Raw genomic sequence first — 72,089 nt, forward strand, 5'->3', positions numbered from 1 at the left:
GAACGCCAAAATGTGCTGGCTTAAAACATCAACAAATTAATATTTCCCATGACTTTGTGAGATGGTCAAATGGTTCTTCTCTGAATGATTGCTTAAGGTTATTCCCAGGTTGCACTCAGCTGGCACTTGGCAGGAGGCTGTATTCAACTGAAACTTCTAGGATGGAGGGGGTCTCTCCCTCATCTCCCATTCTCTCCATCTCCTTCTCTCCCTCTTTTATATGCCCCCTCCCACTATGTGCACAAGCTCTTTCACACCACACTGCTTTGTGGCCAACTCAGAAGTACATTCTAAGAAACATTAAAAAAATGGTAAAATGTTTCTCTTATATTCTGCAATTCATAAAAGTACTTCCCCCATATTTTACCGGTTAAAGTCAATTATACAGATACAAAAAGGTCATAGTGAGGAAAATGAATTGCTTCTCTTAGTGGAAGGAACAGCAAAGTTAAAGTATGAAGACGGTCTTCCACACAGCCAGAGGCAAACTTGCAGGCTACTTTTCATCCCTGTGGTTTTCTGAGGACAGTTGGTGCAAGGGTAAATGCCTGGTGGGAGAGGATATTATATTCTATGGTAAGAAAGGATCTTATAAGAGGTAGACAGGGGAGCTACTAATGAGAGCGTGATTGAGAAATTACCTCCAGGAGCATGGGTAACTAACTCTCTATCAGATTCAAATGGCCAAAATTCAAAATTAGCAGAGAGGAGCATTCATATAATCTGCACCAGTAGATTCTAGTTGACACTCATTTTTCTATATCCTAGCACTTCTCAAGACAACATACAGGCTTATGTGCAGCAGGGAGAGGAGCTCAGGAATGTAAAGCGGTTGAATGGTGAGGTTCTAGATTGGATCATCCCAATTCCTCTGATTTCAAGACAGTAATGGTTGGATTATCCCTTGGAGGGTGGAGTTCCACAATACATACTGATAACACTTTCTAAGATACCCATGAGACCATTCAGACAATAACATTGTTTGCCATGTTGTTGTGGTGAAATAGCTGTCAAAGGTAAATTAAGGAAGGAAGGAAGGAAGGAAGGAAGGAAGGAAGGAAGGAAGGAGGGAGGGAGGGAGGGAAGGAAGGAAAGGAAGGAAGAAAGGAAGAAAAGAAAGAAGGAAAGAAAGAAAGAAAGAAAGAAAGAAAGAAAGAAAGAAAGAAAGAAAGAAAGAAAAGGAAGGAAAGAAGGGAGGGTGGGTTTATTTTCGCTCACAGTTTTCGGGAGTACAGTTCAGTCTGGCAAGGACGATACAGCTAAGACACAAGAAGAAAAGAGCTGAAGAACTATGGCTTGGCTCCATTTCTTCTTGTTGTTCATAAACATTCAGGATCCCAGCCCATAGAATGATATCACTTACATTTAGAATAGTTCTTTCTACTTCAATCAATCTAATCTAGAAAATCCTTCAAAGATATTCCCAAGGACTTTCTTCCATTGTTATTATCAATCCCATCAAATTGACAAAGTTAACCATCAAAGCCGTACAGGTCATTGTTATGTTACTGTTAAGAGATATCATGACCATGGCAACTCTTATACAAAAGAAATCATTTAATTGGGTTTTGCTTCCAGTTTCAGTGGCTTAGCCCATTATCATCAAGGCAGGAAGCATGGTAGCATGCAGGCAGACACGGTGCTGGAGGAGTAAATAAGAGTTCTACCTCTTGACTCGCAGACAGAGACTCTTGGCTTGGGATGAGTTTTTTGAAACCTCAAATTCCACTCCTAATGACAGTGATTACTTTCAATAAGACCACACCTGCTAATACTTTCAAATAGTGCTATTCCTTGAGCACGTATGCATATCTATGAGCCTAGGGGGCCATTCTCTTTCAAATCGCCACAGATAGCATACGGGTTCCAAGGACCAAATACGTCAGATTCCATTGAAGCCTAAGATCTTACCTACGAAGTTGAGGCGATTGTGTAAAATCTGTGCGTAGTTGAAGATATTTGGTGCCACTCCTGGTTTAGCTCTTTTCCTGTGTACTTTATGAAATGAAGCCTCTTTGACCAGACCTTGTGGAAAGTGTCCAAAACATCCACCCCAGTCCTTCAGGGAAGAAGCCACGTGGCTGATTTACTTATGTTTTACTCTCCTCTTTCTTGCCTATAATCTAAGGTCCTCAGCATCTTTCCCACTCGACCAGCCAACCCCACCCTCCTTTTGTGGTGTCTACTAGATATCCTAATAGAAATCAAACGAGTTACTATAAATGTTTCAAGAGAAGGTGGTTGTGGTTGTTCCAGAGCTGTCTGGAGTAGCAAGGTTTGGGAACAGTCTTCATTGTCCAGCAATAATTAACAAATTGACAGAGAGATACCACACAGACACTTGAAATAATACCAAAATGAATTTACTGACTCATAAAATTACATCAAAGAATTGAGGCTACAAAACAAATCCCCGAAATGACCTTGCCTTTTTATTTGACATGTTGCTTTCTATATATGCTGTGCTACTTTTACAAAGTCATTAGTAATAAAATATCTAGAAATATACTCAATAGAAAATATTTGAGGAAGCTTGAGTGTAGCTAAGTTGTAGAGTGTTTGTTGCCTGAAATATGGAAAAAGTCCTAAACTCAATATCCAGCACACACACAAGCACACACACACACACACACACACACACACACACACACACCACATACACACAGACACACTCACATACACACACAGACATACACACATACACACATCACATACACACAGAGACACACACAAACCACATACACACACACTCACAAAATTGCTATGAACAATTTTGAGTATTTTTTTAAATAGCTTTTCTTAGCTTTAAAGAATAATCTGTGGTGAGTATGAATTCATATGCAATGAATGAAGAATACTCTCTGTACAGAAAAAGAAAGGTCAGTCTAGAAAAGGTGCAAGCTAGGGATAGATTTCAGAGGTTAACATCATGCAAGACCATTATTATATTTTTCTGTGAAATGTCCTTGTATGCCACCACCAGAATTCAGAGTGAGCTAGATCGAATATTAGTCTGAGTCAGCATAGCACTTCTTTCTGCTTTTATGCTAATGCTTAAAAGCCTGAAACTCTGCTCTCTATTCAATATATTTCATCAAATATTTATTGAGTACCTACTATGTGCCAATCATCAAGGAAGCAACATTTTTTTTTGTGCTACTCAGAGAATTTTTGTTTTCTCCACTAAAAGGAAGCAACATTAACTACATAGTTCTATTGCAATTTAAGTCAGTAAAATGGTTTCATGGAAGTGTGTATATATTTTCAAAATTCCGGATGATCATTCTGAGACTTTCTCTAAGACAAATAAAACAAAAACAAGAACTCCAAAAGAGTCCAAATGAATAATATGAATTATGTACTTGTGATGACTTCATTGCGTTGACTAATATAATGTCAGATTATGTTGATCTGTTAGTTTTTGATTGCTCCTACATCTGTGTCACTTTGATGATATAACACCACTTCCTCCTCCTTGAACCAATAGCATTTCCAATCTTTTATTCCTTTTAGTAGACATTATTTCAATCTGTTTGGCCTTTGAGCCAAAACTCTCAGTTAGACTTTGAGCTCAGAAGGAGGATTCCATGAGGGAAAACTGATCTAAAGTCTAAGCCAAGGCACATGTTTCACACTGCAGTGAACAAGGCCTGCTGCATCAGCAATTAAACAATGAGCTGAACAAAAATACAGAATATTGGGCATAAGTTCCCAATTTTACTTATTAAACTATATAATACTTTTAGAATTCATTTTTACTAATCTAATTTTATGTAAGTTGTTTCAATTATTTCTTCCTGTTCATTATATTTTTGTTTCATGATGATTCTCCACATTATGCCACTTAAATGAATTTGACTGTAAAAGAATTTTGTATGGACTCACATGATACTCTTAAGAAAGGGATGTGTCCCTTGGGAGGGAAGGTGCTTTACGACGTGTCTTATAAAAGAAAGGCCTCTGAGAGTTGGTTGCTTTTCAAATCATATCCTTTAGATTACCAACTCACTATTTTTTCTTGCCTAAGATTATTTCTCTATATATGATCTGAAGCCAGTCAGTCTTAGCATCTATGTTGTGGTCAAGAGGCCTTCCTTACATACTGGGGTGTTATTGATGGTTTGTTTTGTTTCATCTCATGGCACTTGACAGACTTATTCAGTTTACACATATTTCCCGAGAAGCTACTACACATCAGGTAATGATCTTGGTACTTGTTTAGACATTAACCGAAATGATTAACCAGAGAGGATCTAAAGTCTACATAACTTAGCAGCTTCTAACTAACTAGTCACAAACTAGTGTTCGAACATACATGTATGTGTTGGGGAGAAAAGAGGTGTTTGTGGCAGTTCTTTCCAGTGTGAAATCTGCCCTGTTTCCTAACTTTACCAAATATGTACTATTAAACAGGCTTGTCTCAGAGACACATGCATGCACCAAGCCTCCTGAATTTTTACTTTGTGAGGAGCTGTTAATTTCACTTCTGTGAAATAAATGATTCATTTCATAATTTGAGTAGAATGGTACTTCCAAGATTCTTATATCTGACTAGACTTAGGATATTAAACATTTCAGTACAATAATAGTTTCTCTTGGCCTGTAGCATTTTAAATTCATTATGAAGCAGAAACACTTTTAATTAATTTTTAGGACTTTGCTTTCAGAATGATATGAAATAACAGTTCAGATACCGTATGAAGTGGAACAAATATGCTAATTCAGAAACACTGAGGACTTGGTTGCCATCTCTGTCATCATAAACCTAGCAGTGAATTTTTTCTATAACCTGGAAACACCTTTCTTATCTTTTCTGGCCACTCATCTTGCAACGTGGGGCCTATTTTCTCTCATTCTCTTTTGGTAAGCCTGCCCTAGCTGCTCTTCCCAGTTGTTTTCTGGTATGGCTAGTCATCAGTGCATCTCCACCTGCGATCCTATACTGATGTCCTATACCTATCTGACCCTGCTCCTGTCAGTGGAAACTGTCACTGTTAGCCTCCTGGTGAGGAGTAAGAACTGACCATCCAAGCATCCTTTAGGGTGGGTAGTGCACAGGAAGGGAAGAGGAATGTTGTGGTTTATACACTTAAAATTTCTTCCAAATTCCCCCAAAGATGAACATTAATCTCTCCCCATTTCAACACAAGCAGCAAAAGACTTTGCAGAACCAACAAATTAAAATGAGTTTTGGAAATTTATGTTTTTAGTTTTCGGCCCACAGATACACAGTAGAAAGTTATTATGGTAATATACACAATATACACGTGTCTCTTAAATCTTTATTTTCAGGGGAAAGAGGAAGAAGGAACTTTTAAATGATAATGCTAAAATGTCATACAAAAGTTCCTGGATGCCTACAAAACAATTGGAAATAAGAAAAAAAAAGTTACCTAAGTTGTCTAACTGTACGAAGCTATATGAAGTGAAACTATACTACAACGAATGTTGCATATAAGCCAAGTAAAGCTAACGCCTGTTGATAATGTACTAAGATTTTAAAACTTAGTTCCAGTTCACATATAAAACTCATAAGTCAGGAAATAAACACCGTGAGTGTCAAAATGTGGGAAGAAGGCTTCCATTATTCTTTATAGAAAAACTCATCACTGCGGAATCAAACAGGTCGCCCAGAGTCTTTAGCTGTTTTTCCACTTCCCTGAATACTTTTGAGAACAGTCAAATAAAAAGTTCATAGAAAGTGTAAAAGCAATTTGAAGTCCTGGTTTTGGGTGTCAACGTCTCCAGAACAGAAGGCATAGTGAAAAGAAGGGGGGTGGGGGTGGGCACGGTGTAAGTGTCTCTAACACACTGGCAAAGCCTAACATGTTTAAGAGTGTAGGTTCTCACCTTGCAGAACAGATGTTGCCTTTTAATCTACTCTTCAGTGAAAACAATTCCTTTCCAGGAAACCACAAACTCTGCCCAAATCCTGGCAGAGGGGTTCTCCCCGAGGCGCTGCTATCCCTCTCCTGTGGATATTGATTGGTTGGTTTTGCAATAGATAGCAACCCAGGAAGGGGTGACGGTGGACTTCAAATCAACTGAAACTTGACCAAAATACCAGAAGCTCTACTTTGAAAAAGGGAGGCGCCTCCTTGGGACCTGAGGCTTCCCTACCCTAGCGCCGGCGGCCAGAAACGGAAACCACTAGCTGCGCTCAAGTGAGAGGAGTGATGAAATCAAGGCTACAGGGGAAGGAAGCTCACCAACCTAACTGGTGACAAAGCTGCTGAGCCTCGGGAGGAAAGCAGCACGATCTCCCAGGGGTCCCGGGGGACGCCGCATCCCTGGGTTTGGACCACCCGGAGAGGAAGAGGAACCGCGTGGGGTTAGGAGTAGGGGGAAGTGCGGCTCAGATTTCGCAGCGTCCCTGCCAGTGGGCTCTGGGTACCAGGTGGCCGCGGCGCGGGGCAGCGCAGGCTCGGCACTGCGGAGGGCTGGCGGGCGGGCAGCGCGCGGGCGGCGGAGGAGTTTGCTTGGCGCGCGCCCGGCCGGCCCGCGGCTCACCTGGAGCGCTCAGGTAGGACCGGGGCGGGGCGCGGGGCTGGCGCGCAGGCGCGGGATCCGGCCTCGCCCCTGCCGACGTCGCCGGCGGGAGCTCACCTGGGAGACTCGCAGAGGAAGAGGATCCTCAGCGTGGCTTCGCTTGGCAACGCGGGAGGCCCGGCGGGAAGGCAGGAAGCGGCGGCGGAGGAGGAGTTGAGCGGAGCGGCCACGGGAGCCACGGCCACCCGAGTCGCCGGCGTCGCCACCTGCACTTGGCTCTGGGCCCCCGCGGACAGAGCCCCGGCCGGCCGCCGCTTCCCGCCGCCTGCCCTGCCCACCTGCCAGGTAAGCCTGCGTCCAGCCGACCGGGCTCCCGCAGTCCCAGCGAGGGGACAGCGTGCGGGACGGCCCCGAAGCTGCCCGCGGTCGGTTGGACGCGGTCTCGAGAGTGGGTTTCAGTTGCTCCCCCTCGGGAGAGGCCGGCAGGGATACCGATCACTCCTATCGCCGGGTCCCCTCGGCAGCCCCAGAGCCTCACCGGGGCAGAAAGTCTCCCTGGTCCCCCTGGGCCCCCTGATAGTCCTCGGGAGGGCGGGTCTCGGGCGGAGGCGCTGCGCAAGGCTCGCCAACTTGGGCTAGCAGGTTGCCTGCCTACTCCCGGGTACCGAGTGGGCCAAACCCGCTAAGGGGAGGGCTGTGGTTGTGCCGGGCAACTTTCCCCGCTAAGCCCAGACAGTCCTAGATTGGAAAACGGTGGCAGCCAGAGCCATCACGAAGCTTGCCGACTGGTTTGGAAGGCGCTCGGTGGTCGGGACACGGGCATCCCGCGCACTGCACTTTTCCGGGTGCCCTCCCCGAGCCAGAGCTGCGCCCACTTTCCGGTTGAAGGTGGCAGAGTCCAGGTCTTTGTGGCAGGAGGAAATGGAGCTGTGGTTCACCAGCTGCAAACCCTCCTCTTAGAGGACCTGTTGACTTAAGGACCAATGTATCTCGGATCTGGTGTGCCTGTGGTATATGACTCAAAGGTTCAAAAAAAAAAAAAAAAAAAAAAAAAAACTTTGTTTCAGCATCCTGCCACGTCTGAACCTGGAAGTGCCAAGCCCAAATTCCTGTCTACCTAATTAGGATTTTCAAAAGCCTATGAATTAAGGTTGAAACTACTCTTACCACAGACTTAATACTTAATTCCTTTCTTCTGTTTTGGGAATTCCATCAAGTTACCTTCCTCCCCTTTCTGATTTTTTTTTTAAGAAAATGTTTCTAAGTTATGGCTTGATATTGAAGTTACACTACCTAAGGTACATCTGAACTCAAGTACTTTTGTAAAAAATTCAGAGAGTTACATTTGAATTTGAGAGGTTTTGGTTGTGAGAAATTCCACTTTTATCATCTAACTTTGAGTTTGTTACTTAGACATATGGGTTCAAAACCACACCCTATAATTATTTCTTTTTAACCTTTTACATTAACTGAAACCTAACATACATGTTAGTTGAAACATTCTGGGCAGTGTATTCATACCAAGCATTTCTTATACACTGTTTTAACCAACATTTTTTTCATAGAAAATTTTAATAATAAATTCCACTCTCTAGGTGTGTTTAGTTCTGCCTTTACTAAGTTTTAAAAATATATATTTAGGTTGTACATACTTTCTTTCTATATGTTTTTTTAAAAATATTTTAAATATATAGATTGTAAAATGCTTAGCCAGTACATGTTTCTTAATGAGGTGTAATTAAAATTTTTTAAAAAGAAGAAAGAACCCCCCCCCACACACACACACACTTTAACAGCACATAATTGTTAATTCAACCAAGGGTTTTCAAGAGCCTCACCCACCTTCTTAGTCATGTCTCCATCCAACTGACGTGCTAAGTGCTATTTGAACATTAAGCAGATAGTACCCCCTAAATTTTGACTATCTGTTTTCATTACTACTGGGCAAGCATTATCAGACCATGAAGGGGGCAAAAGTAATATGTTCCTGTTGGTTGTAATAACAAAGGGACAATGGTTTCTATCTGTAAAGGATGGGATGGGGGGTGGGTGGGAAATGTTTTTCTATAGTACGATCATGAAGACTTAAGAACCATAGAGTATCTTCGAGTGCTAACATTCTTGGACTCCCCTTCCTGCCTTGGCCATCCAGTCAGTCTATCCGGATTGAATAGCTGAAGCCCAGAAGGGTGTTCTAACTGTAGTGCACCCTGCTGGTGCTAGAGATAGCATTATTCTGGTGGCTTGACTGCGGGCTCCCAGATCGTTCTATCTCACCACTCTCCTGCCCACTTATCATAAGATGCTTATCTTCCTCTTTCACGGAGTTTGTAAGGGCTTTGTAATTATAGGAGAGTCCATTGTTCTGGGGCCAGCTCTCCTCTCCTACCATTTCCACCTTGCTCTGTGGAGACTTGGGCAGACATGCTTTCCCCTGGCTGAGGTTTCACGTGTATATTGGCGGTGCCATATGGACTGAGATTTTTAATCCCTTTTTGGTATTTCTGAGACACAGTTTTTGTTTTTGTTTTTTTCCGAGTCAGTTTGGATGACAATTAGTCAGTTCTGATCTTTTATTATATTGGCTTCAACCATATTTTATAAGGCATAGACCCAATGTCTCCCATCCACTTGAAATAATCTAGACATTTGGTTTCAAGCACACTTCCTTAAGACCAGTGCTGTAAAAACATTTTTTTTAAACCCACAATCCTCTAATTTGAAATATTCTGTTTCAACCCAATACATGCCGGTGAGCATGTATGTGCATAAATGAAATGAGTTTCACAAAACAGTATTGTTAGTGACTGTGTGTGTGTGATTTTCAGAAGCAATATCTAACCTTAGAATATGGATGCTCTTTTTTTTTTTTTTTTTAATTTGCCTTCCTATACAGATTGATTTCATGTCCACTAATGGCTGGTACCTATAATGCTAAAATGGTACTCTCTTGTGAATACACATGGTTTTAAGGCTCATTGTTCTAAAAGCTTACTGTCACACACACAAATAAAAATTTTATAAAATCATATTGTACTCCTACTTAAGCATTTTGTGGAGGCTCTAGGATATGGACACCAGATTAATACATCAGGGCTACACAAAATCTCATTCTGTATTACTGTACTTTAAATGGGTTCTTATGCTGTAGTATATTTATGGACAGGGAAAAAACTAGAAATGCTTTTGTGAGGGCATATTGATGGTAACAATTATCAAGTCAACGTTTGAGACAGAAAAATAACTGTCTCACACACACACACACACACATACACACACACACCCATACACCTCAGTGCTAATTTTTTTCAAAATTTATGGCTGAGTTATAGTTCTGTTGGAAATTATGAAAAAATTTTTCTAGGGAATGCATAGCCCAATTTCATATGTATGTATGTATGCATGTGTATTTGTGTGTATGTATGTATATATGTATATATATGTGTGTGTGTATGTATGTATATATATATGTGTGTGTGTGTATGTATACTTATATAAATATATTCTATAAATATATATATATATTCTGTTAATATTTTAACTTTTATTATGAAACAGGTAGAAGAGATAAATTACAGGAATCATTTCCTCTCCTCCATAAAACACTAGATTTAGAATTTAGATTAGCCGGGCGTGGTGGCGCATGCCTTTAATCCCAGCACTCGGGAGGCAGAGGCAGGCGGATTTCTGAGTTCGAGGCCAGCCTGGTCTACAAAGTGAGTTCCAGGACAGCCAGAACTACACAGAGAAACCCTGTCTTGAAAAACCAAAAAAAAAAAAAAAATAGAATTTAGATTAGAGTGCTGATTTATGACTTGACAGGTAAGGTCACAGGCTGCTCTTCCAGAAAACCTTCAGGTCCTAGCACCCACATGGCTGCTCACAACAGACTGACATCAGTTACAGGAGATCTAACGTTCTCTTCTGGCCTCTCTGGGCCTGCACACATGTGGTGCACACATACATGCAGACAAAGCATCTGTACATTATAAATATATACAAATATATTAAATAAATCAGTAAATTAGATCAAGGCTGAGAGTATTGGTATATACCTTTAACCCAAGCAGGTGTGAGGCAGAGGCAGATACTGGTCTACATAGTAAGTTCCAGGCTGACTGAAGCGACTGAGATATCACACTTAATGCCCCTCCACCCCAAATTAGATCCCTGTGTGATTTGTAGGGATATAGTCTTGGAAAGTCTGATTGGGGATAATTAACATTTTCAAAGACACTTTTAACTTGAACCCACATTTACATTCTTAGTGGAAGGAACTTTCCTCCTTCAGAAAATATTACTGTATTTTATAATTCAAAAATGGATAATACAGAAATCATCTAGATACATTCAGTTCTGTGTCCACAAGGTATAGTAGCACATTTGGAATAAACAGATCATTTGTTCGTCTAAAACCTGGTCAAGAAGAAAGGAGAATTTTGTGTTACCTATCCAGCTGTGCATCTGGTTAATACAGGATAATCAGTATGATATAATCTGAGTAATTTAAACATAATGTAGTGTCAGTGACAACGTTGAGGTTAAATCAGTTCCAGCAGTGGCAGGAGACCAAAATACATTAATTTATGGTAAAACAGAGGCAAGTAAGATGTAGAATTCTGGGTCACTAGTGACTACTGACAACTAGACAGAGCCTTCCTTCATCACTCTCTGAATCGGGATCATAATTCTATAACCGTTTCTCTCTACTTGCTTGAATTTCAAACTATGAAAACTAATTTGCTTATCTATATGATTGCCTGCTGGGTGTCTTTAAGTTATCATAATACCTGGGAATTATACTTGTATAAACCAGGACCTTCATCATAGCACAATCAAAAATGAAAAAGTTTCACTTCCTGTAGTCTGTTTATAGATGTTAGAAATTTTACCATGTCTTACCCACAAAAATTGTGTGTGACTCATTTGTTAGCAAAACTAGAGTTATTTTGGGATCAACCTGAACTGTCAGGAAAGTGCCATCTATATACCGCTGGGAAATGTATCGATGCAGAAATAGTGCTGATTCTTATTGTATAACAGCGCCCTAGGCCACAGAGGACTAGGTACTTAAACCGTGCTACTCTCCTAATTTTCAAAAAGCCCTCTGGCTCAAGAATTGGGAGGAATAGACTATGGTCTATAGTACTATCTGGGTATCAGGCTACAAATACATAGGTTATTTCTTAGTCTTCTTTTTTTCAATTTTTTATTAGATATTTTCTTCATTTACATTTCAAATGCTATTCTGAAAGTCCCCTATACCTCCCCCCACTGCCCTGCTCCCCTACCCACCCCTCACTTCTTGGCCCTAGTGTTCCCCTGTCCTGGGGCATATGAAGTTTGCAAGACCAAGGGGCCTCTCTTCCCAATGATGGCCGACTAGGCCATTTTCTGCTACGAATGCAGCTAGAGTCATGAGCTCTAGGGGAACTGGTTAGCTCATATTATTGTTCCACCTATAGGGTTGTAGACCCCTTCATTTCCTTGGGTGCTTTCTCGAGCTCCATTGGGGGCCCTGAGTTTCATCCAATAGGTGACTGTGAGCATCCACTTCTGTATTTGCCAGGCACTGGCATAGCCTCACAAGAGACAGTTATATCAGGGTCCTTTCAGCAAAATCTTGCTGGCATATGCAATAGTGTCGGGGTTTGGTGGCTGATTATGGGATGGGATCCCCTGGGTGGGGCAGTCTCTGGATAGTTCATCCTTTCGTCTCAGCTCCAAACTTTTTATTTCTTAACCTTGATTCATTGTCTTCTACAATAGTTACCACCTGAGTATTTCTGTCCCTCCAAAACACATATATATAAATCTAATTCCATGGGTGTTAGTGGACTGGCTTGATTCTGTGAGTTTAAGGACAAGGCTGGCTGGCTTACATAGCAAACTATAGACTAGCCAAGGCTGCTAGTCTAAAGTATCTTAAAACGAGCCTTTGGAAGGTGATTGAATCATGAGGGCTCTGTTGGTGTAGGACAGTTGGAGACTTGGTAACTTTTTGTAATTCAGCTATGTGGGGTGCACATAAAAGTGTGTCTGCTGTGGGAATGGGCCCTCTGTGCATTGGATCTTGTCAGCACTTCAGCCTTGATCTTTCCAGCTTCCAGAGTGTGGACACTTCATTTTTGTCAACAGATCAGCCAGAGCAGAGTACTCTGTTATGGCTGCATCAGACAGACTAACACAGCAATCATCAGCTCACTCGTCCCCACGGTCTGCTTAACGTCATTGTACTGTGTCCCATCTCTACAGAGTTCCCTCCCACTCTCCCCTGTTTGCAGGTCTTATCAAGGATACCATCCTCACTTCCTGTCTGACTCCTTCATGTGTCCTCTTGCCATCCTCCAGTCCATCCTCAACTGAATCCCCGAGGCGATGATTGGAAACAAACAAAATCTGTAAACCAGAACTGCTTTCTGTAGTTTGGCGTGCGAAACAATGAAGTGATGGCAGCTCTGAGAGTGGCTTAGTGTCACCTTAGTCCCCTTGCCTCTCTCTGTGAGGGCCCTGGGTTTGATCCCTAGCACCAATTAAAAAGAGAGTGTCATGGGGGAGGGAGAAGCATTAGGAAATGGCAGTGTTATGGGGGCGGGGGACTTTGATTGAACTTGCCTGTCTAACTTGGACTGCTAGTGTGCCCATCCCGGTCCTTTGGGTTCTGTTATTTGGGGACTTTTGTGTCCCCATAAGATCCATTTTTCACAAGTGAACCATTAACTTTTCAGTAGATAGACCACACAGCTTTTTCTGTAAATCCCCCTCAATTGAGAACACACTCCTGGTGAGAAACACTGAGAGGGCAGGTTTTACTCAAGAATAGTTTAGTCAGACAAAACCAAAAGTGGAGGGCAGGGGCCGAGGATAAAGAAAAGAGTCCCTGACATTAGCCATTCCCCTTTAACACGTCCTACTAGTCCATGGCCAACCCCTCTGTATTTTGTCTCTTAAATAGATGCCTCCCATGCTCATTTTTCTCCAGGCTAATTAAGATCACCATCTCTCCCCTGGACTCTTGTGATGGCCGCTCTTTCTGAACTGTTTCTGATTTCTTCCTGGTTCATACTGCATCCAGAATGAGACTTTTCAAAGTGCTTGGCCACAGTGACCCCTTCTCAAAGCCCTTCCACACCCTTAGGGTAAGCCTGACTCTTTAATGTGGCCTGAAGTCTGGGCCTGACTCAGCTGCTGCCACCCCACCCCCTCCTACCCGAGCTCTGGCAACCACTTTTACTGCTAGGTTCTTGTTGCCTCTAGGTCACTGCCAAGTGTCCTCTTGGCCTGTAATAAGTACCCCCCTGTCTTTGGGCCTGTCAGCTAATGCTCAGCCTTCAGGTTCCAATCTGAACTCCTTTGTTTTCACCTCTAACCAATAACTGGAATAAGTAAGCACTTCCTCCACTCCCCCTACTCCTGACCTTGCATTCACCTTTAGCCTAAAGAAACAACGACCTATCCCAGAAGAGGCTAGCCAATTTTAATATTTACCCCACATGTTAAGCCATGGTTACCAATTTGTGTGTAACCTTAAATTTTCATAGCAACCTGTGATGTGTGTACTGTTCTTCTCTTTTTTTTTTTTTTGTAGTGAAAAAGGGAGGTTAGTTCATTTATTTCCATCTAGAAGGTTCTTGAAATCTCAGAAGACATAGAACCATGAAAGTCTGATGTGTGTGTGTGTATCCACCTATGTATAAATAAAATTAAATGGGACTACTAAATGAGTCAAAACTGTAACAAGACTCTAGTGACTTGTCCACCCTGTCCTTAGATGCCTCTAACAGTATTCACCTTTGGAATAACATGCTTAGAGTGCTCTTTCTCACGTCGGGATGTCCCGTTGCCTGCTGACTTCTCATTACGGCCGATAAATATTTATCTCTTTCAGCTACATATATTCCTACTATTCCTTCCTCAGCACAGAAGTCTCATTCTTTGTTTGCATTTTAATATTTATTTGTTATGATTATGAAGATATTGTTCACTGACCATTTAAACAAGCCTATGGAGGTTTTGTTTGGTGTTTGAGACACATTCTGATATATAAGGGTGGCCTGGCACTCACTGTGTATTCGGGGTGTTCTCCTTGCAACTGTATGTCATCATACTCAGCTGAGGATTAGTCTTTAATGCAGTTGTTCTTTTATTTGATACAGCATCTTCTTGCTATGTTGACCAGGTTGGTCTCAAATGCTTCCTACATAACTAGGCTTTATCCTTCATCCTCCAAGCAGTTGAGCCGCCCAGCATTTGTCCCGTGGCTATCTTAGAGATTGCTTTCAACCTTGAGGTTAGGAGGTAGACAATCTAAGATCGACTTGCCCAGTTTTTCCATATATTATTTGGGGCCCAGCTTTGTACTCCAAGACCTCCTCAGTTTTGCATGGTCTAACTATCAGGTTATTGGTCCCTTCTAACTGTCCTCTTGTTCTGTTTTGATCCATCGCTGTATGGGCCTCTTCTGGGTCTCCTGTTTGTAGTTTCCCTCTGACAGCATCTCTGAGTTGCTGTTTGGTTAGAGATACTATGATCCTTCCTATTTAGTCTCTCTATTGTTTTGTGTAATGTGTCTTCCGGAGCAATGATCTGTTAAGAAACTACATCCTGCATTGGGAAAATCGTTATCACCTTCACACTTTATCTTCCTGATTGATTTCTCTTGTTACTCTTTTCGAGACAGTCGTCATTTTCAAAAACAGCACACAATAGGTTTTTTTCATTGTTGCAATCTGACAAAGTTTTCCTTGTGGAACTGAGAGTCCATCAGCAAGTTCCTTTTACCACGCAGAAGCTCATCCTGGACTCGGATCGAATCTCACAGCCTCCCTCTCAACTGATTTGCTGAGTTCAGTTGACTCTTAAGTCTCTTTTCCAAACCTACATATTTCTTTTATTCATCTCTTGCTCAGATTATTTTTAATAATCCCACAATAGCTTCTCCCCTGCTATCTGACCTCCCCTTTCTCCAAAAATAATTTATATCCAGTACAACTTTACTTAAAAAAAATTCATTTATTCTATTTATATGGTATACTGTAGCTGTCTTCAGACACACCAGAAGATGGCATCAGACCCCATTACAGATGGTTGTGAGCCACCATGTGGTTGCTGGGAATTGAACTCAGGATCTCTGGAAGAACAGTCAGTGCTCTTGACTGCTGAGCCATCTCTCCAGCTCCCAGTACAACATTCAAGGGTAATCATTTTAACTTTCAATTCTAGTTATCATACTGCTTAAAATCCCCCAAGACTTCACCCATTGGTTAAGGAGTTAAGTTTAAATACCACAGGATTACAGACTCATCTCTACCCTGTTTGGAACTTGTCATTCAGCACAAGAATGCTCAGCCTTAGTTTGTGACAACTGACTGCTCACGGCTTTAAGGAAAATGACCCTATCTGAGGTCAAGCAACAGTTAAGTTTTAAGCTGACACTGGTTTATGGCCAGTGTAAGCTTGTAACAAAGGAAGCTGTTGGTTGCCTACCCACTGAGAGAGAGGGTGGTGCACGGATACCAAAGATGGCTGGAGCAGCCAAAGCTATTTTATCTTTCATACTCGGCACATTTGCCACCCGATCTTAAAAATGCTGTAAATGATTTGCAGTACTGGATTTGATTATTTTACATCTAGGTTGATTAGCCAGGGAAAGAGCAATGGGGAAACTTACTATGCAGAAGCTCAAATCCTTTAGGATTTCTAGAGTGAGAGTTATTAGCAAAATACAGCCCCCAGGGCCAAATTTGGTGCACAGCCTGTTTTTGTATAAAAACAATACAAAAAGCAAACAACCCCCCCACCCCCAAACAAACCAACCAAATGGTTTAGTAAGAACAGACACGATTATTCATTTTATATGTTGTCTGTATGTCTTTCTTTCTTTCTTTCTTTCTTTCTTTCTTTCTTTCTTTCTTTCTTTCTTTCTTTCTTTCTTTCTGGCATTGAGTAATTGAACTAGAGACCATAGGGTCTACAAATCAAAAGAAAGGAGGGTGGGAAGGAAAGGACAGACTGAGTCTCCATGGAGAGTCTGCTGTCACGTCTACCTGCTGGTGGCCACTGAGAGGACAGCACAGGACCTAGGGAGGAGCTGAAGGTAAGCGGGCAGGAAGAGGAACGAAGCTGAGTAACCCACACCCTCATCCTTGAACACTCTCCAACCTTTATAGGAAAAATGAATGGACAGAAATGACCTTCTCCTTAGGAGTTTTGTACCCCTGCCCCCATAAGTGGAACGGCTGATTCGATTTACTAAGTGCATCTTGGACACTCACCCTGCAGCTACATTCCATAGAGTTCGTCAGCATTCCTTCCCCAGGTGCTGTGAGGCGCACCCATGAAGAAGCAGCAGTCTGATATATCCTTCCTCATGGCAGGCAGGGAGGGTGGAGATGCATCAGAAAGCGCTGTCTTCTGTGTCACTCCTGGTGACCGAGATGGTTGCGGCAGATTCCTAGTGGTCAGGAATGTCACAGATGGGCAACTTTTAGTTGTCAGAACTGAGAGTTATAGTCTGAGCCATTTTTCCAACCCTAAGTCAGTTCGCAGACCCAGAACTCTCCTCAGCTGGATGGAGAGCCATTTACTAGAGAGTGTCCTCGGGAGAAAAGGAACCTCTCAGACTTGTGCACCAGTTCCTAGAAACCGAAAATAACAACTTAGCAACTTACCGTGGTCAGGTAGCAGACCGAGTGGCTTCACTCACATTTGGCTTCACTTCTTCAAAAGTTCTCCCTCCTCTGAACGGGGGTGAGGGCAGGCAAGCCTCTACCACAGGGCTCCTCAGGTGATGCTTTCCAAACCATAGCGCACTGTCTCCTTCAGCCCGTATTCATGACTTCTTAGGGGGATTTTCTTAGTCTAGATGACAGAGAAAGGAAACTCAGGCCTGATTTACAGATGAGTTTGCCTCGGGCATGGACAGATGCAGAGTTTAGCACTGCCCATTGTTAGTTGTGAAAGATTTTAAAAAGAAAAGAAAAAGAAAAAGAAAAAGAAAAGGAAATTTTACCTAAAGATAGAAGTTGTATTTGTCCTGTATGTTTAGGATGAGAGATGTCCAGGGTGTAGATCTTTATCGACTGCCTGGGAGTTAAGAAAGGTCTATGAGGAGGTTGGGACCTTGAAAGACTTGAGGCTTAAAGACCAGTAGTGCTGATATTTGAGGAGATGTATCTAACCCTTTTAGCGGACCCTGAAAAGGTTTCTCTCATCTAAAGACACCAAAAGATTTTTGACTTCAAGAGAAAGCTTTGAATGATCAAGTGGAGAAAATGACACATCCATGGGTGTCAGCCAGCAGCTATTCCCAGCTACCCCGGTGCTGCTTCCATGGCTGTGAATAAGTGAGCCCAGTATACAGGGGTAGCGCCCATGTGCACATGGGTCTCCCTTTCTAAAGGGGCCGCATCTACTGCTGTGTTCCCAGTCCTTGAGCCCTGTAGCTGATGGGGAAGGCTGCGTAGTCCAAAGGAAAGCTTTTACTCCTTAATCAATTGACTGTATGTATGCTTCAATTACCAGCCTGTTCTGCAATATTGGAGCAGAACCTAAGTGTTTACTCCTGTACCGCCTGAAACAGTGCTCAGCCCTGTCATAAGGTGCTTCAAAGTCACTGAGGATAACAGGAGATTCCCTTCCCGGCTTCAGGGCTCTTAATGAATGTACTTGTGCCACTGAGTGACTCCATACATGGCCTTCTCCAGGACTAGGCCCCCACAGGGAAAGGCTTTTCTAGAGCTGGCCTCTCCCTACTCTGTCCTTTTTCCAGGGCTTGACTTGGGCAGTAGAGCAGTGTCCTCTCAGCCAAAATCACTGTTGTCCAAACTCTTTCCCAGAATTACACAGAAGTCTAAAACAATTGGTCATTTGTGGAGGCAGCCATCTACCCCAGGCAGCCAGCCCAAAGTTAGCTTGGCCTCAGCTGCACATTTAAAAAAAAAAAAAAAAAGTGCACCTGACTTCCAAAGTCAGGAGTATTCCTCAACACCTAACCCATCCCAGGAACCTGTTCCTCTCTGAGAATAGACTCTTTCAGGACTCCCAAAGGCAGGTTTCTGACAAATCTCAGAACTGTTGTCTATGTTAAGTCTATCTCTATATGCATCTGGCTCCTTACCAAAAGCTATGGAGTAATCCTGTTGCTGGAGCCTTTGTAGAGCTCTCTACCCTTATAGGGCCTCCGTGAATATCGACTTTACTGGCTGACTTTCTTAATGGCAGTTGATTAGGATCCTCTCTTAAAATCATCAGCGCATAAAACAACAAGAAGAAGAGGTTAAGTGGCAGATTCCCTGGAAGATATTCAGGCACTTTGTGAACTGGACTCTACCTGACCTTCCCGTGTAATCACCTACCTGCTGGTTCCGACCTGCACCTCCCTTCCACTACTGTGCTTGGGTTAGCATGGTCCTTCTTACTTCTAAGCCTACAAAAAATGCCTGCCATTCAGTCTCCCATCTGTGTCTTGTCAATCTACCTAAAAGCTTATTATCTTTCAAGATTCTGTTCAGCAGTTTCTGTCACTGGTGGGCACTTCCCCCTAAGATTTCTAGAAACCATCTTGTCTTTTCAGTCTCTCCACAGCACATATGCTGTTTTGCCTGCTGGCTTGCCTTGTGTTACCTTGAGGAGGCTCAGCCGCTGGTTCCTGGGGGGGAAAGGTCATCTGGAATGTGGCGGCCCCTCCTAGAAGAATATTTGACACGTAGAAAATTACACAGCTATGTGAAGATTAGAAAGAAATGTGAAAACCTGACAGGTCACTCCATTATAACATGAGTCTCCTGAAGTTAGGAATGCCCAGAAGTATTGAAATCTCACTTTTATGGGCAATAGACATTATTGAGGCATCGTTTGGGGCCAAGGTTAACTTGCTTTTCTTATTTTAAATTTTTTATTAGATATTTTCTTTATTTACATTTCAGATGTTATTCCCTTTCCTAGTTTCCCCTCCAAAAATCCCCTCACCTCCACCTGCTCACCAAGACTCCCACTCCCATTCCTGGTCTTGGCATTCCCCTATACTGGGGCATAGAGCCTCCATTGGACCTAGGGCCTCTCCTCCCATTGATGACCCACTAGGCCATCCTCTACTACATATGCAGCTAGAGCCACAAGTTTCACCAAGTGTTTTCTTTGATTGGTGGTATAATTCCAAGGAGCTCTGGGGTTACTGGTTAGTTCATATTTGTGTTCCTTCTATGGGATTCAGACCCCTTCAACTACTTGGGTACTTTCTCTAGCTCCTTCATTGGGGACCTTATGCTCTGTCCAATGGATGACTGTGAGCATCCACTTCTGTATTTGCCAGGCACTGGCAGAGCCTCACAGGAGACAGCTATATCAGGCTCCTGTCAGCAGGCTCTTGTTGGCATCTGCGTCGTGTCTGAATTTGGTGATTGTTTATGGGATGGATCCCCAAGTGGGACAGTCTCTGGATGGTCATTCCTTCAGTCTCTGCTCCGAACTTTGTCTCTGTAACTCCTTCCATGGGTATTTTGTTCCACCTTCTAAAAAGGATTCTGAGCTTCTGGGCTAATATCCACTTATCAGTGACTGCATATCATGTGTGTTCTTTTGTAATTGGGTTACCTCACTCAAGATGATATCCTCCAGATCCATCCATTTGTCTAAGAATATCATAAATTCATTGTTTTTAATAGCTGAGTAGTACTCCATTGTGTAAATGTACCACATTTACTGTATCCACTCATCTCTTGAGGGACCTCTGGGTTCTGGCTATTACAAATAAGGCTGCTATGAACATAGTGGAGCATGTGTCCTTATTACATATTGGAGAATCTTTTGGGTATATGCCCAGGAGTGGTATTGCTGGATCTTCTGGTAGAACTATGTCCAGTTTTCTGAGAAACTGCCAAACTGATTTCAAGAGTGGTTGTACCAGCTTGCAATCCCACCAGCAATGGAGGAGTGTTCCTCTTTCCACATCCTCTCCAGCATCTGCTGTCACCTGAGTTTTTGAACTTAGCCATTCTGACTGGTCTGAGGTAGAATCTCAGGGTTGTTTTGGTTTGCATTTCCCTGATTATTTAGAATGTTGAACATTTTTTTAGGTGCTTCTCTGCCATTCGGTATTCCTCAGTTGAGAATTCTTTGTTTAGCTCTGTGCCCATTTTTTAAAATAGGGTTGTTTGGTTTTCTGGAGTCCAACTTCTTGAGTTCTTTATATATATTGGATATTAGCCCCCTATCAGATATAGGTTTGGTAAAGATCTTTTCCCAATCTGTTGGTTGCCTTTTGGTCTTATTGACAGTGTCCTTTGCCTTACAGAAGCTTTGCAATTTTATGAGGTTCCATTTGTTGATTCCTGTTCTTACAGCACAAACCATTGCTGTTCTGTTCAAGAATGTTTCCCCTGTGCCCATATCTTCGAGGCTTTTCCCCACTTTCTCCTCTATAAGTTTCAGTGTCTCTGGTTTTATGTGGAGTTCCTTGATCCACGTAGACTTGAGCTTTGTATAAGGAGATATGAATGGATCAGTTTGCATTCTTCAACATGATAACCGCCAGTTGTGCCAACACCATTTGTTGAAGATGCTGCCTTCTTTCCACTGGATGGTTTTAGCTCCCTTGTCAAAGATCAAGTGACCATAGGTGTGTGGGTTCATTTCTGGGTCTTCAAATCTATTCCATTGATCAACCTGTCTGTCATTGTACCAGTACCATGCAGTTTTTATCACAATTGCTATGTATTACAATTGCTTGAGGGAAGGGATGGTGAGTCCACCAGAGCTTCTTTTATTGTTGAGAACAGTGTTTTGCTATCCTAGGATTTTTGTTATTCCAGGTGAATTTGCAAATTGCCCTTTCTAACTCCGTGAAGAATTGTGTTGGAATTTTGATGGGGATTGCATTGAATCTGTAGATTGCTTTTGGCAAAATAGCCACTTTTACTATATTAATCCTGCCAATCCATGAGCATGGGAGATCTTTCCATCTTCTGAGATCTTCTTTGATTTCTTTCTTCACAGACTTGAAATTCTTATCATATAGATCTTTCACTTCCTTAGTTAGAGTCATACCAAGGTATTTTATATTATTTGTGACTATTTTGAAGGGTGTTTTTTTTCCCTAATTTCTTTCTCAGTCTGTTTATCCTTTGTGTAGAGAAAGGCCACTGATTTGTTTGAGTTAATTTTATATCCAGCTACTTCACTGAAATTGTTTACCAGGTTTAGGAGTTCTCTTGTGGAATTTTGGGGGGTCTCTTATATATACTCATCTGCAAATAGTGATATTTTGACTTCTTCCTTTCCAATTTGTATTCCTGTGATCTCCTTTTGTTGTCTAATTGTTCTGGCTAGGACTTCAAGTACTATATTGGATAGGTAGGGAGAAAGTGGGCAGCCTTGTCTAGTTCATGATTTTAGTGGGATTGCTTTGAGTTTCTCTCCATTTTGTTTGATGTTGGCTACTGGTTTGCTGTATATTGCTTTTATTATGTCTAGGTATGGGCCTCGACATATCTTCCTGATCTTTCCAAGACTTTTATCATGAAGAGGTGTTTAACTTTGTCGAATGCTTTCTCAGCATCTAATGGGATGATCATGTGGTTTTTGTCTTTGAGTTTGTTTTTATAGTGGATTATGTTGATAGATTTCCATATAGTGAACCATCCTTGCATCCCTGGGATGAAGCCTCCTCGATCATGATAGATGTGTTCTTGGATTTGGTTTGCGAGAATTTTATTGAGTATTTTTCCATTGATATTCATAAGGGAAATTGGTCTGATGTTCTCTTTTTTTGTTGGGTCTTTGTGTGGTTTATGTATCAGAGTAATTGTGGCTTCATAGAAAGAATTGGGTAGAGTACCTTCTGTTTCTATTTTGTGGAATAGTTTGAGAAGTATTGGAATTAGGTCTTCTTTGAAGGTCGGATAGAACTCTGCACTAAACCCATCTGGTCCTGGGCTTTTTTTGGTTGCGAGACTATTAATGACTGTTTCTATTTTTTTTTTTAGGGGAAATGGGACTGTGTAGATCATTATTCTGATCCTGATTCAACTTTGGTACCTGGTATCTGTCTGGAAAATTGTCCATTCCATCCAGGTTTTCCAGTTTTGTTGAGTATAGGCTTTTTAGTAGGATCTGATGATTTTTTTTATTTCCTCAGATTCTGTTGTTATATCTCCCTTTTCATTTCTGATTTTGTTAATTAGGATACTGTCCCTGTGCCCTCTAGTTAGTCTGGCTAAGGGTTTATCTATCTTGTTGATTTTCTCAAAGAACCAGCTCCTGGTTTGGTTGATTCTTTATATAGTTCTTTTTGTTTCCACTTGGTTGATTTCAGCCCTTAGTTTGATTATTTCTTGCCTTCTACTCTTCTTTGGTGAATTTGCTTCCTTTTGTTCTAGAGCTTTCAAGTGTGCTGTCAAGCTGCTAGTGTATGCTCTCTCTAGTTTCTTTTTGGAGGCACTCAGTTCTATGAGTTTTCTCCTTAGGACTGCTTTCACTGTGTCCCATAAGTTTGGGTTTATTGTGGCTTCATTTTCATTAACCTCTAAGATGTCTTCAATTTCTTTCTTTATTTCTTCCTTGATCAAGTTATCATTGAGTAGAGTGTTGTTCAGCTTCCACATGTATGTAGGATTTCTATTATTTATGTTGTTATTAAAGATCAGCCTTACTGTGTGGTGATCTGATAGGGTGCATGGGATTATTTCAATATTTTTGTATCTGTTGAGGCCTGTTTGGTGACCGATTATATGGTCAGTTTTAGAAAAGGTACCATGAAGTGCTTAAAAGAAGGTATATCCTTTTGTTTTAGGATGAAATGTTCTATAGCTGTATGTTAAATCCATTTGTTTCATAACTTCTGTTAGTTTCCCTGTGTCTCTGTTTAGTTTCTGTTTCTAGGATCTGTCCATTGATGAGAGTGGGGTGTTGAAGTCTCCCACTATTATTGTGTGAGGTGTAATGTGTGCTTTGAGTTTTAGCAAGGTTTCTTTAATGAATGTAGATGCCCTTGCCTTTGGAGCATAGTTGTTCAGAATTGAAAGTTCATCTTGGTAAATTTTACCTTTGGTGAGTAAGAAGTATCCCTCCTTATCTTTTTTGAGAATTTAGGTTGAAAGTAGATTTTATTCAATATTAGAATGGCTACTCCAGCTTGTTTCTTGGGACCATGTTCTTGGAAAATTGTTTTCCAGCCTTTCACTCCAAGGTCTTTGTCCCTGAGGTGGGTTTCCTGTATACAGCCAAAAGTTGGGTCCTGTTTGTGTAACCAGTCTGCCAACAGGCAGTTTTCCTTCCCTCACCCCTACTAGTGTGCTGGCTACAATAGTGTGTGGCATGGAGTCATATGGTGAACCCTTTTACATAACATGTTGTAAAACACCATGAAGAAAATCAACTTCCAGCCCGATTCAGGCTGTCATAAATTCACATTGGCCGAGGACCTGTTGAACGCGGTGTTCTCTTCTCATGCTCAGTTGCAAACAGCCCTTCATCAAGCCAACTTCCGTCCTTTAAACCCTGCAGGCCCAGGGACACCTCAAGTGAAGCTAATGCATTTCTTGTTGTGCAGTTAGGCTTTCCATTTCTGAGAGTTATGGAAATAGCTGCCGAAGACATTGACTTAAGTGCTTTTGCTGGCCTTGCCATAAGAACTGTCCCATGAGCATCTCTGCGAGAGAATGGTAGCTAACTTGCTGGAAAAGCTGCTTGGTCTGCGGTGCTTCACAGGGTAATGTGCAGCTCAAGAAAAGGTCACTGTTGAGGCTGTTTGGCAGTGCAGGCCATTATAGCTTTACTTCCCAGTGAATGTGTCCTGTTTATAACCTGCTTAATGAAGTCCTTTGACTCATTGGTTATCAAGAAAATATATTCCTTTTTAAAACCTGAAAATATATTTGTAATTGGTATTTGGTGTATATCATATAGTAGATATTGACAGAGTTAATAAAATGTGTGCATGTGTGTGTGTGTGTGTGTGGTTTTGTTTGTGTTTGTTTGCTTTTGTTTTCCCTGGTAAGAAAGTTTTATTCTTTCAACAGCCCAGCAGATCATAGTCAATGACCCTAAGTGCGTTCTTCTTGAGGTATAATTTTCTTAAGGTTTAAATGTCTGTGTATCCTTTAAGCCATAAGATTACATTGCAGCTTATGTTCTGTTGTTGGTTGAAGTAATGAGTTGTACCCTGACTGTAGAAAGGAATTGCTCCTAATACTAATACCATCTCTCATCTCTGTTTATAGGTATTACCACTTAAAGGTACCCCTCACCGGCAAACCTATGCTAAAGAGTATAAGTAACAAAGGAAACCAAACTGTTATCTGTCAAGTAACAAGCATTTAATGACAGAATGGCTCACCTCAAGCGACTAGTAAAATTGCACATTAAAAGACATTACCACAGAAAGTTCTGGAAGCTGGGTGCAGTCATCTTTTTCTTTTTAGTAGTTCTGATTTTAATGCAAAGAGAAGTAAGTGTTCAATATTCCAAGGAGGAATCAAAGATGGAGAGAAACTTGAAAAACAAAAACAAAATGTTTGATTTTATGCTCGAAGCTGTAAATAATATTAAAGATGCAATGCCAAAGATGCAAATAGGAGCGCCCATTAAGGAGAATATCGACGTCCGAGAGAGACCCTGTCTGCAAGGGTACTACACAGCCGCAGAGTTGAAGCCTGTTTTTGATCGCCCACCTCAGGATTCTAACGCACCTGGTGCTTCTGGCAAGCCGTTTAAGATCACCCACCTCAGCCCGGAGGAGCAGAAGGAAAAAGAGCGAGGGGAAACGAAGCACTGCTTCAACGCCTTTGCAAGTGACAGAATTTCTCTACACCGGGACCTTGGACCTGACACCCGACCACCTGAGTATGGTCAAGAATATTCACTTACCGATTGTCAGCAGGGTGCACTAACTCAGGCTCATTCCTTAGGCATTCGGAAGCAGAATATTGGTCAATGGTGTTTGATGTTTTCTTTGTTCTGGTTTATAATGATTGAGGTGGAGTCTCTGTAGCTTACTGGTTTGGCAGTGGAGACATGAAATATACCTTCTGAATTAGGAAACTGAATTCTAGATCTGCTATGTGCTGGGGAAATCTTTTTTTTTTTCCTCAAATGGCATAATTTCCTTGTCTATTTAGGAACACTTGGACAGTTTTTGTAGAAATGTAGGAGGTGAAGGGGTTGTTTATATGTCTTTGATTTGCTGTGGGATAGAAATGTTTTTTAAACCGTGCCAAGATCTTGAAGCTCTTAGGTAGTTTGCTGGTTTGTGAAGTGCGTCACACACTTTGTGAGCACTGTCACTACATGACTGTATCTCAGAATGCCCTGTGGCTTGTACACTTTGTTTTATGGGTGGATGTTGGTGCAGCTAAGTCTCACTTCCTCAGAGCTCGCCACTGGCGCATTCTTGTATCTGTTGATTTAGCTCCCAAGTACAGAGAGGCAAGTGTTCCTTACTATTAATTAACTGGTGTCGTTTACATCCTTCTCTTGACTGTGCAGAATCTTTTTGTATTCGTTGAGGGTTGTTTTGTGACCAATTATATGGCCGATGTTGGAGAAGGTACCATGAGGTGCTGAGAAGAAGGGGTGCTCTTTTGCTTTAGGGTGAAATGTTCTGTAGGTATCTATTAGATCCATTTGGTTTGTCACTGTATAGAATCTTTCTCTGCTAATTAGCTATTTGGGGGGCTTCAGAGAGGGCTCACAGGTTAAGAGCACTAACTGTTCTTCCAGAGGTCCTGAGTTCCAACAACCATATGGTGACTCATCTATAATGAGATCTGGTGCCCCCCTCTGGCATGCAGGTAAAATATTGTATACATGATAAATAAATTTAAAAAAACAACAACAAACTATTTTGTCACCTATAAGGTGACGTTCAAATGCTGTATTTGAACTACAAAAGGTGAGATGAGTTCCAGCACTCTTGAGCCACCCACGAATTTTTGAGAGCACAAATAGGCCCACACCACAGTAGGCAACTAGTGCCTGCTATATACTTTGTTACCTGATGGTCCTAATAGATTGCATTTGCCACTGAATACAAACAAACAAACAAAGGAGGCTTTTGTGGATGGGCTTATTATTCTTCTCTGACTTTTGTCAGATTTGTGATTGTGAGCCCCTGCTCTTGCGCACATGCGTCCCTGCGTGTTGACATTGCAGGGGTAGATTTATGTACGTCTTCTAGTCAGTGTGATTCAGGGATCAGTTGCCTGTCACTTCAAGGTAAATGTGGGAAGGAAAGGCTGCTCTGTAGCATACCCCAGTGTTATGGAGTTCCTCTCTGGTATCACTAGATTCTGATGCAGCACTACATTTTACTAATTCTGGGAGAATTCATGACTGAAAAGCAATCTTCATAAAAATTCATTAAGCATAATTTTTATTCATTGAGATGTCAGTTACAATCAGCGGAAGATGGGCATTTTAATTCTAGCATTAGCAAACTTCAATGGTTTTCAGTAATTTAATTACTAAGGAAAAGACAGTCAGCTGAGCAGTTAACAGCAGTTAGGTTTTTGGAGTGAAGAGCTGCTCCCCTCCTGCTTCCTGGATAGCACTTTGTTGGGGGTTGAGGGGGGTGCTAAATTCCAGTCATTTCTAACATTGACTGTAACTTGTGTCGACACAACCCCTTCTTCTTCCCCTTCTTCTTCGGAAAAACTCACTAGCATTTTTCAAGACTCATCAGTCCTTTGGGTCTAGTTTCTCTCAGAGCTAGGTGATAAACTGATTGGTAATTACAGTGGCTTCTAAATGCTGAAATATACAAATTTGCTACAGTAAATATAGAGTCTCTGTGGCAGCTTCTTTGATTGCACTATTTTAAAAGATGTGAATTGGCCTTTTAGCATAAATTTACTATGTACATTATTTCAGAATGATTGCAGTTTATAAAGTCATACTGAGACATGTTATCGCTTCCATTAATGATGTAGCTAACACTTTCCTAAGACCCCCCCTGTCATTTTTTACTAATTCACATTAATAGTTGCCTGTTAGGCAAATAAATCCTTATCTACTTAAACAGAGGGAAAGCCTTACAGGATTAAATTGATAGCATTTTACTAGTGGTGTATGTGTGTGTGGGTGTGTGCGCACGCACGCACACACACAGTTTTGTGTATTGCATCTTTAATATTATATAACTTTTAATTGATACTGTATTGACCACCTAGCAAATAAAGGTATGTAAAAATCCTTAATCCCAAAATTCTCTTCCCTCCCTATAACATAAGAAAATACCATGCCATAGAATTTTTCCAGAAATCTTATTTAGTGTTTATTATGTTGGTTTATAAACTATTATGTGTTAAAATAAGAACCTATTTAGTAACTTCTTTCTATGTTATTACTGTAAAGAGTGTGTGTGTGTGTGTGTGTGTGTGTGTGTGTGTGTGTGAGTTTTAGTCTCACTTGGTAGTATATTCACAATTCAGTTCACAGAAGGTTACTTGCCTTAACCATGTGGCATTGTACCTCCAATGGTGTGTTTTTATTGCTCTCCCTTTTCCCCTCAGCTTAGCCGACATATCCTCTTGACAGGTCCCTCTGATCTAATTCCTTTCCTCTTCCATAAACATTCCACCCTACTGACCTGTTTTCGGTAAAGAGTCCCAAACACGTTGCTAACATGGTATGGATATAAAAGCTTTTCGTGAGAGAACTTGATTTATTTGGAGGCACAACTGCCACGCTGGAGATAGATAGCCTTACTGGCCACTCAGAGCAGCTGAAGTTTGTTGGGTCTTATCTCTGCAAGTGAATGATTTACCTCCTTGAGTTTGAGCAGCAATGTTTGACTGGCCACGTACTGTTTCTGTAGGGTGGGAGAATGATGATACTGTCTGCTGCCCAAAATGATACAGCCACGTTACGACATTTATGTGACTGAACAGAGACTGCAGCCTTATCAGCGGATCCTCCTGCCCAGAACACACGTGATTAATTTTATGTCCCAGTGTTGTCAACCCCTCACTCTTCCCTCACCTCATCTCCAAAGACTGATGGCTGTGAGGATCTTGGTATCTCAAGGGCTGGAGGCTGTACTGAGCCACGGTCACCCTCCTGTCTTCATTATTTCATAAATAATGTTTGCTTTGAAGAAGAAAGTGTCACAAGAACAAACTCTATGATGATATGTAACCAATGCTCTTAGTTAATTGATGCTAATGCTAATTAGACCGCTTAGGAGTCCTTTCCCTGTGTGCATTAGTGCCACACATGGTTATATGCAAGAGACTTTTTTTTTTTTTTTTAAGACAGATTCTCAGTATTCAGCCTTGGCTGGCCTCTTATTTGCTGTGTAGACCAGACTTGTCTCAAACTCCCAGAGATTTGCCCGCCTCTGCCTTCCAATTGCTGCTACTGAGTCATGTATCATCATGACTGGTCCAGTATAAACCTTTTTACATGAATATATAGGTCTTTACATTTCACAATGCATCCTGTTGAAGGACAGTTTGAAAACGATAGTTCTTAAGTAAACAGCAAATCACCTTACCAGAGTGAGTTCCTCAACATGGATATCAGGATAAGTAGCATGGATGGGCATTTGAAGATCATAGAACCGAGGTTTTATGCTGGGCTTATTTCCTATTTTGAGTCCATATATAAAGAGATTAAATTAACTTGGGAAATAGTTAGGAAACACATAACCTATACATACAAAGGTGTCTTAACAACAAATAATGTCAACAAAACTGAGTATGTGATTAATGAAGTAATACAGTTTAAATCAAAAAAATAAGGAAAATGGGTGACTTAGGCAAGAAAACAAAATATTTTGTTTTTTATGAGCAAAAAACACTAGAAAGCTAGAAAGTTTGATTTTTGCATTTTGCTTTATTTATGGCTGTATCTTTCTAAAATCAGAGTGTGTAGAAAACTCAGCAGTCATACACTGGACATGGTTAGGATGAGTGAGCCACCTTTGGAGATTTGCTTTAACCTAGTTATGTTTATACACCACGAAGATTATTCCATATAGAACGGAACCCAACTGCTGTCGTTTGGGGCAAGGGTGATGAAATGGTGATAGCTTTAGCAGTGGTGCAGAAATGGTGTGACCATGGTGAGGTAACTCAAGACGCATAACTGTTCTTCCACTTCTTTGGCTTTTTCCAGATGTATTGAACAAAAATTTAAGCGCTGCCCGCCCCTGCCTACCACCAGTGTCATAATAGTCTTTCACAATGAAGCATGGTCCACGCTGCTTAGGACCGTCCACAGTGTGCTCTATTCTTCACCTGCCATACTGCTGAAGGAGATCATTTTGGTGGACGATGCTAGTGTAGATGGTAAGAAAGCATATGCGTATCAAGAAACCCATGTGGCCATGTCCAAAGTCTGCCTGGCTTGCGTTGTATGCCCTGGGTACCATCCCAGAACCCAGTGGGGTTGGATGGTGTGTGATGAATGGTGGAGTCTGACTTTCAAGATGCCACAGTTGAATGTTTGGGGTCTTGAGACTTTCTCAGCACCATTAGTCATAACTGTAGGTCTTAGTGTGTGGTGGTCACTCTAGAGCACAGTGGCTAAGCCACCAGATGTGAGCGAGAGGTAGAGCTGCCTGGGCTGGAACCCCAGCCCTGGTCCTAGCCAGCTGTGTGAATTTGTTAAGTTACTTACTCTTCAGCCTCAGTTCGTTATTGGTAAAATGGAGACAGTACCGTGCAGTTTCAGATTTGAGTGATGTCATTGCCTTCTAAACTATTGAAAAGGAAAACCACAGTGAGTTAATCAATATGCTCCTGACTCTATAAAGCATCCCACTGTATGATTCGGAACTGGAGCATTGTTGGGTTGTTAAATATGAAGGAATTCATGTAAGTACCATAAATAACAGGTAATGCTGATAAGTGCCCAATGCCATGCTGTCGCTCCGTTCTGGTTCATTCAGGCATTTCCCCCATTGTAGTGCAGAATGAAGATCTAATAGAGACCTCGAGCATGGCAGGTAACAACTGTATGTCCTTAGACCTGGGCTATTAAAAAAAAAATCAGTATTGTTTTTTAAGATTAGCAATGCTCTTTAAATGTCTGTTTCTACTTAAGATCATAAGTCAGATGCTAATTAGATATCAGAATCAAGAGTCTAGCAAATATTCTGGTTTCTAATTTTTCAAAAGTATAATTCTGTTAAGTACAAAACAATTTATTTCAGTGATTATAAAATATACTCCCGAGTAAACACACAGGTTTGCAGTTGGATTCCAAAAGCTTAATCCCAACTTCTAGTTGTTTCTTCATTTTGTAAAACGGGTACAAAATGTCCTCATTAAATCCAAAACATTGTTATGTGCATCATCTTGTATACATAAGAAAAGGGAAAGATGAGTACCCGTCAGGCTCCATTACTTGTATCCCTGCCCAGACATGGTAATAAGTGTGCATAAAACGAAGCTGCTGACCCCCTCACCTCCACCCGTAGCTCTGCATGTTTCCATGGCTTCCACTTAAACACTGAGAAGAAAGTCAGGCTGTATTCTCAATAAAGAGAAGCATTTGGACCGGAAAGAAAACATTTCCTAATTCAGAGATTTTTAACATGAGTCTGAGAACTAGTGTCCGAAATGAGGAAGTTTTATAATTCATGTCTTCTGGACTCAACTTAAACTCCATACATTCGATATGGTGTTGGGGGCCTGCAATGCCAGCTGATAACCGGGGTCACAACAAACCAATAAAAAAAACAAACAAGCAAACAAACCCCATAACCCAGAATGGGCTAAGAAAAGGACGGGGAAATGGAGTTACATACTACGTAGATCTTTGATTCTAGCACGCTTTCCGATTACTTTACCACTGAATTGTAACTAGCTGGTATTTTGCTGCTTAATCCGGTTTTGTGGTTCTTCCTGCCTGGTTGGACAGCAGCCAGGGGGTTTAAGTCATGCTTGATTAAGATCCCTGTCAACTGTAAGTTTACCTGAAAAAAGCCACTAATGTAGTCTTAAGCATGCTTTCTTTTCCTTTTTCCCTCTTTGATTTCTCAAATGTCTTTTCGTACACGGTATTTATTTTGCTCGATTTTCCCAAGTAGCGGGACTATAGAGGCATGACAAATTTACTCCTAGTGGGCCTGCAGTTGAAAACCGCATCCCTATTTAAAAGCTCAAACAACCGTTGAATTACGGGGCATAGGAATGAAGACATACCCATTCATCTTCTTCCTGCCTCAACCATCCCTTCTATTTGCTTTCCTAATCACTTTCAAAATAAGCATAAAGCTTACCTAATTACATTAGAGTCATACCCATTTAAAATTTAACGTTTTTCACCTAACACTGGTTAGCGCCCCCTTTTGGCTTCTAAATATTTTATTTGCTGAGCTAGACATTTTCCCAATGGCTTGCCTTGCCTCACTCCATAACATCATTCATGCCACACAGGTGGCAGTGAGTGCTGTCCAGGAGCTCAAGTCACTGGGTTTATATTTTGCCCTTCACCTCTCCCTAAGGGTAGAGGAGGAGATCTGCTTAGCGCAAGGACATGCTCCCCTTTTGTAATCATTAGAAGCACTGGGCAACAAAGTTGAACTGGTTTCTTAACAAAATTTATGCTCGAATGCTAGTGTAATTTGTCTCATGTCCCACCTCTCTGGGAAATATGGCCTTCTTTGCTGTAAGGACTCTGAGAGGGGCCAGGAGTGATCAAAGTGTGCCTGTGATCTTAGTACTCAGAGGCTGAGGCAGATCTGTCCAGGAGTTGAAAGAATACATACTTGTGTAGAAAGTCAGATACAGAGAGAGAGAGAGAGAGAGAGAGAGAGAGAGAGAGAGAGAGAGAGAGAGAGAGAAGGAGGGAGGAGGCAGAAAGTCAGAGACAGAGAAACTAAACCAGAGATAACATTTTCAGAGTAATGCCACATAGTAGGCCCTGTGTTCTGCTGTCCAGGAGAGTCCCACCTCATTGTCCCAGCCGTCACCTGTGCTGCTAATTCTGTCACGTCCTCCTATAGATAAGGGATCTAAAGTATAGGAAAGGTAAAATAACTTGTCTAAGGTCAGTTAAAAGGAATGTTGCTCAAACCCAAGATGTCAGCTTTGATGTAATTTTCGTACTTACCTTCCCAAAACGGAGTGCGGGTTGGATAAAATCTAGGGAGCAGAGAAGAATTTGAACATATTTTAGATGTTTGGGGTTTTTTTGTTGTTGTTGTTTGTTCATTTCTTTCTTTGTTTTTGATTTTCCTCTATTTTGAGTATGGGTGTTTTACCTACATGTATGGTTATATTATCTATCATATGCAAGCAGTATCAAGGAGGCTAGGAGAGGGTGTCAGATATCCCTGAGAGTGAAATTATAAACAGGCACCGGAATGTGGATGCTGGGAATTGAACTTTGGTCCTCTGGAAGAACAGCCAATTCTCTTAAGCTCTGAGCCATCTCTCCAAACCCTTTAAGAGGTGGGGACAGGGTGTATTGGAAAGACATGTAGTAATTCCAGTGAATAAAGCCACATGAACACCTTTGAAATTTGCAAGTCACTGGAATTTTATGGTTGTGCGTGCATGTGGGTATAGTGCAACCTTGCATGTATTGAGGAGACTATCCCCGATGTCTACAAGGAGTTAAGATACTAAATCGGTGGCAGCAACAGTGGGATGGTAATGCTTAGCCTTCCTTTCCCTGGGCCTTCTTCCTGGAGTACCAGTCCCCTGATGAATACTATCCTTTACAACAGCAACATTCCCCTCTGCATCTCTGAAGACACCTATTTCATCCAAGCCAAAGCCATACTCGTCTGCACTTGCCTTTGAAATGTGGCAGGAGCAAACACACACCACAGGGTGTTACTTTCTCCATACTTGCCCATGCATGTGAGTTCTGAGCCTAACAAGATCATTTAAACTCAGTTACATACTAACAAGAATTCAAGAATTTAATAGCTAGCTAGGTGCATTGGTATAAACTGTAATCCCAGCAACTCTGTAGGCTGAGGCAGGAGGATCACACATTCTGTTCTAGGCCAGTCTGGGCTTTTTAGCAAGACCATGGCTGAAACAAACAACAGAACAAAGTGCCAACCACACCAAAAATAATTTAATGGCACAGAGTGGACTGAAGATGCTTAAAACTATGAACAGCCCTTGATTGATATGATTCAGTTTTCTTTCTTATCTATCTCATCCAAACTCAGAAGTTTAGTATCCTAAATTACCATGGTTCTGTCTCTGGAGAACCTGATTTACACATTCCTCTTTAGTTCCGTATTGTATCGGGAAAGAAATCACGAGAAGCCTAAAGTTTTCTGCTGTTGGCAGAAATGTCCCCACCTACCACAACTCTGAACAATCCCCTACTTGCCTTTTCTTTGATGTTCGGGTATAAAGCTGTTTTGATCACTGCCTAATAGCTAGTGAAACTGAAGTGTATTGATGGCCTGTCATTTCTTGCCATGGTTCTCAAATTTTAGTACCAGTTTAAACACTTGTAGAATTTTTTCTTAAATTAAAATCTATCTGACTCCCATGGTCAGTCTCTGAGAACTTTCTAAACTCCAAGGGTCTGCTCCACATAGGCTGTCTCCCATGCCCCTGACATAGTGCATGTATTTGTATGCAGTGGACAGAGTAAGTCCCAGCTGCAGCATTAGCTAATACAGGAGTTATAATTTGTATATATAGCCTCATTTTCTCCGAGAGTTAAAGGTAATGGAATGCTTCTTTTACTGACAGAATGAACAAATGAATTTAGCAGAACCTTGACATGCATTTGAAAGAGTCGGTGGCTGGCAATCTCGTCAGCTTTCATGTGTTAAATATGGAAACAAATTTCAATAAAAGTTAATTCTAATTTTCTTTTCTTCCTTTGCAGACTACCTGCATGAAAAGCTGGAGGAATACATAAAACAGTTTTCTATTGTGAAAATAGTCAGGCAGCAAGAAAGGAAAGGCCTGATCACGGCGCGGTTGCTAGGGGCAGCTGTAGCAACTGCCGAGACGCTCACGTTCTTAGACGCTCACTGTAAGTGATGCCCTTTGCAGATGGCTTGCAACTTTCCTCCTACTCCCCTCCGTTTGAAAGTTAATTTTCTTTAGATGTCTAATTGCGTTCTCCCGAATAGCATCTTTAACTGATGACAGCCATGACAGGCCAAGCAGCGAGTGGCTCTGCATCAGCGCTTCACGTCCCCAGTGTTGACAGTACCCAGCTTTCCCTGTAGGTGATTGTTTGTTGCTTATGGACCCGCTGCCCCAGATGTTCATTCTACTCTAAGAAAACAGAAGACTGGGAGGACTGTTTACTTACTGTTTTTCATTCCTACACTGTGAGGTTAAACTCTTATCTAGGTAGGATCAGCACCATCAATAAACTTTGTTTCAATACTGCCACTTGTAACTTTTATAAGTTCTTCTACCCCGCTGCTGAAGAGTGGTTGAATCTGTTCTGCCCAGTAAGGGGTATTCTGCTGCCATCTCATCCAGTTTTGCTACTTTGGTTACTCTGGGGTGTCTCTCTTGTGTTTCCATTGTTTTCAGAGGCACTGTTGATAGTTTTAGAAAGCCCTTTGGAGTCAGCCTGCAATGGATACGCTAGGCATTAACAAAGTTCATTAAGTCCCTGGAACTGAAAGCTTTGAGGTTTTTCCTCTTCCGATGAATGCTTGACCTTGTCCTGCCCAGCTCTTGGGTTACACTTCACCCAAAATCTGGTTGAAACATGCACTAATTATTACAGAAAGGCTTTTGTATTTTGTGGTTGTTGTTGAGAGCTGTCACATCTGATATTCCCTTTATCTACCTTTTGGAAAATTAATGGAGATCGGGAGGTGTTTTTCACTGACCCAAAACTGCAGTCAGATCTGGTTAGCAGTTCTTCCCCTGCTGGACAATGGTCCTTCTGGTCCATGACTGCCAAGGTTAATTTAGTTAGGGTCTCACCTGTGTGATGTGCAGTCTGCCTCAAGACCCTGATTCTGACCATCGTGGGACTCCCTGCCCCAGGCCCACTTCCATCAGGACTGTAGCAGTTTTGGATAATTTTTCTCTAGTCATTAAAGTCAGAATATTCTAACTTTCTGACTCTCTTTCTCCTAAGACTCAGGAAGAGAAATTAAGGTTTCAGTTACTGTGCTTTAGTTGTGAGGAGGAAAATGTATTTAAATAACTTAGAATAATTTTAGGGTTATGTACAAAGGTTACTTTGATTCCTAGCCCTCTCTTAAAGGAAAAGGGGTTCCATTTCCAGGATGGCAAGCATGCTAGTGTCCATCTCCCCTTCCAGGAGAAGAAGGTCACTGTCTTTTCCTTAGTTTATTATTTCTTTTTAATCCTATTCTCATTGTAAGATGTCCCTTCTTTTAGAGGTCTGTTGTACAGTATGGTGGCTATAGTTAAAACACACACGTGCACACACATACACACACACACACACACACACACACACACACACACACACGAGGTGATGGGTGGAGGTTTTACTTAGCATGATCATACTAAATGTGTACATGCATGGACATCCAAACAATGTACTGTAAATGCATCATTTTTGCCAATTACCCATGTATTTATATTCAAAACACAGTTGATCTTCTCCTTCTAGTTTCTCCATAAACTTTCGTGTAATACCAAAGGGTGGGAATCTTTGAGCATTTCCGTTAAATTGACAGAAGCCTCTGCTTTGTGCAGGTGAGTGCTTCTATGGCTGGTTGGAACCTCTGCTGGCCAGAATAGCTGAGAACTACACTGCCGTGGTGAGTCCAGACATCGCATCCATAGACCTAAACACATTTGAGTTCAACAAGCCTTCTCCGTACGGAAGCAACCATAACCGTGGAAATTTTGACTGGAGCCTTTCCTTTGGCTGGGAATCACTTCCTGATCATGAGAAGCAAAGAAGGAAAGATGAAACCTACCCAATTAAGTAAGACGCTTGCTCCCATGCCTTCCTCCCATGCCTTCGTCCTCCTACCAGGGCACCAAACGCTGCATTCATGTATGCATCCTCACAGCAGCCGCTTGTGAGATAATTCTTAATAATGGGAAAAAATTCTGTATATGTAGATTGTAATTACCAAGCTCTTCTGCATTTTATTGAGCAGCTGGTAGGACTGGGCAAATTCTCATGTCTTCATAAATCACAGATTTTTTTTTAAAAGAAAAAAAAAGCAGGTTAAGGAGAGAGACAATAATATGGAATATGACATTTTTTAAAGTACTTACTTCCCCCAAAACCTTAACTTTGAAGAACTTTTAGCTGTCCGTCATCTATTATCATGAGATTTTTAAATGTACTAACTCCTTCCCTGTCATGTCAATTTGGTCCTTTAAATGTCCCCTTCCGTCTTGTTTAATCTCTATAACAAACTGGTGATCTCTTTCTCTTCAGGACCCCCACCTTTGCAGGAGGCCTTTTTTCTATATCTAAAAAATATTTTGAGCACATTGGAAGTTACGATGAAGAAATGGAAATCTGGGGAGGTGAAAATATAGAAATGTCATTCCGAGTAAGTTTATGGAGGTTAAACGTAGCATGCATGTCAAACAGTGTGAAGTGTTGTGTTCTGAGCGGCTCATACGGACTATTGCAGATGTATGCTGTCTTTATGTACTTAGTGCCTTCTATAATGTAATTGCTGGAAAACTGGCAAATGAGGCTGCGTCTGTTTAAGTTGTAACTTGATATATTTATCCATGGTTGCCAATGTAACAAGAGGAATCAGTTAAACTCCTGTGTCCAGGCAATAACACCAATTAATGCACTTGTAGCTACTGAATTCCAGCCAAGATAAATATAATTAAGCCTAGGGCTTCAGGAAATGAGCTGATTATCAGGGGAGTCCGTATGGAAAACATTTATTTATAACTGTAAAGGACTCTAGACAAAATTCTTTGTGTCCTGTGAGCCACTCCCCTCCTTTACATAGTGTGTGTTTTAAGTTAATAGAAACAAAAAAGAAAAAAGGCTTCTCGTAGGCACAGCACATGCTTCATATGTTCCGTTTCATGAGTTCATTTCTGTGGCAGCCATGTCACTCACTTTTAGTTCTTTAGATTGGAATGTAAGTGGGGGAAAGAACTGGGAATTAGAAGGGTCAGGCTTTGGCCCTGGTCCCTTTGCATACTGGCAATAGTGGCCTTAGCCTCTTCTGAACTGCTGAGGGGCAGGGGCCTTTTTAAACTTAGCTCAGCATTCAGCTAAGTTTCCAGCCCCTAGCAAACACTGAATCTCAATGCAGTTTGCTGCAGTGAACTTCTGAATCTTCTGATGTATTTAAATGAGGAAAGGAGGAGGACTGAGCACCTCTCTCACTTGTAGCATCTATTGTTAGGCATGGCTGTGTTTTAGGTCTTTTACTTGCTGATCAGTCCTTGGCAAGAGAACCAATTGCTAAGGTGGATTATTTAGAATGACTGGGACTGGTAGAACCATTCTAGATTGGCACAGACTTTTTGTAGTATGATGAGCAACTCCTTTGAAACTATAATGGATTAGGTTTTGGCAATAATTGCCTTCTTGAATGGTTTCCTTTGATACCAAGTTGACTATCTACGGAGTAAATAGTCTGGGTCCTTTTGTACCAGGATGGCTGCTTCATTTCTTAGAAGGAAAGTGTGTAGTTTCAGCAAGTGACCAGGGGTTTAAGGTGGAAGTCAGCTACACTGGAGCCTTGTGTTTCTTTTCATATTAGAACACTCGCATAATTATTGGCCAAAAAGGAAACTTGGAATTAGTTTTTAAAGGACTCAGAACTCATGATGTTGTAAACCTACTTTCTGAATATGTACATTTGTCCTGTTTCTCGATGCATTTAATGAAGCTATTGTTTATACTTATAGACCATAAATTGAACTGGCATAGAGACTATATGACATACCAGTACATCTCTATATTTTGTATCTATTGATATCTTAAAGGTAAACTTAGAGCAACAGTTTGTTTTTCCCACAAGACTGTAAATTTAAACAAATATCATTAATTATCAGGTGTGGCAATGTGGTGGGCAGTTGGAGATTATGCCTTGCTCTGTTGTTGGACATGTTTTTCGCAGCAAAAGCCCTCATACCTTCCCAAAAGGCACGCAGGTGATTGCTCGTAACCAAGTTCGCCTTGCAGAGGTCTGGATGGACGAATACAAGGAAATATTTTATAGGAGAAACACAGATGCAGCAAAAATCGTTAAGCAAGTAAGTGAGGGCTACGTTATGAAATGACAGTTAAAAACTATTCCAAACCCATAAGCCTTTTGGCTTGAATCACCTCAAGTTATTAAAAAAAAAGTTTAAAAAAGTATTTTTGAAGGTCAGCTTTTAAATGTTAAGCCTTCCGACTTTGACCATCAAGATGGTGTAGTGGGTAAAGGTGCTTGTCACGAAGCCAGAGTGCTATCCCTGGGGCCCACACCTTGGCAGGTCTGTGTATACACACTTACACACACACACACCCCACTAATAATAATCCCTGGGACCCATACCTTGGCAGGTCTGTGTATACATACTTACACACACACCACTAATAATAATAATAATAATAATAATAATAGTAGTAGTAGTAGTAGTAGTAATGGTATGCTAGTTTGCTCTCTTAAAAGGAAAATTTAAACATCCTTATGAAATTCAGACATTTACTTTTAATATGAAAGATATTTTTGTGACTGCCTCCAAGTATTATTTGAGTAAGTAGGACTTCCTTTAACCATTCTCAGTTGACATGAATAACTATTAACTAGAGATGTGAAGTGGCATTTTGAATCCCATATGCAGATGGGGTCTTGCTGTGGCATAACAAAGAACTGGAAGTAATAGAAGTTCTTACTCCTCCTATCCCAGCTCCCTGCTGGAGATACATGGGAGATACAATGGTCACCCCTTTAAGAATGCAAAAGGGGGTTGTTGTTCATAATGAGATTGCCAGGTGTCTGCGCTGGGGTTTGTGGTGCCTGTTTTTTCTTCCTCCTTCCCTATCTTGAGAGAGGCCCATTTCCCACAGGAGCTATGAAGTCGGACAATGATAAATAAGTACGAACCCACTTAGGATGCTGTTTACATGTGTGTTACACACACGTGCACATATGCACTTGTGAAATGTGTAAATGCACATGCAGGGGCAATGTTTGCTCTTGTTTCTCAGGTGCCGTCCACACTTTGTTTGGAGACAGGGTCTCTATTTGCTCAGGTTGTGAGACCAGAGATTCAGGGATCATCCTGCCTCAGTATCTCCAGCATGGGCATTAAAGCTCCTATTGCCTTAATGTATGGCTTTTTTATAACGTGGATTCTGGGGACTAAGCTACCATATTCAGCTCCTAACCATATGATACTTTTACTGGTGATTGTTCATAGATGCTAGTTGGCAGGATCATGAGACTTAATGCATTAGAACTGAGCCCCAGGAGCTTTGCCTGGGAGTGAGGAATTAGCTAATAGTTTAAGATAAGGACTCATCTACAGGAAGTAGCAGTAACTTAGAGAAGGCATTTCTGGGCAGTTGGGCATCTGTACATTGACTGCTGGAGTGAAGAAAGATCTTTGACCCATTTGCTTGGTCCAGGTTAGAACTCTTAACTAAAGGTGATTCAAACAAGTCAAGAGACAGGTCAACCAAATCTGTACTGCGTGTCTTGAGCAGAAAGTGGGCGCTAAATAACGTTTCTGTCCTGCTTCTCACCCATAGAGGGGCTGTGACGTGAGCCAGCCAGTACCTGTCCTCATGACAGGACGCATGAGCTAGTGTCCCTAAGAGTCATTCAGTTTTGCTAAAACACCCGAGTTGAGGATCTTAGAACTGGCCTAAGACGGTATCTTCCTTGGTTGGACTGCTTAGCTCCAATATTTCCGCTCTCATCTGTTTAGGTATCAAATGCACTTTCCCTCTAAATGCTCCCTATAAACGGGATATTTTTCAGTTTAGTGTATCTTTAATTGTCTTCCTTGCCCTTTTGAATAAAGGAAAATAAATACAATTAACTGGAAATTGCCTTTTTCAACCCAGCGTCCAGGTGGGAATTTGGTTATGATTAAAACATCTAAATTAGAAAACATCCAACTGTGCCGTTTGCAGTTTGACTACAAAGAGAGATGGATTCCATGGGGTCTTAGCAACGCCTGTCTGCACTGTGTTTCCTCACACTCGACTATGTAGGTCATTTTAAAGGGAAGAGCCGGCACGAATTCAGAATGCTCCCACAACCAGCTGAGTGCTCCCAGCTCCCAGTAATAAAGTGTATTCCAGCCTCTGGCCCGCCCCCACAGCAGTGGGACTTGAGCCCCCTAAACTTCCAGGGACCAGGCAGGCAGCACACCTGTGGCTTACATGAATGGCATTTGAAGTCCATCCAGAACTTTCCTTACTAACTAAATGCAAATACAGATAGCGTCCTTTGAAGCCTGTGTCAGAGCCTCTCTGACTGAGCATTCCCTTCCTCCCCACCCTGTCTTTTTCTAGAAATCATTTGGTGATCTTTCCAAAAGATTTGAAATAAAAAAACGCCTTCAGTGTAAAAATTTTACCTGGTACCTGAACACTGTTTACCCGGAAGCGTATGTGCCAGACCTTAATCCTGTTATATCTGGATATGTGAGTATTTTTATGTTCCTCTTTGTCCTTGATAAACTCCCCCCCAAACCTTTTAACTTATTGCCTTTGAAGTTTTACATTATCAATGCCACTTCCCTAAAATTAATTAGAAAATAGAAAGTATTCAGTTTAATTTTTTTTTTTTTTTATGATTTAACTCTTTCCCTTAGATAAAGAGTGTGGGTCAACCTTTATGTCTGGATGTCGGTGAGAATAACCAGGGAGGCAAACCATTGATTCTGTACACGTGCCATGGCCTCGGGGGAAATCAGGTAAGCTCGGCCTGGGACGGTCTGTTTTCTCGGAGCGCTTGCAGACACAGCTAGTGCTGTGTGTTTCCAGAAGTAACAGCTGGGGTAAACTGGTGTGGAGATGTCTTTAAGCTACACATGGTAATATTAAAGGCATAGAGTACTTTACTATGGCTTTTTACTTTGACTCTGAAAGTAATCTGAAGTTACCCATTTGATCAATAGAAAAGATAATTTTAAAAAGAATGATATCATTGGCGTGTGTGTGCATATGTGTGTGTGTTTAATGTAATTTTTTTTATTTGTGTGACTCTTGGTATGGAGGTTTTGTGAGGTGTCAGGTGCAGACCGTATTAAATCTAATAGCAAGTTGCATCTAGTGTTAATGCAGACACAGCTGCATTGTAAGTTCTTTAGGGGGCAGAGATCGCTTCAGTACCCTGCATCCAAATGCTTCCTCACACCCATTACGACATCATCCAAATGCTTTTCTCCCCTCCCCCCATCACTGACATCAGCCAAATGCTTTTCTCCCCTCCCTCTCCCCATTACTGACGTCTTTGTTTTTACTATTTTCCCAATTAGGGGCAAATGTAAAATGTTTCTACCTGGATTACAAGATGTAGAAAATACTAAATTTCTTGGTTTGAGCTGTTTTTTACCTCAGCATTTGCAAGTTCATGCACAGAAGGGTTAGACTTTCTTCACCTTTAATGGGCAAGTTCCCTGACTGACCACTGAGTGCCAGTCCACTTGGCTCCCAGCTCCCTTAGGAAACACCTGCATTGCAGAACCAGGCTTATAGTCAGTAACATAAGGTCTGGCTGGAGTGAGGAATCTAGGGTGCTACACAGCAGTATAAAACCACATCCGAATTGGAGGAGGTGTCATGGGTTTTCCCAGGAAAGATAGCATTTTAGTCTGTACATTGAGAGGTGAGTTAAGACCCAGAGAGGTGCTTGGTGGGGATGGGAATGGGATGAGAAGAGTGGGAAGAAGGCTATGCAGAGAACACCATGCAGAACCTTTTCCTGGTGAGGAGTTGCCTATATTTTGGAGCAGGATTTTCACTGAACTACCTTGTGTGCGCTTGGATAGAACTTTGTAAGTATCCGTATTATGATGAAAGGATCAATTTATCTCCTGGGCAGTCTACTTCTAACCATCTTCCTATTCATTAAACCCAGCTTAATCTAGTTTCAGTCTTTGTTTGCATAAAGTAATCAGACAGCATGGAGTATGTAACAGAAGCCAGAGCTGGTGAAAGGTCATCACACTGACAAGGAATTCTGAAATGTATGAGCGTGCTTATAGTCTTACATATACATATATATTTATGTACCTATACACCTGTGTTAGTGTGTGTGGTAAAGAGAGAATATGCACACACACACATATCTATATGTCTATATAATGTTATTTGTATGTATATATTTATGTACATATACACCTGTTTTAGTGTGTGTGGTGAAGAGAGAATACACACACACACACATACACATATATATGTCTGTATAATGTTATTTGTATGTATATATGTATGTGCATATATATAAAATCTTAATTTCCCTACCTACCTAAGAACAATAGTTATATAAATAATTACATTGTTTTATAACAACAATATGCTTACTTCCTCATTTATAAATATATTACCAATGGTTGTTAGTACTTAGACATTTCTCTCAAGCTCTCTTCAGAATTCTATTTATCTTAAAGTATATTATTACTACTCTTTTTGTTACAATTTACTGTAGATACTACCTTAAAATATAGTATGTGTATCATTTTATGGGCTTTTTTATCTTTTCCAAGGAGATACTGTCATAAAGAATTATAAATTATTTTAAGATTATCAATGAAATAGGCTACCTTTAAGAAGTTTAGGAGGGAAATAACTCATTAAAAAGTATTTGTGACCCAACCTGTGCTGCCACAGGAATTGGCAGTCAGTGACTTTGGGGAGCTTCTATCACAGAAGCATTCTTTTTTCATAAGAAGTGAAAGCATGTATTTTGGGCTGTAGGAAAGATGGGGCTGAGATAATGTGAGTGATGGACTCAAGGTTAGATTCAGGTAAGGAAGATCTTTGGACACTGTCCTCTTAGATGGAGGTGGGCATCAGAATGCAGGCTGGAGAGAACAGCCACATAGCACAGGTTCACAGAGCACACAGAAGGCTGGGGTGGCCAGCGCAGAGCACTCTAGGCAGGGAGTGGAGGAAATGAGGTCAGAGATTGTGATAAGGAACCTGGTTGGACAGAGCTCTGCAGACCTGTTAAGGAAGATGGATTTAATTCTGAATTAAACAGAAGCCATCGAGAGGTTTTTAAGCAGGAAAATAATGTCTGGTTTATATTTTCAGACGACTCTGGCTTCTGTCATCCTAACACAGTTACTGATGATATCTTTTACTTGTTAGTTTTTTATTTTTCCCTTTCCTTCCTTCCCTCCCATATATTCCTCCCCACTCTCCTTCTAATTTGTGGCCTCTGTTTCACTAATTATGGTATATATATATATATATATATATATATATATATATATATATATATACATACATATATGTGTGTGTGTGTGTGTGTCTTTGTTAGCCATTGCCTATAGGTCTGTAGTTCTATAGTTCTCAGTCTGCAGGGTTGAGGCCTCATGGGCTTCACCCTTGTCCACTTTGGCCTGCCCATTGGTGTCATCCTTATCCAACTAACATTTGAGCAGTCAGATTCTTTTAAATTAACTTTTTATTGCTTTTATTTTCATTTAGTTTTTTGTGAATTTCCCATCATGCACCCCAGTCCCACTCATCCCCCTGACCCTTTGTATTTGCCCTCCACCCTTGCAACTCCCCCCAAAATAAATTTTAAAAAAGAAGTAAAGCAAATCATTAAAAACTAAATCTTGCTGTGAACGTTGCAGTGTGTCACAGTGTGTCCCCACAGTATACCCCTTTGTCCAAACATCTTTACTTACAAATGTTTTTTGCAACGAGTCATTGGTCTGGTTTGAGATCTCTGGCTTCTGCTACACCATCAACACTGGATCCTCAGTGGGACTCCTCTCAGATATCCTGTGCTTGCCCTGTGTTGTGGAGGTCCTGCAGCTTTGGATCTGCAGGCCTGGCTCTTTCACTGGCTCGAGCAGTACATAGAGATGGGGTAGATATTGGGTGAGCCAACTCAGAGCCCTGGATCCGGGCTTGAGTAGTAGCTGAGTTGGTCAGCCCACCAGTGTTCCTGCTCCTGTACGCTAGGATGCCGTCTCTAGCATTGCCCTGGTTAGTTCACCCCTTGCTGCAACCAGCAAGGAATAGGGCCAGCTCTCCTGCTCTCATTCCTTTGGGGCTGGGTCACCTGCACTCAGGCCACCAGAGCCAGCTCTGCGGTGCTGCCCAGTCAAGGTGTGGGGCCTGCTGTCTTGAGTGCTGCAGCTGAAAAGGGGCTGGACCATGAGAGAGAGAGAGAGAGAGAGAGAGAGAGAGTCATATTGTTTCTAATCAATTATTTCCCTCAACTACACTGCAGTTTCTAGTTCTGTGAGAACTCAAACTCAGAAGTCTTGAGCGTTTTCTCATTTTCTTCCATTTTGATCATGTAATGGTGTTTTATGGCGTATAACCCTTTTCTAACACTATTTCTGAAGACAATACACGGTAACTATTTTTTGGATTGGAGACTATTCTGGTCCATTGCAGCCTTACGACAGCTAAGACGTTATGCACATTCTCCTCTAGAGGGTGCGTCCAGGTTCTGAGTGACATGTCTCTCACTTATTTTCAGCTCTTGTTGTTCCCAAAGTATTTTCAACTCTTCTCCTCTCCCTCCATGTTTCATCTGAGTGACTTTTTAATAATAATGATGTAAAATACTGGCTAGCCCTTCTTATTGTCTTTGAGTTTTTGAGGTTTATTTTAGTTAAACTAAAAGTTAATCTATTTAAGTTATAACTTAGTTATAGTTAGGATGCTGTTTCTTTCTCCTTCTGAGGCCATTTATTATTGTTGTTGTTTTTACAATGCTTCTGCCTGAAAAGCAGGTTACAAGATCAATCAATGTTTTACTTGCAGGAGAAGAGAAGTTAAGCGCGAGAGCCGGCTGAGGCGCTTAGGCTCAAGGCTCAGAATTCTGCTCATGCTTGTGGGGTGTTTACTGTAGCACAGGGCCTGCCTGGCACATAATAAGGGCTCAATAAATATTAGTGCTAACAGGAATCATTGCATTATTGAAAATCCGTTCTGTTAACTCATTTTATCCTGAGACTGCCAACATTATTAAATATTTGATTTATAATGGATGTTACTGTGGGACCGAGAAGATAGTTCAGTCTGTAAATTGCCTGCCATGACAGTGGATATGAGTATTATTAGTTGATATAGTGCTTAGCTTTAGCTCCCAGAGAATCCAACTGGCTACACCTACAATCCTGGTAATATAGTCTATGTTACCTCAGCTTTCCTGTAGAAGCCTTAAGAGTTACAGTTTTCCACCAAAGGGGAAAATCGAGGAGAGAGAAACAGCTCTTAACAAAGAACTGGCAAAGCAGAGAAGGGGTTGCAGGACGTTCAGCACAGCAGCCTGGCAATAGAGTAGACTCTGTAGATGTAGATTTGTGTAAAGCAGGATGGTCCTACTACAGCTGAGTGGCCGCTCTGAGTATGAGTCCTGCCATTGCTTGTCAGGGAGACAGCCACGGTAAGCAGGTCTGCTAGCACACCAAAGCAAAGCTTTAAAGGGCTAACAAACATCTGCCAGAATTGCTGCATCACAGGTCAGAAGTTGGCACTGCAGGGCAAATTAAGAGGTAACTGAGTCAGAGAAATGAGGCCAGAGTAAGTGAAATAACATCCGAGAAGAAACTCAGCAGAACTTAGAGGCTCGTTCATTGGGCACGAAGAGCGAGAGAGAATAGTGAGGAGCCGTGGCGTACCAAGTGTTGGACATGTGTTGGTCTTTGCTGAAAGTATTTACACCTGTCAACCCATTCATTCATTTGGTGACTTTAGTAATTTGGTGGGCAGGAGTTATTGGTACTCCTGTCATGGGGCGTGGGAGGGGGGACACAAAAACAGACTCAGAATATGCATTATAGTTTGTGCGATGGTGGAGATGCTTTGGTTGAGATGAATAAGGGGACAAGAGAAGAAGCAGCCAGTGAGCTGCTTACTAGAACTTTCCAGGCTGGTTTCTATAGTACACTTCTGCTAGCCTCCACCCTACCTTGTAATTTCCAGTTTCTACTTGGGAAAGGAAAGAACACTGTAGAAAGTAATCACTGCTGGTAATGGAAGACCTCCGAGTAGCCTGTCGTAACTAATGCCTCAGCTTACATTTCTGATATTTTTACTGCATTTGTTGAAGAGCTCATGAGTTTACTATGTAGGGGTAGCTGGTTGGTTTTGATCTTGTTTTATTTTGCAACTGGGCACACAGAGTTCCTTTGTCAATCACGAGTCTCTCCTTTCCACAGTACTTCGAGTATTCTGCTCAGCGTGAAATCCGGCACAACATCCAGAAGGAGCTGTGTCTTCATGCTACTCAGGGTGTCGTCCAGCTGAAGGCATGTGTCTATAAAGGTCACAGGACCATCGCCCCTGGAGAACAGATATGGGAGATTCAGAAGGTGATTGGCTCATTCATTGGTTCATTCACCCATTCTCAAGCTAACTTTGAAGAGCTCTAATTGCTTTACTATGCTATATATCAGAACATCTTCACCTTTAACAACCCCACTATTACATGTCTTCCCATGTAATAAGAGAATATATCTAGGGATTAAGTATTAATTAGTTGGGAACAACTAGTGATAAAGTTATGCTTGGCTTCTGCAGGTGAAAAACTTCTATAAAGTATTAATTAATAGTTTATCTTTGACTTTTTTTTTTAATCTTTAATCTTTTTTACAGTCTAGTTTTCACCCCCCTCCTGATCTGCCCCTCTACCACTCCCCATTCTTTAGGGGTCTTCTTTGTTTTGATTTGTTTGCTTGCTTGCTTTTATAATGGATTTTGAAAATCACATTTGTTTGGTTTTTTTTCCTTAAAGGGCCAAAGAGAGTGTTTTTCATATAAAATTGCTAACTATGTCTTCCTCTGTTTTAGTACATTTTTAATTAATTAGCATTAAAGTAATATAGAACAGATTGCCTGTTCTTAAAAATGTTCAAGATTTGCCTTGATCATATTCTTATCTAAAACTAGTTTTTCATGATAGTAGTAGCATGCCATGAAACCAGCTTTTCTGACTTTGAAGTTGGTCATCTGAATACCAGTGGAACATTCCTTGCTTAAAAATGTATTTCAGTCTTGCTCTCTATTTTCCTCTGCATTTTGAAATGTTTCACATTGACTAAACAGTAGTACTGTGCGTGAATTATAGTTATAAACAAAAGCCATCAGTGTATTATCACCTTCAGTTGATCTTAGATTTAAAGTTAGGAATCAGATATATTTGTTATACAAATCTCTCTTTATCTTTAGTGAAACCATCAGGTTGAGTTTGTATTTATCTTTTAACTGTGAATCTTGAAGCTTAATGTTTGATGTATGTTTTCTTTCTTTCCTAGGACCAACTTCTATATAATCCATTATTTAAAATGTGCCTTTCATCAAATGGAGAGCATCCAAACTTAGTGCCATGTGACCCAACAGATCTACTCCAAAAATGGATTTTTAGCCAAAATGAATAAGTGTTCCTTAATATTAAGGAGGTGAAAAAGGACGTACTCTTCCTCATAAAACTGTGACTAGGCATACACTGTAGTTGTTGAAAATTATGCAAAAGCAGCTAATTGTAACTTATTCCAAGTGCATTTCCTTATTTATATCTTAAGATGTCTACGTAGTACCACTGCAGAAACCCTGGGGTTTCTGTCTGAAAGCACAGCAACTAGAATACCAAAGACAATTCTGAAATGTCCAGATGTAGAAGAGAGATGTTTACAGTGTGAAGAAAATAATTTCCTTAGTAAAGTGATGTGTGGTTGTACACTTGGGGATCTACACACCTGCATCCACACACTCACAGCTGAAAATGTTTCCCCTAATTTTAGGGGCAAATAGAAAAAGATTTGATACTGTATTTTTATAACTATATAGAAATGGATCAATGAAGGCCAGTCATTTGGCCTTTCGGTACAAACCAGGAAATTTTTATAGATCTAGAATTCATTGTTTTAAAATCCAGGTAAACTTTTGTTGTCTTTTGCTTACTTGTCTGTCAAAGATTTCCTTAAACATGAAGATGAATAAGGAGAGGACTATTTTTAACATTTAAATTTTTGGAAAATTTACAAATATTTTTTAGTCCGAAGCCCACTCCACTTGATGCACATGAGTCTTCCCCAAATGGCTTTTCTGAAGTGACTATACTGTGTGTTTTCCCAGAGTACTTTTTAAAAAATAAATAAACTTTATAAATTATTAGCTGTTAATAATGGTTCTTTTTTCTTTCTAGTAGTCTTGTTTTCTTAGCAAAATTCACTAATCTTGAATATTGATACTGAATTTTAAATGCAGAAAATTGACTCAACTCTAAATTTCATTGAATCATTATATAAACTATCTTTTCAATAGGTTTATCTCATCAAATTAAAAAAGAGCCTTGCTTTTATCTGCATGGAAAATGTAAATTAAAAAAGAACCCTAAACACTATTACAAATCTATGTTTCAGTTTTGTCCAATTGGAGCAAGATCTGTAATTGATGGTGGCCGGCGGAGAGCATCCATTTTTTCACTCTAGATTTTAGTCATCTGCTCTTTGTGGAGCCCCAGGTTCCTTTAAGGAAAATGTAAACCGTGACACCAGTGTGACAACAGAAGCAAAGATAAGATACTGGTGGAAATGTGAACCTTTGATAACATCCTTTAATGACCTCTTAAAATTATCTTTGGAAGTCACCATTTTCTCTTTGGCCATTTTACAGAGAGAGGTCTTGTATTATTCCAGAAGCAAAATAGAATTTGTGTGAACCTTTGAAACTAGTGGGTCTCAGTTAACAAAAGAAAACATTTCCTAGAATTATAGTTTTAATTAAAAAAAATAAAGCATCCATTAAATTTTAAATATCAAATTAAAATTTCCATATTCTCTAGCCAGTTGCTTTGCAGACTCTTATTTTAGTTTAAGGAATATGTACCGTGTTTATAACTTTGTGTCAGGGGTTCCAGAGGCTGTAAGACTTTGCCATTCATCTGTCTCTTTAGGGTAGCGAGAAAAGTACACCTTTTTGAAACAGTATGCCGCTGTGTTCTATTTTTATGACTAAGATGACTTCCTCTGTTTTAACTTTGCTAGTTTGTTAATAGTAAGCATTTCTCTATTGTAGCCAACAATGATATGTAGCAGTAAGCATACTGTATTGGCCACTTAGATTTGCAATTTCTGTTCCTCAGTTTGTTCCACTAGACTTGAATGATCAGGAGCAAAAGCTTCCCTCCACACTTGTTTCATCTTTAAAAACAGTACAAAACTAAGCAATTTCCCAGTGATATTTCATAAGGCGAACTTGAGTAAAACATGTTTGTAAGAAACGATATGCAGAGCCTCACAAAGAGTCACACATCGATGCCGTGTTCTGAGTGAAGGCTCTCAGGTTGGACTGATTATGTAGTAGCCATGTTAAACACATCCTTTGGAAAGGTTCTTATCTGATGCAGAGCAATCAGGCTGTTACTCAACTGTTACAACAGTGATTTGAGGGCTGGCTTTGGGGGGCTGTGTGCGGGGGATTCCCTCTTTCTGTCTTGGAACAGACTTAGCAGTGATTCACGGAGCTTGGCTCTCGGCCACCTGCATGATTTGCCTGCACTTGAGTGTGAAATTGGGGAACTCTTGCTCAATTTGAAGCTGCCAAGGCAAATGGTCTGGTTCCTACTGAAGACCTGGCCTGCTGCCTTCATTCCAGAGGACCATTCCAGAGGCCATCAGAACTGATTCCTGTATTCTGCAATGTTCAAGGTCAATTCCATGAACGGGCTCACCAAAAGATTAGAAGTGTCAACTTAGTTAGCCATAGGAAAAAATAAGCAATGCATTAACACTATCTGTTGATTATGATGACTTTTGTATCTCAATATGACCACCTGCCTATAATCCTAACATTTGGGAGATAGAGGCCGGATGGTCAGAAGTTCAAAGTCATCCTCAGCTACATAGAGAATTGAAGGACAGCCTTCTTGTTGAAGGAGACCCTCCTCAATAAAACAAAATGAAACGTGAATGAGGGGCAAAACATTATTTCTGGGAAAACAATGTTGAATTCTTAGGAGAAATTCAATTTTGTTGTCTTTAAGTTGTGAACGTACAATTTATTTTAATGACAACAGAAATAAATACCATAAGACACTCTGGTTATACTGTGACTGATGTGAAGAAAGTTACCCAGAGCTTTAAGAAACTTGTTTAGAATATGGTGCAGCATATTATATAAATTATATATAATATAATTTAAATATATGATATAAATGCAGCATATGTGTGAGGAAATTAGTACACAGAGCACAGGTGTATGTATGCATATATGCATGCATGTTTTCAATTAAAATATTGCAGATAGTTTTCAAGATGAATTTCTGTAGTGACTACCTTTCTCTAGTCATCTACCCTCCGCACAGTTGCACTGAAGAAATGACTGCCCTTCTCTTGCACACAGAGCACTAGGGTTTGAGTTGGAAGCCCTCAAGGGTCGTGCATTGAAAGGCATCCTCATTGAGCTGTGGCATTATTAGAAGGTGGGAGAATTCTTCAGAGGTGGGGTATGAAAGGAAATGATCTTACTAGGGTTGTGTGTACTCTTAGGATTATCAATCCCCTGAGCCCTTGTGTCCTGGATGCCCTGGGGCAAGCATCTGTGTTTCAACATGTGGTTGCTACACACCCAAAGCAATGGAGCCAACACCCTTGGTCTTCTCAACAGTTTGCCACAGGGAAACACACATTGTCAGATTGCTTTCTAGTTTCAACAGTACTTTTGAAATCTGTTTTATTGGCCATATTAAGCATTAGGTACTAATAATGTACAATAATAGTCCCTGTCTCATGAAGATCATAATCTAGTGATGTGGCTATCCCGTAATGATGACATCATAGCACAATGATGTTTCAGAGCAAAGTTCCATGAAAAGCTGGTGGCTCCCTCAGCCAGAGACAGAAAGCAGGCTCCAAATTTTTAATGATAATTAAATGGCATTAGTTTAATTGCCAGGGAAGATAGTCTCGATGAGGAATTGTCTACCCTGGGTTGACCTGTAGGTTTTTGCTCTAGTAATTTTTTTCTGTCACCATGATAAATCATTTTGAACAAAAGCAACAAGGGTAGGGAAGGATTTATTTGGTTTATCCTTCCAGATTATAATTCACCATTGAAAGAAGACTGGGCAGGAACTTAGAGAAAGGAACCCCAGAAGAACTCTGTTTGCTGGCTCACTCAAGCCTTGCTAAACTACTTTTTGTTAGATATTCCAGTCGCAACTGCCTAAGGATGTGTCTCTTCCTTCCGCTGTCAATTATCTTTCAAGATAATCTCACAGTTATGGTCTCAGGCCAGTGATCTGGGATCTGGGTCATACCACAATTGAAACTCCCTGAGATGATTGTAGGCTGAGTCCAAGTGACACCTGAAGCTAAATAGAACAAGCGTGTATCTACCTGGTGGGTTGACTTAAGTTAATTGATGTAGAAAAACATAGTCCACCATGGGTGGCACCATTCTCTAGACAGAGTCCTGAAATGTAGAAGATTGGAGAAATCAAGAAAGAGAGCAAGTAAGCATGCAAGTGAGCATGCATGCTTTCATGTCTCCGCTGTTGACTGTGTGTATAATGTGATTTCCTGTTTGACGTTTCCATCTTGACACCCCCACAATGATGGACTGTAACTTGGGATTATAAGCTGAAGTAAACCCTTCTCTCCCCTAAATTGCTTTTGTGCAGGTATGTTATCACCCCAACAGAAATAAACTAGAAAAGTGGCTACAGGACTACTTACACTTAACCCGCCTTGGCTGTCATTTAAATGTAGCTTGTTTATATAAAGCCTGGGTGTGAGCCTATGAGTCTGCATTTCCAGCATTCACAGGTGATGTCAAGGCTACTACTGAAACCACACCGAATAAATGTCTTCCTGTGGACTCTGTGTCCACGGATCTTTGAGACTACCCATGGCTTCCTCATACTTCACATCCTTATTACTTTAGACATTACCAGATGTTAATCTCTGTCTACCTCTGTTACTACCACAATGGTTTCCTAGCAGTCACTACCTCCTTTTTCTGTTACTGATTTCATAAACTCATTCCCTCCAGGGACCCTTTACTCTGCCAACTCTTAGTCTCGTTTCATATTCAGGAAACTAATTTATATGAAAACTATATTCCTTATCTTGCCTTGAACATCTGCTGAGGATACATCCCCATCTTCTAGAAAGAAAGGAGTATTTTGTTCTTGTTTTATGCCATTCCTTTGTGTTTTATGGCCAGGCTTTGGAATAACTGCATTCTTTATTTGAATCTATGGCATCTGGATACTTCTTCCTTTTCCTTCTTTGGGCTACTATTAGTTATGAATCTGTGGTCATTCATTTAACTCATGCTATCCATTAGCTGAGTATTCTGGTTCTGGTTTGTTTGCTTTGTTTTGTTGTTTGTTTGTTTGTTTTTTGCTTCGCTTCACCCCTATTTCTTCTTCTTTATAGGCAACTTTGTAACCCATTTCCATGGCTCCAGTATCATGAATTCTCAATGCTCGACTACTACATTTCATTCCCTCAACCACATACTCCCCTAATGCTAGTGACCATACTTCTCTATCTCTTGAATATTGTGGGGTATCCACTAGAGAAGATGGCTGGGGCATGGGTTTAAGGCAATATAAAATCTTTGTTAGCTAACTGATGACTACACTGGGTATCCAGGATCCTAGTGTAGCCCCAAGCCTTTCTCAAGATGAAAGATAGAATAAGTACCCTCCCTTTCTTTGTGCTTTTTTTTATAAAAAGCACAAAACCATGTTCTGGTTGACATACTTTAAAATAACAGTTAGCCAGACATAGAACTACAGAAGCAAAAAAGCAACATTAGCACATTTAGAGACTTTCCCAGAACTATGGACTTTGATGGATTTATTTTAGTGGGTGGTATGTATGTGATGAGTGGTATGGCCTGAAATGGTACTTCCATCATGGAGTCGGTTGTGCCCTGAGGTCTGGGGCCCTGTTTGGTGGAAGAACATAGATTCTGACTACAGTCTCTCCCCTCATTCACTTATATAACATGCTCTTCCATAGCACCTTTCTCTGTCAAGACCTCTAAACCATTGATCCTGCAACCTACTGCCCACCTCTCCTCCAGTCTACATCTTAATCTGATTGTTTATTTAAATTAATTCACTTTATTTTTTTTTATGAGACAGGGTCTCAGTTATCACAGTCAAGCTTGGAACTTGCCGTGTGGTTGAGGCTAGCCTTGAAATACTGATTCTCTGTCCCCCAAGTGCTGGGATAACATGTGTGCCCAACTATGGCTGGCTGAGTTTTTCATTCTTATACGGAATAGTTTCAGTATTTCATTATAATAGTTCTCTCACCTCAACTTCCATGCCAGTTTTTCCACCACACTTAATGCAGAAATCCTAAACCCTATCAAATATATATTCATCCCCTATCCCTGCACCCAAGCAGTTACTTCTTTTGGGTGACACTTACCTTTGTCTTGGCATTGTATGTTCCCTTTTCTCTCTTATTTCATGGGTTTTACCTCTTTGCCCTTTGGTTTACTTCTTCATTTGAGAAGATTACATCTTTTAACTTTTACTCTCCTCTCATATATCCTGAACACAATTTCTCCTCCCTCTTCTCCCCATCCCTCCCTCTCTCCCTCTCCCCCAGATCCACTCCTCCTCCATTTCCCTTCAGAAAAGAGCAGGCCTCCCAGGGATATCAACCATGGCATTGTTAGTTACAATAAGACTAGGCACACACCCTCATATCAAGGCTGGATGAGGTAACCCAGTAGGAGGAAAAGGGTTCCAAAAGCAGGCAAAAAATGTCAGAGACAGCCCCCACCCCCACTGTTAGGAGTCCCACAAGAAGCTTTATAACTGTAGCAAATAGGCAGAGGACCTAAGTTAGACCCGTACAGGTTTCCTGATTGTTGGGTGAGTCTCTATGAGGCCTGGTTAGTTGGTTCTGTGGGCCATGTTCTTGTGGTATCTTTGACCCCGCTGTCTTCTGCAATCCTTCCGTCCCCTCTTCCACAGGATTCCCCAAGCTCCGCCTAATGTTTGGCTGTAGGTCTAGGTAACTGCTCTTTTCAGTTGCTGGATGAGGCTTCTCTGAGGATGATTATGTTTGGCTCTGGTCTATGAGTATAGCAGAATATCATTAGGGATCATTTCATTAGCTTTTTCCCCCAGTTGTGTTTGTTTCTAGTCTAGGTGTCTGGGCTATTTAGCCTCTGGTTCCTGACCCTCCAGGAAGTGTCAGACCTGGGCTCCCTCATGGTGTGTATCTCAAGTTGGACAAGTCATTGGTTGGCCACTCCTGCAAGTTCTATACCGCCTTTACCCCAGTACATCTTGTAGGCAGGATAAATTGTAGGACAAAGCTTTTGTAGCTGGCTTGGCATCCCAGTCCCTCCACTAAAAGCCTTACCTGGTTACAGAAGATGGATGGTTCAGGTTCCACATCACCCATTGCTAGGAGTGGGGAACATATCTTACAGTGACTTTTGGGGAAGAGACCAGAATGCATATATTGTTTGATACCTGGTGTTTGAAATATGTTTGTTAGATTTCTTGGTTGAAAATCTTTTCTATCACGTGGAAGGTTTGTATTTCATCTTCTAAATTCTGATATTAAGAAATATGAATGTGTTTGGATTCTTGATCACTTGTTAGTGATCTTGTTTTGCTTGTCTTTGAATACATACTGATTTGTCTTTTACATTTGCCCCAGTGTCCTGAAGGAAGTCTCATATGACTATGCAGTGTGCTGTACCCTTTAAATACATTCCTACTAGAAAAAAATCTCAAAATATTTCTTTCTGTAAACATCATTTAAGAGCCCTCATTTGCTGATTCACTAATCTATTTGCATAACCTGTTCACTGGTAGCCCACATCATCACAAAAATAGAATATAGAGTATTTTCATTTATTTTCCAGTATGCTTTCTACTGACTACTGCATTTCCATCTTACCATTTTGAATGCTGCTTGTTTTGACTCAGCCATCTTTAGGAATGTGACTTTAATATTTTCTTTATACTGGAGGTCAAACCCAGCTCCTCAGACATGCTAGGCAAATACCACATCCCCAGGATTTTTTTCCCCTTCGTAAGGTTATTAATAGTGGTAGGTTTTTAAAGTTTTCATCTACTTGAACAATCTCTGTTCTCTGTGCTGCCTTTATCCCTGTTAGTTTCACTTCCTACACTTCAGTGTAGTGCCTTTCGTCAAAGCTTCAGCGATTTTTTAATTGTCAGTCTCCATAGAAAGTACCGGAAAGTTCTGCAGTGTGAACAGAGCTTGTTCACTAGTCAAATTCCCAAGAATCTCCCAGGACTTTATAGCGTATAAACATGCCTGCACCTAAGCAACCTGATGGCTCCTGTCCTCCACTTTTCCCAACACCCTCTGCTTACCTCCAATCTCTGAGGGGGTGCTAGGGTGAGGCAGGGGACCCAAGGGTCTAACCTCACCCACAGCTCATCTTCTTCCCCCGCTGCCTTGTGTCTCCCACAGGCACATGGCATCACTTGGTTCCTGTGCAGTCTTTCAGTGGACGTGGACTGATCTAGGTCGCTTTGCCTTCTACTTTCCCAGGGCACTGTACTGAGACGCTCTTCTCTTACTATTACTTGCTATGGATTAGTTTTTGATAAATCTTCACTGTCATTTTCTTTTTAAAGATTTTATTTATTTTATATATGTGATGAGTACATTGTAACTGTCTTCAGACACACCAGAAGAGGGCATTGGATCTCATTACAGATGGTTGTGAGCCACCAATATGGTTGCTGGGATTTGAACTCAGGACTTCTGGAAGAGCAGTCAGTGTTCTTAACCTCTGAGCCATCTCTCCAGCCCCTCACTGTCATTTTCATGGGGCGGGGGGGAGAGTGGTTGGAATAAATCAGAAGGAAGTCAAAGAATTTGATGTTCTTGATGAAATCACTCATTCTTCCATGACCACTCGCCAAGTTGGATAACCCAGATCCTCTCTTGTTTACTTAAAACAATTGGTACAACCTCATTGGTGAAACTCATTTTTGGGTGTCTACAGCATCATGAGATTCTCCATGTATCCCTGGTGTCCTGCTTCAAACCTTGAATGGAGATGTTCTCTGGCGGTTGTGCAATTATTCCCCTGCCTTTTGGTCATTCTATAGTTGATTTTTTTTCACAGTAACTTGAGTTACTTTTTAAAGATAATCGCATTGTCCTGCTGTTATTGTAACCTCCCAGTAGCTCTCCGATGTCCTAGTAGACATTTCCCTGTCCTGTCTATAGTCTGCCTGGCCAGTGTGTGGCCAGTCAGTACTTGATCTACCCCTACTTCCTCTCCAGCCACGTTTCTCAGCTTATGGTGCTCCAGGATCACCAGTGGCCTCCTCCCTAGGACAACCTTTATCATGTTTTGGAACCTGTACTTCCTTCCCCTGGATTGTCTTCATAACAGCATTCTTTATATCTTTCAGTTCTAAAGCAACACAATGAATGTCAGGACAGATCATTCTGTTGTGCATTTGGCTACCTGTGTTAATGATGTGGGAACTTGCCCTTTTATTCATGGAGACATCGTCTCCACGAAGATGAGGTAGGAAAAGATGTGGTTCCACCTAGAAAGATGGCTCAGCCAGTGCAGGCACCTAGCACCAAGCCTGAACACTTGAATTTGTTCCCCAAGACCCACATGGTAGAAAGAGAAGACTGACTCCAAATTTGCTTCTGACCTTCACACCAGTATCACGTCATGCACAGTCTTCCAGACACAAAATAGATGTGTTTATATATATATATATATATATATATATATATATATATATATATATATATATATATATAACCAGCTCTAAAGAGAAAAGGTTGGGACATGAGCGTCATGTCCTCATGCTTTTCTAGTAATTTTGAGCATTTCCTTAATTACTTTCAGTGTGCTTAGACGGTTAGTCATAAATGCATGCCTCTACTTAGTAATGTATTTTAAGGTGTCGCTTTAAAATCTTACTCATCTATTATGTAAATTAGTATTAAGTCCAATTTTTCAAGGCTTTCAAAAATATCTTCTCTTTAAAATGTGATATTAATCATACAAGTATCCTTCTCTGAAAGTACGAATAGAATCTGGGATGTAACAAAAGAATCTCTTTTTTTTTTTTTTTTCCTCCAGGAAGTCCAGAACCTTCTCCCTCCTTCTAAAGCCTGGTTAACAAGGCAGGACTTCATGCCTATTTCTCTGAATTAGTGTGCTTGTTATTTTATTTTTCCATCAGAGTTCTTACCGCCAGCATAAAAATTAACTCTGGATGATTTATATGGAAAAAGAGCTTGCAGGAAGGATATTGAGTAGAATAGTTGGGAACCCCGAAGGAGGGAAGAACAGAAAGAATGGGCAGGCGGGATAAAGTAGGGTATTCAGCTTTCAACTTAAATGGTGAGGACACTGCTTCATGCTACCAACCAACTATCAGACCAATCAAATATCAGCCAATGCCTCATTCCTGGGCATTGCCCAGTTGTCACTGGCTCCTGGGTGTTGTCAGTAAGGATCCCTGTGGGTGAGTCAACGTGGCAGAGAAAGAAAGAAGGGAGGAGCCGGGAGGGAAGGGAGAGAGGGAGAGGGAGGAATGGAGAGGGACTTGAGTACAGAAAACAAAACAACAAAACAAAACAAAACAAAAACAAAACAAAACAAGAGGGTGAGACAAGAAGCCTGGGTGGGATTCAGCAGCCAGACATGTTCTCTAGTTAACAGCCCATTCTCATGACCATTCTAAGGTCAGTCCCCATCACAAAGCTGCCCCTAGCATCTAGCCAACATCCACCTCAAACACTGAAAGGTTACAGATCCTGCACCTTTGGGTACAACAGTGGGATGCTGGGGACTGGCCCTTTATCATAGGAGTGCTGAGCAACAGCTGATATAGCATATCCCAGTGTTTCGTTCTTTCCCTGCCGAAGTTTGGTCTTTTATAAAATGCATGTCTATAATATGATTCATATTTGCTGAAATGCATAGGTTTTAAAAATTCAACTTGACGAGCTTCGGCTTGTAGGTATTCCCAACTGTTGCTAAAATTGAACGTGTCTCCTGGCTCCTTGGACTTGAATTTCCCACTCAGAAAGACACTATCTGTGATGCCTCTGAGCATGCATTTGTATCTGTGGTATTTCATCCACATAAGTAGAGTCATGCATTTTATATTTTTATGGTTTTTTGTTATGGATTGCAATGCATTTGAGATTAATCCATGAGGTTTAATCCCATAGATTAAATGCATGCAGATGTTCTTGTTTTTCGTTGCTGACTAATATTCCATTTACAGTTGTTCCAGAGTCTCTCAACTTTAATAATCCCTCATTCCATTGGTAGATATTTCATGGGTTTTTGTTTGTTTGGTTTGCTACTCTTCCTTCCCTTCCCTTCCCTTCCCTTCCCTTCCCTTCCCTTCCCTTCCCTTCCCTTCCCTTCCCTTCCCTTCCCTTCCCTTCCCTTCCCTTTCCTTCTCTCTCTCTCTCTCTCTCTCTCTCTCTCTCTCTCTCTCTCTCTCTTTCTCTCTTTCTTTCTTTCTTTCTTTCTTTCTTTCTTTCTCTCTTCCCTTCTTTTAATCTTTTGAGCATAGGGGCTATGAGTAGTTAAGGACAAACTGATTGGTTATTTATTTCTCCACTGGTGAAATGAGCCAAATCAAGCCAGATTAGATTGTATTAAAGGCAGGTTTATTGGGAAACTGCTCTCAGGCAAGTTCACAGGCCCCAAGGGTTGAGACCAAGGGAGACACCATGGGGAAAGGGTTGGGAGAGAAAGAGAGAAAGGGTGCACACACAGAGGAAGAAAGAGAAGAGAGGAGGGGGGAGATAGGGAGAAAGAGAGGGGAGAGAGGGAAGAGAGGGAGGGGGAGGGGGAGAGGGAGAGGGAGAGGGAGAGGGAGAGGGAGAGGGAGAGGGAGAGCAAGAGCACAAAATGTCTGGAAGAGCCTGGGGGGAAGGGCAGCCCAGCCCAGGGGTGTAGGGCAGGGTAAGTCAGACTAAGGGATGCTAGGAAGACTTGGAGACCTTGTCTCCTTTGATATGTAAAATATGTGCCTCAGTCCCAGTTTTCCAGTTTTGAATTTAGACATTCTAGTGAGTGTGGAATGATTTTGAGTACATGTTTATGTTCAAGTTGGATTCATGTTTTTAAAAATCTTTTATTATCTAAATTTTCTGCTAGTACTTATTGGGAAATTTTTGTTATCATTGTAGATGGTTGTATATCCTAAATACAAATCCTTCATTGGGGATAGGAATCTGCCTGCTTGTTTCACAGTGCCTTCCATGTCTGAAATGCCTTAACTTTCCATGGGAAGTTATCCCATTTCTTTCCTGTTCTGTGTTCATGTACTCTTTCTAGGAGACCTGTCTCCATGCAGCACATGAGACTCTCCCCTGTGTCCCTTCGGATACGTTACTCTCCCAACCTTTTTTTGGGGTCAGCAATACATTGATGAAATAACTTTTACATGGAGCAACAAAGGGTGTTGAGATTTCCTTACTTAATTTTTCATAAATGTATCTCATTTCCCAACTCCATTTGTGAAGTTCCCCAGCAGAGCCATCTCTGAGAGTCAGTGGACTCTGTTCTGTCACCAGGCAGATCTCATTACTCAATGTCATTCGGTCTTGATTTCCACAGTGCCACAGGAAACCTTCTGCCACCTGACGCATACTGTTCCTTTTACTGTGGTATCCAGTGCCTTTCAACAATGGTTTAGAGTTTACAGAGTATAAATTTTGCACTTCTTTTCTTTAAAATGATCGTTTTCAATGCTTTATGTCATAAATATGAATGAAATTTTCTTAATTTAGTGTTTTCATTGATGATATAGTGAAGCTTAAATAATTTTAGCAGGCTGACCAAACTTCTCCAATCTTGATGAACTTGTTAGTCTTGAGCCTTTATCAGTAGACGCTTCAGAATTTCTTTTTACCAAAGTTCATGGCTTTGTTGAATAAAAACAGCTTTAGTTCATGCAACAGGGTGCTATTTTCCTCCTTGCCTAGTTTCTTTGGTTACATCTCTTCTAGTGTCTCTTAAATATGTGGATGATGGTTTAAATGCTTGCCAAATAAGCAAGTATGTCTGACTCCCCAGTATCTGAGGTTTCCAGTTCAGCTCTGTTGTGGTTAGTGTTGTGTTTTATTAAAATAAAGAGAGAAGGGATATGTTTGGTGGCTGTGTAGTCAGGTATGGGGGAAAGGGGTGCCTCTGTGGGCCCAAGCTGAAGCATCCTTCCTCCAGAGGAACCAACCACATGATGGTATAGTATAGAGTAGGGTTTATTCAGGGCATAGGGAGGGTAAAGACAGAGAAAGGCAGAGAGAGAAGTGGGGAGAAGGAGGAGGAGAACGAGGAGGAGGAGGAGGAGAGGACAACCATGATCACATGGAGAGAGAGGGGGGAAGGGAACAGAGGTGGGAGGAAGGGGAATAGGGAGAGAGGGGTAAGGAGCAGGAACAAGGGCAAGAGAGCAAGAGAGAGAGGAGGGGGCAAGCAGCCCCTTTTATAGTGAGTCAGGCACACCTGGTTGTAGCTAGGTAACTGTGGGAGGGAGCCTAGACAAAATGCCAACAGTGCCATACTTCTCATGATGTTAACATTACGAGATTTACCATGGCATCTCACAGCCTAGGATGTGATCTGTTTTGTTCAGTGTTTCATGAAGACATGGTGCAGATTTCTACAATGTTAGTTAGGTTGTATGTATGTACACGCACTGAGATGGGCTAGGCTGACTCCATGACAGGCTTTGAATCAGCAGTTCAAGACACTAAGCCTAAATCTCTGTTTCCAGGAATTGAGCATTCCAGGAAAGTCAGTTTACTGGTTAAAAAACAAAAACAAAACACAGAAAAAAAAAACAGGCCTCAAGCACTTAGGCAACCAGTCAAAAACTGCCCTGTCATCAGAAGTTGTCTGCTACCTGGCCTGGGTAAACAACAGTTTCCAGACTTCCCCAGCAACAATTTCTAACCACCCCTCCCACAACCCTCTTTCCACAACTCCCCCTCCCACAACTCCCCCCATCTCTTCCCCATCCCCACGCCCTCCCCCATGCCCTAGCAATGGTTCTGGAAGTTCCTTGAGATAGAGCCAACAGATTAAGATAGAGGTCACCTTCTGCTCCATGGAACTCCCTTAAAGTGCTTTAAGTCTGGCCTGCAAGCCCACTGGGGCACCTCCATCTTGGTAGATGGTAGACCCCAGCATGCAGACATCTGCAGAATAGAATGTTCTTTGCTTTTGCATACTACTTGAGACTGGGGTACCCTTCAGTGAATCTTGGACCCTTACAGTATGTGTGGGCGCATTTCCATGTGCATATCTGTCATTATGGGAATTCAGTTCTCCATTTTGGATGGTAAGTTTTCCTATGTAGCATTTTCACTTGTATCTTAATAAGATTTCTCTTTATCTGTTCAGAATTTCAATTGTCCACACACACCTTTTCATTGTGGTTTTCAAGCCCCTATCCATCCTTTCCAGTGTAAGTCCATTCTGCTGCATGTGCTTCCATAGCCTGTGGATCATATTTTTTTCTGCTTCTTTCATGAGATTTCTTGTTATTTTCATGTTCTTTCACTGAGCACTGTGTCTACATTATATACAGATATTGGCACACTCAGAATTTCCCATAGGAAACAAGCTTGATCTCCTATCAGACTGCTAGAGATGAGGCTTCGGTCAATCTCGTCAGACATCCAGCTGCACCTGGGTGCTGATAACAAGTTTCACTGAAATTAAATGATTGACTTTCTGAGCACATCCTGAGGACAGCACCGGTGTCTTTTCTTCAGCAGAGCCTGGGGTTTAAGCATCACTGACGTTTCCCTGGCTTCTTCAGGCTGTATGATACCAATGTGTACTTTTCAGATCATGCACAGAGCTACTCCTGATTCCCACTCTGTCTGTCCAACTCTTTGGGTCACTAACAGAGTTCTATTTCCCTGACACTTACTCCCCTCCCCCATTTTAGAAACATACAGTGTTCCTTTGGGCTGAGTTCAGTGGGCAGCCACTGAAAGTCTAATGTACCTCTAAGGAACATTGTCCGCTTCTCCACCCAAACTTGTCTGATGAGGAATCTCATTCAGACTCTTGGCCCCAACTTCTAATCCTGGGTACGGCACATTGCTGAAAGGCATGTAGGGAAGCATCCTGCTGTGCAGAATAGGAGGGGTATTTCTCAGCTGCTCTCTATTAGAGCACACGCTCTCAGTGTGAGACAATGCCAAGGGCTGATTTTGCTTCTGTGAACAACTGGATCAAATTCTTCACTTCCTGTTCCTGTCATTCATTCTCCCCTGGCAGTGTCTTCTCGGCAGAAACAACTGCACTTTGAAGAAAAGAATTGGGTCTTCTGTCGAATAGAAGGCACAAATTAATTCCTTAGTGGCTTTGTGGTACAAGCTGCAAGCTTGTTTACCACTTTTTAAAATGGCATGAGTTTTAAACTTCTGTGACATCGCTGTCTTTGATTACTGCAGATGCTGAATATGAAGACGAACTTTCCAGGTTATTTATGTTGGCTTTGTAAAGTGACAGATTGTTTAATGGAACACGTTTTATTTGAAAGCTTCTGTAAACAACTTCTGACTAATGACTTATCTCTATTTAAACCATTTTTGGCTAACGACTTGTAGATCGGAATATCCTATCAAACCGTGAAAAGCTTACAGAGTTTTCCCATTATCATCTCAAGATAATGTCAAAAGAACTCTGCACTATAGAATATAAATGCCTACTGATTGGTCTCGGAATCAGTTTGGGATCACTTTGAGGTCCTGTTACAGACAAGATGCCCTAAGCATTCCATGATAAAAACTCACATAAAGGTGTCTTCACACATAGTAGATTCAACCATATAAAAATCAGATGATCAACTTTAGTTTACCACTAGCATCTAATCTTTCCCAAACACCTCATCAAAACAGCTTTAAGTAGCTGGGGCCTTGGCTCAGAAAGTAAAGCCTCCTGTCACCAAGTCTAAAGACCTGAGTTCCATTCTCAGGGCTTATGGTATAAAAAGCAAGAACCAATTTTTAAAAATTGCCCTCTAACCCACATTCCCATAGAATGTCATGTGAACCCCCCTCCAAAATACTTCTAAAATCTCTTACCTGTCCCAGTGATGTCACGTTTCCCCTCTCAGTCCAGGACCCAGTTGAGAACTGTGCTTTGTGTTTAGTGGTCATGATACTTTAGTTCCTTACAACCTGGAGCAGCTGGATGGCCCTTCCCTATAGTCATGAAATTTGTGGTTTCAGAGTGTTAATAATGCTAATCTGACATTCTTTGATGTGAATGTGGGGCTAATTTTCCTCATGTCCAGATTCAGGCAATGGGTTCTTGTCGGAGAGCTCAGAACAGTATAGCATCAACACTCACCCCCACTGGAAATGTTAACTTTACTATCCCCCTAGCGTTTGGTACCTCTCAGGTTCCTGCACCTACCCTATATAGGTGAAAGCATTTTCTGAAGAGATACTCCAAAACCATGAAAATATATGATGCTTCAAATCCCTGCCAAGAAGTCTGGTAGTAACTGATGACTCCTACCTAGTTTAGCTGCCATTGTCACCTGTGTCCTCCTTCCAACCATGGTGATTCATTGACATTATACTTCAAAGAGCAATGTTTTTCATCCATTAGCTAGGTGTGGTCTGCTGGATTTCTACCTCCATTCAATGGGTTATAACTTGGCTACTACGATGGCTTATTCAGATTGGGCCAACTCTGCCCTGTATAGATTCACTTCCCATTACTCTTTATTACTGACTCTTTGATATCCTTGGAGTCATCTGGCTGTCCTCAGAGCCTGTTTGTTTTATGTAGAACCACCTAGGAATCAGGGTCGGAAAGCCCAGCATGCTCCCTGTCACTAAGGTAGCATAATGTCTAGGTCCTCTGATAGGACAGAGTTGTGCTTGCACAGTTACTATCATAACACGTGCTCTAACTATGGACCTATACCCACACCTGGACTTCTTGCCATGCTCCCTCTCTTTCATAATTGAATGTTTTAACCTCTCTGTTCCTATTTATAAATAGTTCTTCTGCATTGGGGAACCCAGCCCCTCCTCTTTAGTTTACTGACTTGTCTTATTAACAATCCTACGTACAGCCAATCTTTTGACTGTCTCCACCCCCACCCCACCCCCAGCAATCTTGTACCTGCTAAATGTTCTCGTGTCTCTGGATTTGCCATATCTATCACCATCTTTCATCAGATTGGGTGTGATGACATCTGGCCCTCCAGAGATCAGGGCTATTAGCTTTCTTGTTGGAGGGAGGTGAGAGCTATGAACCTCAGGAGGCTCACAAGATGAGTCCTTTCCAAGATTCTCATGAGATACTCCTCTTCCTGATGGCCTAACTGTGACTTCATTCGCCACAATCCTTTGACTGGGCTGAAGATATAAGCCAAGGCTCTTGTCAGTACATACAGTTAACTCGTTGTTCAACAAATTAGATATTTCTTTACATCCCGCAGGAAAAAATCATGAAATACCTTTGGCCCCAGCACCTCCTCAGCTTTTAGCCATATCATGTTCTTTATGTCACTTTGTTTTCATCAGTTGCACGAGTATGCAGTGCATACATTAGTACGGTTGCTCACGGAGACCAGAACAGAGCACTACATCCACATGAATTGGAATTTCAGGCAGTTGTGAGCCTTGCTGACCTGTGGACTGGAAAGCAAACCCAGTCCTCTGCAGGTGCTCTCATCCATTGAGCTTCTCTCCAAATCCCCTTCCTCATCGTTTTAGTTTCATCTACCAGGCATCTCCAGGAAAAGCAAAGCTAAAAGACAGAAAGGAGAAAACAAAATGTCCTCTTTTATTCCCTCCCTAAATAAATATGTCCCCCCCCCAAAGATACTTGAAACCAAATTCAAAACTATTTTGTACCACCCTTTATCTGTGTCTCTGTAATTCGGAGCAAAAATATTTTGTAAAGATTCTATGCACAGAGGGTTCCCCACCCACTCAGAGGAGAAAGGGAGGGAGGGGGGCAAGGATCGTGGAAGGGGGCACTGATGTAAAGTGAATAAGTAAAAATAAAATTAAACTTAAAAAATATTCTATGTATAAAAACTTGGGGGAAAAAAAAACAAAAAACCTCTGCTACTTGTGTACCAGTTTTCCATCACAGTTGTAACCATCACTCAACCACCATCTTGGAGTAGTGCATACCTGTTACAACACACAGAGAATGTCAGACATCTGAATGGTTCTCACTGGTCAAAGCTGCGCTCCTTCTCACAGTGCTTATGGGAAATCTGTTTCTTTGCATTTCCCAGCTTTCGGCTGCCAGCATCTCTTGCTTTGTGCTTTTTTATTCCTTCTGTCTTCAAAGCCAGCAAGGTGGCATTTTCCAACGTCTCTCCGATTCTAAATTGTGTTCTGTCTTCCACTTCCAAGACTCTTATGACATCCATTCCAATGTCTTTTCTAGGGCAACTTCCCTGTTTTAAAGGTCAGTTTATAGCAACCTTAACTCTCCTTTGCTGTGTAGTAAGACAAGTTCAGAGGTTGGCGGGCGGTAGGAGGCAGACATCTGTAGAAGCAATTATTCTCCTTCACAGGAGACAAAGGCTGTATCTTAAGTGCACAAGTAACTTGCAAATCAGTGATACTAAACTGTCTTATCAGAAAAGTGAGCAAAGAACTTCCCCAGTAAATAAAGGGGAAAGTAGATAATGACTAAAAGCATTCCAAAGACTTCTCGGTCTATTAATTAATATTCAAACAAGATAAAATACAGGAGACAAGCGTCTCCTAATCAGATGGCAGACACATTTTTCCCCTTAATTACGATCAGTGTTAGTGAGGGCTGAGATTAAAGGGCATATATATTGCCAGTAGAACCAGAAACTGATACTACATTTCTGGCCTGCTATTTAGCAGTATGTATCCGTGGCCTTAAACTTGAAAAGACATTTGTCTCATTAAGACTTATCCTAGGGTAAAACGAAGGGTGAATCTGTGGCTGTGGCTTTGCATTAGAGTAACTGAGTTCCACTCTTAGCGCCCCATACACACAGAAGGGGAAAAAAACACTTATAAAATATTTGTGATGGAGCTGGAGAGATGGCCAGATGGTCGTTCAGCAGTTAAAAGCACTTGCTACTCTTGCAGAGGACTTAGGTTCGATTCCTGACACCCACAGGGCAACTCACAACCAACTGTAACTCCAGACCCAGAGATTCCTCATCTGCCCTCCATAGGCTTTGCACACACGTGACACCCGTACATCTAGGCAAAACACCCATATGCATAAAGTAAGATCCAAGCCTTAGAGTTTCTGAGACAGGGTCTCATGATGTAGTCCCAGTTGACATCAACCTCACAGGGATTCATGTGTCTCTGCCAGCCAAATGCATGAGCCACCGTGCCCAGCCCTAAAAACAAAACAATAAAAATAACTAAAATGCTCGATGGAATGGAATTGCTTTAATGTACATTCATATATTATAAAAATAATATTCACAGAAAACTTTTGTTTACAAAATGTATTTCCGGGGTGGGAGTGGGGGGGGGGGAGTGATGGTTTAGAAAGTGTGGCTAGACTCAGCAAACCTAAATCTCTCCTTTAAAATCTACTTCTAAATTTTGGTGAGATGTTTCTCTTGTTTTTATGATTCTGTTTTACTATATATGTGCAGGTTAAACTGCAGACACTTAAAAGTGTATCTACCGAGATGGGAAGATACTTGGGAAATAGTGCATGAAAACATCTTGTTAAGAAGTAATATGAGTGTGGGGGAGGGTGGAGATTTGGATCAGCAGCTAAGGACACTAGCTGCTCTTTCAGAGAACCCAGGTTTAGTTCTCGGCATCCACATAGTGGCTCACAATCACATGTAATTCCATCTCTAGGGCATCCAGTGCCTCTCCAGACACTGGGCACACACACACAGATAGATGCAGTCAAAACATCCATATACATAAATATATGAATGAATAAGAAAGAAGAGACATAAGGCTAGGGCTGTTGTTCAGCAATAAAATACATAGTTATGCTCGAAGTCCAAGTTCCTGGGCCAAAGCCCAAACCCAAATCCACCACATCCACAATGTTTCCATCCATCAGCAAGAGAACACAGGGCAAGGTAATATCTTTCATCTGCATGGTAGGATAATGCCTGATGTTTTAATATATTTTTATTAGCACCTACCTTAAGGATAGCTTAAAGCAGTAAAAGCGTCTTTTTTTTTTTAATTACCTATTTATTTTATTTATATGTGTATACTGTCTCTGTCTTCAGACACACCAGAAGAGAGCATTGGATCCCATTACGGATGGTTGTGAGCCACCATGTAGTTGCTGGGAATTGAACTCAGGACCTCTGGAAGAACAGTCAGTGCTCTTAACCACTGAGCCATCTCTTCAGCCCCGTTTTTAATTTTCTGTTACTTTGTAGCATACATACCAGGAGCATGCTTTCACTAATTTATTTTCCTATTTTTTATTAGGTATTTTCTTCATTTACATTTCAAATGCTATCCCGAAAGTCCCCTATACCCTCCCCCCACCCCGCTCCCCTACCCACCCACTCCCACTTCTTGGCCCTGGTGTTCCCCTGTCCTGGGGCATATAAAGTTTGCAAGACCAAGGGACTCTCTTTCCAATGATGGCCGACTAGGTCATCTTCTGCTACATATGCAGCTAGAGACATGAGCTCTGGGGGTACTGGTTAGTTCATATTGTTGTTGCTTTCACTAGTTTACTGTTACTTTGTAGCATTTCCTTAACTACTGTTACTTTGTTCTTATTTTCGATAAAATGGCCCTGTAGTTTCTAAATCGTCCTAGTGTATTACTAACAAACCTTTCTCTTCCAAGATAGGACTTTTTTTTTTTTTTTTTGCTAAGCAACAACAGGCTTTTGAGTTAGATGTGGAATTTCCATTAAGTTAGAAGGGCCTACTGGATATGAATGTGAATGGCCAAAACAGCAAGCAGCAAGTAGACACTGCCTAAAAGGCATTGCATTGTGCTTCCACAGAGGGGGCATTTAAGGGAGTCATAGGGGAACCATGTGAATTGTGTGTTTCTGTCAACTAGAGAGTAAAGGCAGTTGGCAGTGCTTCAGCAAAGGAAAGCTTTGTAGTGGGAGGACTGTCTGAGCCATCTGAGAGAAACTGGCGAGTCTGAACTGGTGGCGAAAAATATGGTTCTGGCTTTGGATTCTTCGTGGTCATGGTGCTATTTTGACTGTGATGCTGCAAGAACTGCCTGCATGGTGATCGCCACAGGCCTGCAACAGATTCCCCAGGAATTCTCCACCGTGGCTTCCACCTCCTCCTGGCCATCCTCTTCCCAAACCACGAAACCCAAATGAATGTGTTTTGTTCTAAATGGGCACAGCCTTAAATATGAAACCAGGAATTTGGGGTTGAAAATCGTCCACGGTTGATGGCATTTATATTTTTCTGGCCTTTGTTTTCGAAGCAAAGACAAACTAACATCCTCCATCTGTGCTCGCCTCTTTCCAGTTAACCTAAAAGTGGACCGCCTCATGCTGGTCCTTCTCAGCTGCTTGCTGCTTATTTTTAGAGCTGTTTCTTCAGCAGTGGAAGTGGTCCTGCCTTTTGGCATTGAAATATATTTTGTAGTGGATGTGAGAGGGGGAAGCAGTTAGCCACACCTGTGGGCCAGTGTTCACCAGGGTCAAGTTCAAGTGCTCACCCACTTCTATCTGCCTCCTCTTTTCTCTGATCTCTTCGGTCTTTGTCATCTTCCCCCGACACCCCAGGACCGTCTGGTTTGTCTCTAGAGAGGAGTCCAGATTTGGAATGCCTTGGGATTAACTATCTGATGAAGTAACAGGAAAATTTTGACTGTGGGGTCATAGGACAAAGGTAATGACTGAAAGAAGAGGTTTAAAGCAATCACTTCAAGTGAGTCCTAATAAAGGAATCTGGTTGTTGAACAAATATTAGTCAGGTCATAGGGTACAACTGTATTCTTTTTAAAAGGATTCAGATTCGTTGAAATACAGAGAAAAAAATAAAAACAACACTAGCCTGTCTGGTATACTGAAGAAAACTCATTTTTGTTGGTTTTGTGTTACGATTTTAGTATTCAAAATTCATTTAGATTGAAGCAGTCATCATATAAGAATTGGGCTTTCTTCTTTATTTTGCATTCATCATTTCATTTTACTCTCTTACTGGGAAACTCGAGATTAGACAAGTATAAGCTTCTACTCCTGGATCTGTACTTAGCTGACAAAAGGAAGAAAAAAAATGTGAAGGTGAGGATGAGTGACAGGTGGGAGAGGCTTGCTCAGTGGTGTGGTGCATTATCTCTGAGTGCACATTTTACTCCAAACTTCTACATTTTATGCTGCTGGAGAGAATACTTTCTTCCAAATAGTCAAGGTCCTCTTCTACTTACCCACATCCAAGCATCAGCCTCTCTCCTGATTCAAAGCTGTGCGCTTCTTTACTGGAAACCTGGCCATTGAGCAATGCTTTGTGCACCCATTTGATATAATGCTTCCATGAACGGATGTTCAATAAATATTTAATACGGTATACTCTGCTGAACTAGGTCAGCACCTAAGATGAGAGAGATGAGAAAGAAAGTCTTTTTTTTTTTCTTTTTCTTTTTGCCCCCATGGTGGAGGAGCTTTAAACATTGAAAAGCATTAGAAGGAAAAAGCACCTGGTAAAGTTGACAATTGTTACTGCCTCCTCCTCCTCCTCCTCCTCTTCTTTCTCCTCTTCTTCCTCTTCCTCCTCCTCCTCTACCTTTTGAGTCCAAAACCCAGTAGAAACTTGATGATGCAATGTTAACTTGAAAGCTCAAGCGAAGAGTTTATGAGTCTCATCTGCTTCTGTTTCTTTTCCTATTGCTTCGATAAAAGGCTCTGACAAAAGCCACAAAATGTCAGAAGAGGTTTATTTTAGCTCTCTGGTCAAAGTCTCAGGTTATCATTGCTTGGGAAAATCATAGCAACCAGAGCTTGAGGCAGCATATCACACTGAATCCCTTCTTGAGAAGCAGAGAGCAAGGAATACTCACATAGATCAAAGTCGTAGACTACTTCCTCCACTCTTGTGCAGTCCGAATTTGCTGCCTAAGGAATGGTCCCACCCACAGTGGGTGGGTCTTCCCATTTTAATGAATGTAATCAAGATAACCCTCCCTCCCCAGATATGCCCAGAGGCTCATCTCCCTAGTAATTCTTACTTTTGTCAAGCTGACAATTGATATTAACTATCACACTATTCTTATTTCAGAGAGTTTTGAGACTCATGGGATAGCAAGATGGATTCAACCAGTAGTGAAGGATTTAGTGATGAATGGGCATCACTCTTCTGCTTATACATCAATGAGTCATGGAAAAATGTTTGAGAGATAAAGCAAATGTAGAAATGTAATATCATGGGAATCTGTGTGGAATCAGTGGTGTTTGCTTATCGACTTGATCATGTGTGGGTAACAGAAATTCACTTCTCACAGTTACCATGGCTGGAATTTTAAAACCAGAACTCGAGCATGCCTAAGTCTGGCAAGGGCTGTTTCCTGAGTTGATAACCTCTATCTTTTCATTGTTTCCTTGTGTGGTAGAAAAGGACAAGAGAACTCTTTGGAGTCCCCTTAACAAAGGCAATAAAAACTCACGAGAGTTTCACTCATCTACCTTAATCAATGCCCAATGGCTAATCTGATAACACGGAGGTTACAATCTCAACCTAGGAATGGGGGAGGTATAAAGATTCTGTTCATGACACAATACAATAACAAATTATCCTGCCAATAACTCAGAAATTTAACAGAGACTTGTTAAATGAAAGAATTATAAGTAGCCAATAAATGCATTGAAAAAAATTCAGTACTCTTAGCCACTAAGAAACTTCAAATATCCACTCCATTAAATGGCACCTCACCATAGAACAGCTACCACTGAGAAAAAGATAACAAATTTATGTGAGGATGTGAAGGAAGCAGGAACCTTATTTGAATTGCTGGTGGGAGTATAAATCAGTGTAGTTGTTAGGGAAGTCAGTATGGAGCTGCCTTGAGTGGAAATAGAACAGACAGACAGACACAACATTTCTGTGTATATACTCAAAAGAATCAAGTTGGGTTTCCATGGAGCTACTGCACACCCACATTTATCTCTGCATATTCATACTGGCCAAATTATGGAACCAATGTAGACGGCCATGAATTTTGAATAAATAAAGAGGATGTGGTATAAACACACCAACGAGTTTTATTCAGCCACAAAGACGATTGAGATTGTGTCCTTTGCAGGAAAATGTAAACTAAAATCCCACAAAGGATTGTTTTCTCTCATATAGAGGAAAACCAAGACACATAAGTACAAAGGGTTCTTCCACTAGAGAAGCGGAAGAGGAAAGAGAAGAGAGAGAAAGTGGAAGAGAAGCGAGAAAGCATAACCCAGGAGGTAAATAAAATGTAAGCACATTATAAGCATGTATGCAAATGCCATAATGAAACTCTTCGCACAGCTAACATGCTCACAAAAATCTTTGAAGTTATAGAAACATAGAACATTGGAAGAAAGTCCCAGCTCCAACAGCCTGAAAGTGAACAATTCAATAACCAAGT

General features: G+C 41.3%; 1 protein-coding gene across 1 annotated transcript; it reads left to right on the forward strand.

The window, feature by feature from the left end:
- The first annotated feature begins 5,892 nt into the window (after positions 1-5,892).
- On the forward strand, positions 5,893-48,688 carry Galnt3 (polypeptide N-acetylgalactosaminyltransferase 3). Its single transcript, XM_021156546.3, has 11 exons — positions 5,893-6,834; positions 24,708-25,329; positions 29,602-29,774; positions 34,297-34,446; positions 36,111-36,345; positions 36,811-36,928; positions 38,409-38,609; positions 40,867-40,998; positions 41,169-41,270; positions 46,713-46,865; positions 47,808-48,688. Exons 2-11 carry the CDS (start codon positions 24,815-24,817, stop codon positions 47,928-47,930), a joined length of 1,902 nt encoding a protein of 633 aa, XP_021012205.1. The 5' UTR covers positions 5,893-6,834; positions 24,708-24,814; the 3' UTR covers positions 47,931-48,688.
- The last annotated feature ends 23,401 nt before the right edge of the window (positions 48,689-72,089 follow it).

The sequence above is a fragment of the Mus caroli genome, unplaced genomic scaffold (assembly GCF_978045245.1).
Source record: "Mus caroli unplaced genomic scaffold, Mus_caroli_1 scaffold_2, whole genome shotgun sequence".
NCBI lineage: Eukaryota > Metazoa > Chordata > Mammalia > Rodentia > Muridae > Mus > Mus caroli.

Coding starts and splice junctions, on each gene's coding strand:
- Galnt3 (XM_021156546.3), top strand. CDS start 24,815: ATGGCTCACCTCAAGCGACTAGTAAAATTGCACATTAAAAGACATTAC. Junction 29,775..34,296: donor GGACGATGCTAGTGTAGATG/GTAAGAAAGCAT, acceptor CTTCCTTTGCAG/ACTACCTGCATGAAAAGCTG. Junction 46,866..47,807: donor AGATATGGGAGATTCAGAAG/GTGATTGGCTCA, acceptor TTTCTTTCCTAG/GACCAACTTCTATATAATCC.